At 44.6% G+C, this 70675-nt stretch overlaps 3 protein-coding genes across 4 annotated transcripts in view; 2 read left to right on the top strand and 1 right to left on the bottom strand.

The window, feature by feature from the left end:
- The first annotated feature begins 2492 nt into the window (after positions 1-2492).
- OSGIN2 (oxidative stress induced growth inhibitor family member 2) lies at positions 2493-18187 on the top strand. Of its 2 annotated transcripts, none has more exons than XM_068158505.1 (6): positions 2493-2748; positions 5802-5956; positions 10052-10188; positions 13480-13671; positions 14510-14601; positions 16354-18187. In XM_068158505.1, exons 1-6 carry the CDS (start codon positions 2705-2707, stop codon positions 17399-17401), a joined length of 1668 nt encoding a protein of 555 aa, XP_068014606.1. In that variant the 5' UTR covers positions 2493-2704; the 3' UTR covers positions 17402-18187. The 2 variants fall into 2 exon arrangements, with proteins under 2 accessions (XP_068014606.1, XP_068014608.1); XM_068158507.1 differs by having other exon boundaries at positions 2665-2748; positions 5854-5956.
- A 12574-nt stretch (positions 18188-30761) lies between these two features.
- On the bottom strand, positions 30762-63196 carry NBN (nibrin). The gene is made up of 16 exons (XM_068158504.1): positions 62973-63196; positions 60584-60717; positions 59277-59422; positions 57871-58030; positions 56057-56160; positions 49371-49488; positions 48479-48669; positions 47844-47944; positions 46207-46345; positions 44900-45163; positions 44138-44612; positions 41519-41590; positions 39229-39384; positions 38598-38711; positions 36797-36846; positions 30762-30963 (listed from the first exon to the last, which is right to left on the bottom strand). Exons 1-16 carry the CDS (start codon positions 63001-63003, stop codon positions 30933-30935), a joined length of 2286 nt encoding a protein of 761 aa, XP_068014605.1. The 5' UTR covers positions 63004-63196; the 3' UTR covers positions 30762-30932.
- Positions 63197-65151: 1955 nt separating this feature from the next.
- Positions 65152-70675, top strand: part of DECR1 (2,4-dienoyl-CoA reductase 1) — a 14157-nt gene continuing 8633 nt past the window's right edge. The window contains exons 1-5 of the mRNA XM_068158503.1: positions 65152-65235; positions 67972-68174; positions 69150-69207; positions 69335-69421; positions 70009-70156. Of these exons, the coding sequence (XP_068014604.1) occupies positions 65158-65235; positions 67972-68174; positions 69150-69207; positions 69335-69421; positions 70009-70156 (574 nt within the window). The 5' untranslated portion in view covers positions 65152-65157. The remainder of the gene's footprint in view (positions 65236-67971; positions 68175-69149; positions 69208-69334; positions 69422-70008; positions 70157-70675) is intronic.

Below are 70675 nucleotides of genomic sequence, written 5' to 3'. Positions count from 1 at the left end.
AAACTGACAGCTTCTTTTCATGCATCAGCTTAAAACAATTTTCATGTGTTTTCCAAGTGTACTTTTCATAAATGCTTGTTTGTTTGTTTATAGAGGCAGAGAGTGCTAACGGCTCCTTCAAAGGTCACACTAGAGAACTGCAGAAGACTAAAAGGAAACACAACTTCCAGACTAACTACACTTTCAAACATACTACTTGCATATTTTATCTACAGCAATTTAGCTCATGGGGAAAATCCTCTAAATAAAGCTTCATGTCATTAATGGCTATAGCTGATTAAACGTCTCCGCTGTCAAAGACACAGTGTAACAGTCTTCACATCCCTGGACAATTACCTTTGGTCATATTACTTTACCATGGATAATTTGGCACACTAACACCAGGCCAGGTCACAAATCCAAAGTTAATCCAAAGTGTCCAAAAGTTTTACTTCTTCTACTGCTCAAACAGTTGCCTCAGGGATTAAGTTTACACAACAGGTCTAGTATAAACCACAATGTATGTCCTCACATGGACCTTTCCACACACACTGCAAACACATCTATAGAAATTTTGAGTAGATGCCTTTTGCCTTACTGAGGAGTATGTCATAAAGCTTGTTTCATGCCTTGCAACCTGGTGACTTCCACACATTTGTTGGAACCACCAAATTCTCCAGTTCCTCCAGTCTGTAACTTCTGGCCTTTCACTTCTCACAGGACTTTTAAGACCTGTAATCTGACTGCTCCTTTATATCCTCTTTTCTAGCACCTAGCCCCTTCCCAGACCACGACCATCACACTCCATATAAAGGGGGAAGCTTGCTAAGGGAAGCTTCTTGGAAGGGCTCCTTTTCATCCTGTTCCTTATCCCTCTGCTGCTCTTGAGGATTGCACTCCTGTATGTTGTGATTGCTGCACTTTTGCTGGGCTGAGTATAACTTTATATACTTTATAATTATATTGGGATAAGTTTGTCTATTTCATTCAATCTGTTTTTCATTTCACTCTGTGGGTCGTCTTTTCCTGATGTGCCATCTCTGCTGGGGGTGGAGGAGGTGTCATAAGTGATAGACTTTAGCCCTAGGTATGGGCTAAATGTAGACAAGTTCCCATTAACCTTGAAATGCTCAAAGATGACAAAGAGTATCTAGCTTTCTGTGGCAATTAGGACAGAGTTTGACTGTGGGTAATTTGACAGTCTGAAGTGGACCTTACGCCTCTACACATTTCTTGTATCATCAGCTTTCAGGTTTTCTCCAGTCTGATTTTATTCATCCGTTGAAGCAGTTCAGTGCACTGCTAAGAAATGCCAGCTCCTTCCATGTGCTAATGATATCACTGCAATGCAGTTTTCATCTGGCTGGGAGTTTTGACCTTTCATTGGCAGAATTCTTCTATCATCTGCAGGCCCCTTTTGAGATATTCAGGCAAATAAAAGTTCCTCCTGTCAATCCTACTATAGTATTAAGATAATTCTTGGCTAGACTGGAAAAGACCTTTAAGATCATCAAGTCCAATCATTAACTGGCCTATACTCCCCTTGGTGCAACTTGAAGCCATTTCCTCTTGTTCTAAATTCTTGGTTTAATTCTTTGATGCAGAAATTGTGCATCTTTATTGTTCACAAACACAATGGAATGGAGAGAGCCAGACTTCTCTTAGTGGTTCCCTGGGACAAGATGAGAGATAATGGGCACAAACTCAAATAGAGGGAATTCCACATGAGTGCAAGGAAATGTTTTCATTGGGAAAGGTGGTTAAGCACTGGAGCAGGATGCTCAGGGAGGTGATCAAGTCTCCATCCTTGGAGATACTGAAAACCCAACTAGCCATGTTCCTGGGCAGTCTGTTCTAGGCTTGGACCAGATATCTCCGGAGGTCCTGGCAACCTCAGACACTCTGTGACTTGGGTATAACTAGGTTAAGAAATTCTTTCTCTCAAATAAGCACTTCTAAGACGACTTAAAGCAGCTAACAGAACAGTTACGTGCATTGTCCCCAAATAGGTGGCTCTTAGTCAAACAGCGCCTCGGGACTTTTAAATCTGCTTTGGTTTCTGTCAGTTTCACCCGTGAAAGCTGCCAGGGCAGAACTGGCGGCTCCGGGCCGGGAGGAAGGATGGGCGATAGCTGCACCGCCGCCGGCCCCCCAGCGCGCTGTAATTTTCCCCGGAAACCGGGATACCCCCCGTGCTCCGCTCTGCTGGCCGAGCCAAAGCCGCAGGTGTGCGGGGAGACCCCGGGGCGGCGGGTGGCTGAGGGGACGCTGCCAGGAGCGGCTCCGTCCTCTTCTGGGGTAGTTCTGTGCGGGGGCGCAGGCGGCCCAAGAGGTGTCTCCCGTTCCGTGCACCGCCTTCCCGCTCGTCCATCCTCCACGCTGGCGCCAGGCCGGGGCTCCCCTCCCCGCCTTCCCTGGCAGAGGCGGCGCATCCAGCATCCTCCTTCGCCGCTCTCAGCCTCGGCTCACGGAGACGCGGCGGAGCTGGGAGGAGGAAGCGACGTCCTGCGCTGCTCACCCCGCCCGTTCCCTCCGCCCTCCGTGCCGGTGCTGGCGGCAGCTCCTCCTCCCGCGTGTGACCCGCAGCCGCATGTGAGCGGGGAGGAGGGACGGCGCCGCGCGGGCCCCAGTGTGGCGGCGGCGACGACGACAGGAGAAGGAGGAGCGGTAGCGGGTGCGCGGCGTTCCCCCGCAGCCTCATCGCTGGGCCCTACCGGCGCTCCCCATGCCCGTGTGGTGCTGCCGTTGCTCCTTGGCCGGTCACTTCAGGTGAGGCAATGGGGGGAAAGCGGCTAGTGGGTCAGGGCGACTACCCGCCGCCCCCTCCCCGGCGCTGGAACAGAGCCGCCGGAGCAGCGGGGTGAGGAGATCGGGGGAGGGGGGCGGTGCCGGGGAGAACGGGGCCACCGGCAGGCGGGGAGCTGCGGCCTCGGCGGGGCTGCTGCGTGGTGGAGAGCGGCCGCGACGCTGCCCAGCACCGCAGTCCCCCTGCGCTGCGCCGGCTGGCAGGGGCACGGGAGGTGGTGCCCCGGGAAGCGCGTCGTGACCTTGGGCAGCGCTGAGACGCAGCCCGCGCTGGAGGAAGCTGATGCTCGGTTTCGCTTCAGGGTTCGTAGCGCCGCACCGCCGGGCATCCCGGTCCTCGTTGGGCGTCACTGCTCCGGGTTACTTAAACCGCCGCTCCCCTCCCCGACACACAACCTGACAGTGTGAAATTTGCGTCCCAAAGTGGCAGCCGGAGACCAAATTTAAATTGCTTTTATATAACGAGTTTTCCGCTAACCGCCCACTGCCGTCAGTTTACTTAATCGTTATTTTTTTTTTTGCTTGCTAAAAGTATGCAGGGAATTTTCGGATTTTACAAATCTGCTACCTGCAAAGGGCACCTCTTATTAAAATAATTTCCAGCGCATTATGATAGTGGTTGTGAAAGAATTAATATTTTCATTATCAGAGAAAATCCTTTCTGTAACATGCTGTGGTTTTTCTCTTAATGGGATTTTGGACATCAAATGCAAATAAAATTAACGAGAAAACACTAAAAGGCAAGTGAAAAAAAAATGCCCACAACGAACTGGTGAACCTGGTTAGAATGTAGGTGCTCGACAGAATGTCATTCTGGAGGTTATTTGGTATGACCAGCACAGGATAAACTAGGCACTAGCTTGGGGACTGACTCATCTTTGTGCCCACTTGAATCTCTGTAGGACTACAACCATTGATATTTTCACTCAGTTTCCACCACTGCAAAGCTGCCTACCATGAGTTCTTATCAAGATAAAATCTTCTGGTATTTGGTGGCGTTCAAGCAGTGTTCAGAGGTGAGGAAGATGGTGGCCTCTAACTTAAGATCTTGATGGGTTGTGGTATGATGTTCTTGCAAAGGAGAAACGTGCTCCTGGACCACAGTCCTTTGTATGCTTTGAACAGCTACGTGCTGTATGCCCATGTCTCTGTGCAAAGTTACACTCTGTGCTAAACCAGTTGGGTAGTTTGTGATACACTATCTAAGCTGCACAGAAACAACATTTTTATTGTCACAGATTCTTCTGTCGCCTACAGCGCTGTGTGTGTAAGCCCATAAAAGAGGTTTTCGAATGTTTCTTTTGGTTTTTATCTTCCATCTGGCGCAGCAAGTACAATAAAACCACACTGAAGCTTGCAGATGCTCTTTAAACCTGTTCTGCAAAGCACAGGGTGGTATTGCCTTAGTTAACTTTGAGCAAAGGCTGGGAAATAATATAATCTGTGTGCCTATCTAAAAAAAGCAGTATGATAATTAGTTGCCCTCTCTCTTGCCTTCTGCTCGTCTTCATCTCATGCTGGTTGCACGTTGTGCGTTTCCAAGATCAGGACGAGCTAATGTGCAGCTGTAATCAAACAGCAAGCACCTAATTGGCAAACCTGTTTTGTTGGAGTGCAGGGAATACAGACACCAAGTACTTGCTTTCTGAAATAAATACAGCCCTTAGGGTGGCTCCTCACCAATTTTAACGAGGAAGAGACTATCAGAGAGATGTGTTAGTGTGTGCTAGTGCTGTTACTACCGTACAGCTCAGTCTCCAGGTTACTTCAGACTTCCCCGTTGAGGAAAGGCTTTTGGAACATGTAGCAGAACCTTCAGTCTTGTGGGAGTTGAGGCGGCACGTAGTGTTTGTGGCTTCTTGAAGGCCATGGGAGTTGGATCAGCGCCTTGTGCTTTCGGTCCTCTGTAGAAAATAATTCCTGAAGTACTGGAAGAGCTTTGAGATATGCAGATTCTTAGGAAATGAGTGAGACTTCTTTTAATTATTAAGGTAATTACATCTTGTAAAGAGAAAAATGTTCCTATCAGTTGGTGGGGGTATTTTTAGTTTAAAAGTCAGAAAGTTTTTATTTTGAAGCCTTCACAAAATACCTGCCAATAACAGGCTAATCTGCCCCAGGTTTCTAGCTGAACTGAGGATGTCTGCCTCTTCAATGACCTGGAAGGACTTGAGAAAGGTCTCCTCAATAATTAAACGACAAACAATATAAAACAGGTCTTTGTAGTCCAGAAACACAATTTAGATGATGGATAATTGTGAGAGGAACCTGAGCAGATGCTGCAGAGAAGGAAATCTAGAAACATGACCGGGGTGAAAGCAGTCTGCTGCATGGCACCTGACCCAACTACATGGCAGTTGCTTACTGGTGGTCAAAGTTTACCACCAGTAAAACGGGCCATGCTTAGGGCTTAGAGGGATCACACTCTTCTCCATCTTGACACCACCGCCAGCTTTAACCAGCCTTAATTCTACTCCAGCAGAAATGTGTTGAGGTGAAGTAGCCTTGCTGCTCATCAGGTAAGAAGGGCTGTGGATGGCTGCTGTTGTTCCTTAGCTGCTGCTTCAGTCTCTGCCTGGCCTTCAAGATATTAGCTGGCTTAGGTGAGGGTCTGTCTCTGCTCTTTGATAAGGATAGCCAGGAATGAGTTCTGCTGTGTGGGGGATCAAAATAATGCTTGCTTGTTATAGTTTGGCTGTGTATAAACTGAAATTGGAAATCTGCATCTCTGCAGAGCCATCTGTGCCTTTTTTGTTATCCTTCTGTTGGCTTTCTAAGAGAAAACAGACCTTGAAAAAGAGAATTTGTTCCATTAGAAAAGCTGTGCTGAAGGGTGAAGTTTTGTAGACTGGATGAAGCATACCTGTTTGGGCCTCGGGTTTGCCAGTTTCATAGCTTTTGAAGTAAAGTATGAAAAGCAACTTTATGCTTGAAAACCATTCTGAAAACCGTTGAACTGTTATGCAAACAGTTCCACAGTTCCATGTTAGTTTTCTTCCATCTGTCCTGCTGATTAGAAGCTACAGAAGCCCTGAAACTGAAGGACAGCTTTTGACTTCTTTCGTCCAGTATTTCGGTGACAGCCTTGGGAGGAAGATTAAAAGAATGCCTTTAATTGAAGAAACTGTGATGCCTGGGGACTCCCTTCTTACTCTGCCTGTAGTAATAATAGGTGAGTTTCCCTTTATTCTTTTCAAGTTCTCTGTCACTCCCATTGCCTTTGTAGGCCTGTGTGAAGTCATTTATCATGAAATAATAACTAATGTTTAGCAAGCTGACAGTGAAGATGTTTATTAGGGTAATAGGGGTGTTATGATTAACAACAGTGCTATAAAACCATGTTAAGGGACTTGCTATGGGAGTATATTTGAATTTAAATCATGCTTTGACAAAAGGGGCAATATTATTTGGCAGCAGACACATGAGTCTTACCAGGAGGATTGTTTTGATGCTAGTGTTGATCACATAGGGTTTGATTAATGTAGTATGTGTGCTTCCAGCGGCATGGAGTTGTTGATGGTGCACCAGCAGAAATTAGTGGGGGTCACATGAGACCGTGAAAAGGATAATGTGATATGTGTATGTATGTTAATGAGATGCTTACCTCTGTCATTAATTGCCTTTTCTGTTGATGAATCCATCACCAACCCCTTGAATCTTTTCCAAAATGAACCCAAGTCAGTTCCACCAGCTTAAAAAACAAAACAAAACAAAAAACTATAGTCTTGATTAAATAGGTGAAGGCTTGTTATTGTAGAATCTTGCTGAATGATAGGATAGCCAAAGGAGCAGGCTCCTTAGGTGCACAGCTTAATTGAGAGTGCCAGGATGATTTGTATTGGGCCAAGGTTTTTCAGCAACAGCTGGTCACCAGCTCCTTATCACCATGACTTGACAAGGGGATAAAGAAAAGATCTGGAGTAAAGGAGGTTTTCAATAATCTAGTCCAAAGCTGTTGGAACTACAGCAAATGAACAGCTTTAACTGTACCTGCAAACAAGCAGAGCCGGCAGAGAATGATGTTTCGCCGTAGTGTGCTCAGAGTAAAGCTCCACAACTGCAAAAGACTGATGTTTGTACAGTACCTGTGCTCAAAGCTCTCTCCATGCTAGCTTAAAATAGGGCTCATGTAATAGACTTAAGTGGATGTGACAGACAGGAATCACTCTGAGTTCTGCATCACAGCTGAAAAGCAACAGTTTTCTGGCTCTTTGTCAACCTCAGTAGAGGTTTGCCATATGGTTGGTGACTCAGTCTTCGCTGTTTAGTTTTGCAGATAGGCTTTATGCAAATACCTGTGCTTGATACTTTGTCTAGAGGGCCTTTCTGTGTGCTGACACCAAACACAGCTGCCTCGGCTACCTCTCCTCCTCTCCTTGAAAAACAAATATGTTCTCCAAATGTTTTTCCACAGGTACACTGGAGATATTTTAGAAGCTGATCTCCACTGGCAGTCTGTTACCACTAACTCATTGGCTATCTGAATAGCCTTAGAAGGGATCCAAAATGATTTAATAATGTTGAAGAATACAAAAATAGTTGTCATCCTCCCCACATACAGAACCATGCTCACTGCTTAATCCTCTCTGTTAGATTCCTATATAGCTGGAGTCAAACATACTTTTAGCTTCCTAGTGCCATTATCTTCTCATTGCACTGTTTTATTAGTGAGAAAGAAAAAAGATGATACATGTGTAAGGAGTTCACTGACTGGTGGAACAATAACTTCAATTCCTTTCTTTAATTTCATCCCCATTGTCATGGTATGATGCCCAATTTAAGACTTAATTCTAAGCTTGTGTTGCATATTCTGTTGCTGTTCTGCATGCAGTACTAAGCTACTGTCTTTAGGAAACTGGAAGAAGTTAGATATGTTCCATTTGAATGAGTTGGGATTGAAGAAGTTGATGCTGGAGCTCTAAGTCCAAAGGATGTCCTGTGCTAATAAACATTTTCACCCTGTGCACTGTTTTTCTTCATTACTGTGTGAAGACAAGGTTTTAAATTTTCATCCAAACACAACTGTTAAATTTCAAGTTGATTATCTACTTAAATTTCAACATGTAAGGCAAAGCTGATAGTACTGTAGTTTACTGTAGTTTACTTCTGCTGCTATTCAGACAGTTGGTTGGCCCTTAAATGAACAGGGCCGTAGTGGTTTGGGGTATATTGATCATATATCTAAACTCTGTATAAAGTAATATCTCCCAGTTGTGATCAGAGTCGTTCTTGGAGGCGCTGTGCCTAGGGAGATCCATTCCCCCCCCCATCAAAGTTTATCTGAGAAAGTCATAGCAAGTCTAATTGCAGACCTTCAGTGCATATCCACAAGGGAATTTCTTCCTCTTGGACTCAGTCTGCTCAAAGAACAGGAACAGGCTTTGGATGGTCTCTGGGTGGTCCCAGGGGAGTGACTAGTGGAGCTCAGTGATGGTAATTCACCTCGACTTAATCCCATCCTCAGTAATTTCCTTGTCCCTTTCCAGCCTTTGTTGTAGCAACTTTTGTTATCCATTTGGTTCCTTGTAGTCTTATCCAGTAGGAATAATCTTCAGATCAGCATCCTTGGATATAGCACACAAAATAGGAACCAAAGTGGTTTGGGTAATGGTAGAGTCAGGATCACCAATATTAGAACCTGTTGTGAAGGTCCCAATGATGGAAATCCCTGGCTTTCCTAGACAGTCTTTTTCCAGTCCTTTTTGGCCCATACAGTACCCAGACATTTATTTTTCCTTCTATATTTGGGTGCAAAACCCTGGATTATTTGGTTGGAGCCATTGTGCAGTCTCATATGCTTCCTAGGCCTCCAGAGGAGACATGCTTATTGAAGATCTCTTGTACCTTAGCAGTCTCAGTCTTTGAGGAACTCATCTGTAGTGAGGCTACATAAATTACTTGTAGCCCATGGCTGTGAACTGTCTGTTGCAATAACGTGTGGGATATCTGTGCTGCCACTGGGGACCACAGTGGGGGCTGTAGCCTGGTGGAAGAGGAAAAAGAGATCCCTTTTATGAAGAGACTTGGGACGGGGGATTTAGTGACAAGGGAGAACAAGGGAGAAGAGTCTGGCATTGGAGAAGTGGGATTGTTAACAGGTGATAGAAATAGTGTGTGCAGAGGTGATGGAAAAGAGGAAAGGATGGGTGAACTCTCGAGATGAAGAGTTGAAATGGTAGGAAATAAGAGCTAACATCATTGCAATGAATGCTGTGTGAAAATGTGAACACATGAGTAGCTTTAGCCCAGTATTGCAGTGTGTGGTAAACACCATGTGTGCCACTCTAGATGGAAAACAAAGACAAATGACTAAATGGTGCCTCATTAGGAGAACACTGTGCTTTTCATTCAGTTGATGAGGAAGAGGAGTTACAGAAAGAACAGTTCATAGTCACATGTTTAATTCCTGTATCATAGCACATGCATTTCTGACTTCAGCTTTCCCTAGCTTTTGATACCTGGCTTTGCAATAGGAACATTACTTTTGTGTGTGCATGTTGTAAAGCTGATCACCTTCTTTGTTTAATACTAGCCAAGTAAAAGTAATTACCTTATGGTAGCATTTTGATCCCTCCCATTTCCCCCCTTTAATAACATTTTGAAATTAGGTGAGTCTATTAAAATGGCAATGGTGCACTTATGTGAATTATAAAATGCTGCAGAAAGGCTATAGAAAGATGTTTGAATTGGTAGTGTTGCTGAACAATGAATGTGGGGTTGTATGAGTTTCTTGTATTTTACTGTAGCTGTCTTTGACTTTGCTGTGTCTGTGACTTCTGATCTGAGTTGCAGTCTTCAGCTTTCTGCTTCTGTCTTTTTATGTTATGGGCAGACCTTTCTGTTTGCCTTTCTGTTATGTGTTTTACACAACACAGTGTAATTGGGAATCTAAAGTCATAAGATGGCAATAATAGACAGAGATCACAGTGATTGACAGGCAGAGCAGATATTGCCCATCAGGCCAGTTTCACACAAGAATAGTGAATTTGCCATGCTAAATCATGAAACTCCTTTATGCACATTTTGTCCTGTGATGTAAGCAGTCATGCATCTGTTCCTTGTTATCTGAAAAAGATTTTTGCTCAGTTTATTTGCAGGGAGTTCCTGTGGTAGGCTTTATTTTACCGTGAAGCTTGTAAGCTGCTTTGAATCGGAACACCATCGCGTTATCCTGCTTTAGTGTGATTTTTGTTGCTGTTTATGTAGTGACTGGCAAACTTTAGATTATTGACATGTTTACTAAAGTAGTAACTTCTTTTTTTAATAGGAAATGGACCTTCAGGAATTTGTCTTTCTTACCTGCTCTCTGGATACAGGCCCTATTTGTCTCCTGAAGCTATACACCCAAACCCCATCCTACACACGAAATTAGAAGCAGCTCGACATCTTTCCATTGTTGATCAAGTAAGCTTTGGTTGCTGTCCTGTCTAGCTCTTTTCCTACACTAAGCTGGATTATAAAACAGTGGGCTTTCTTTGATGATCCTGTTTAAAATGCTTTTGCAACCTACATAAGTAGTGCCATGGACAAGAAAATTACTCATATTCTTGCCCTACAAGGAATAAGACCTCAGCAAAGCTGAGTAACTGTGTGGGCCTCCAGCAACCAGCTTCATGTTTGGGCCTCTCTTTTTCCTACCTTCTGTGACTTGTAACAATTTATATTTAGGGCAATTCAGATGAACAGCAAGGTATTTTAAGAACTGCTTATCCAAAGACATTCTGCAGATTGCATTGTGAAGAGCCAGTGTGCTTTACCTAATCTCATTTCTGATGCAGTAGGAAGTTATTTTGTTATTCTGTTAAAGAAAATCAACTCATGACCATTAGATCCAGTCCTGGGGCATTCTGGTGGGTTTTGTAGTTCTTGAGCTTTTTTGTTTGTGGTGTGTTTTGTTTTTACAGCCTGCCCTTTGTCGTGTTCTTACCGCTTGCCAAAAGTGTCTAGAGCACCACTTCATCAGTGAGGAGCTGATGCAGGAATTCTAGCTTTCAGGTCCTGGGATCTTTGGGCGCTATCATCAAAGAACACAAGCTGCTAACATACTTCAAGTACACATACTTCAAGTTAAAAACTCCTTAAATAGAGCAGTTCTCATTAAGACTTCATTTTTAGTAACATTAGGGACACAGGTCCTCTACAAACAGCCCATTTTTCTTTTCTGAACAGCATGCATCCTTCACTGTTTGTGTTGCTCTCCCAATTGCTCTTGTGCTGTATTTGTTACCTGGGGCTGCTTAGCCTGGAGAGGAGAAGACTCAGAGGTGACCTTATTGCTCTCTACAACTGCCTGAAGGGGGGTTGTAAACAGGCAGAGGTTGGTCTCTTCTCCCAGGCAGCCAGCACCAGAACAAGAGGACACAGTCTCAGGCTGCGCCAGGGGAAGTTCAGGCTGGAGGTCAGGAGGAGGTTTTACACAGAGAGAGTGATTGCCCATTGGAATGGACTGCCCGGGGAGGTGGTGGAGTCGCCGTCACTGGAGGTGTTCAGGAGGAGACTTGACAGGGTGCTTGGTTACATGGGTTAGTTGATTAGGTGGTGTTGGGTGATAGGTTGGACGCGATGATCTTGAAGGTCTCTTCCAACCTGGTTTATTCTATTCTATTCTATATACAGACAATTTTTCTGTCTGATTTGCTTAGTTAAATCTTCCCCCATTATTTCTCTCCCCCCTCGTGTGTTTGCTTACCATGTCATCATTTGTTTTCTGTTCACCTCACAATACCCCTGCTGGATCACTCGCAGTGATATCACTGACTGTGTTGACTGTGTGAATAATTTATTTGAAATACAAACATCCATATGTGTTTGTAGTGGGGAAAGAGGGTTGTTTGGATTTGGGGTTTGCTTGGTTTGTTTTAGTGCTGTGCTGGTGGTATGTGATGTCGACCTTAAGTCCTGTGTTTATTTTTTTCTCATCAGGAGAGTAAGTTGCCTAAGCTTTTGGCCACAGATGCTTCACACACTTCATCCTCCTCTGACCCCATGGTATTTTCCCAGTCTAGGAAGCTAAACTGGCCTGTCTTATCAGCACAAATTTGCCTTATGGCCAGTTCTTCCTTCAAATCCCTATTCTACTTTCAAGTACTTGCTTCTGTGTTGTGACATTTTTAGAACACAGCTGGTTAATAGGTGCTGAAATGGGAACAGTTTACAGGTTCTAGGAATTGTTCTCAGCATTAACTACTCTGTAAAATAAGCCTAGCTTTGATTGTATGTTCAAAGGAATACTTATAGTACCTCCGTTGTTTCAAAATATGATATAGTTAGTGTTGAACTCCCTAAGAACTGTTAAAGGAGTTTTTCCTACTTGATTTTTAACACTTGATGTTTTTAGAATCCAATTATTCTTTTATCAAAAGGAGGCTTCCATAAATACTAACAGACCTCTATTAAAAGCAGTCCACTGCCTATGGATGGGAATGTTACTAAGTTGCTCTGGTCTCTAAATATTCACACATTGCATTGGGTTGGAAGGGACCCTCAGAGGTCATCTTGTCCAACCCCCCCCTTGCTGTCAGCAGGGACACCTCCAACTACATCAGGCTGCCCAGAGCCACATTCAGTCTGATCTTGAACGTCTCCAGAGACAGAGCCTCAACCACATCCCTGGGCAGGCTGTTCCAGTGTTTCACCATTCTCATTGTAAAGAACTTCTTCTTCCTCATGTCCAACATAAACCTACCCTACTCCAGTTTCAAATCACTGCCCCTCTTCCTATCACCACAAGCCCTTCTAAACAGCCCTTCCCCAGCCATCCTGTAGGTCCCCTTCAGGTAGTGGAATATGGCTATAAGGTCTCCCCAGAGCCTTCTACTCTCGAGCTTGAACAGCCCCAATTTTTCTCAGGAGAGCTGTTCCAGCCTTCTGATCATCTTGGTGCCCCTCCTCTGGACCCACTTCAGCAGGTCCATGTCTCTCTTGTGCTGGGGGCTCCAGAGCTGGACACAGTACTCCTGGTACCATGGCAAAGTGACAGAATCACCTCTCTTAACCTGCTGGCCACACTTCTTTTGATGCAGCCCAGGATGTGATGCTGCAAGTGCTCAATGCTGCCTCATGTCCAGCTTCTCATCCACCAGTGCCTTCAAGACATTTTCTGCAGGGCTGCTCTCAGTTTCGTCAACCCCCAGCCTAAACTGATACCAAGGGTTCCCCAGCTTAGTTGCAGGACCTTGCACTTTGCCTTCTTGAACCTCATGAGATTCTCTTCAGTCCACCTTTCCAGCCTGTTCCATTTCCTCTGGATGGCACCCCCTGCATCCTTCAGTCTTATTAGCTGCACCACTCAGCTTGATATCATGTGCAAACTAGGTGAGGGTGCCTCAGTCTTGCTATTGATATCATTGATGAAGATATTGAGCAGCACTGGTACAAACCCTTGAGGAATGCCACTTTACACTACCACATGTTTGTCCCTGTATTTCTTTTTCTCCTATGGATTTCAAATACCAGCCTGCTCCAGTGTACTCTGACTAACACATGCCTTTTAAATGAGAGAAATGTCTGTTTCAAAGTTACAGAAGAACTGAACTGTGGCAATTATTCCTGAAAAGTGTTCTACATTTAATACTTCTCTCAAAATACAGCTTGAACTAATTGTGTTCTCTGCCAAAAATTCAATTTCTGTGCACCAGAATAGCAATAAACAGTAACAGCTGCATGAACATAGCACTTTTTGTTTTCATCCTTTAGGATCTGGAGTACCTGTCTGAAGGCCTTGAAGGACGTTCATCAAACCCAGTTGCAGTGCTTTTTGATACCTTGCTTCATCCTGATGCTGACTTTGGGTATGACTACCCACCAGTTCTGCACTGGAAGCTAGAGCAGCATAATTATATACCCCATATAGTGCTTGGTAAAGGGCCACCTGGTGGGGCCTGGCATGTGAGTACAAGTTTTATCTCACTTCTAAGGTAACTTAGTACTTACTGTCTAAGGCTGGTTTATATAATAATGGTAACTGCACTTTCAACTGCTTTATTAGTAAAGCCAAAATACATTGGAAAGATTGGAGGATTTGTGACAGTGATTGGTGCTCTGTGTGGGTTTTTATATGTTTAATTCATTATCATGAAAAGCATTTTCTATGCCTTTTTTTTTTGTCTTGTCCCCCTTGTTTCCAGCTGCCAAAAAAATACTTATACCCCCCAAAAAAGTTACAAAAATCTTCTACAAAATCCTAAATCTTAATGTGTTCACCTGCTGTTTTCACATTTCCTCTTGTTTTATACTTTAAATAACTTGCTTAGATGGTGTTGGATGATGGGTTGGACACGATGATCTCAAAGGTCTCTTCCAACCTGGTCCATTCCATTCCATTCCATTCTATTCCATTCTATTCCATTCCATTCCATTCCATTCTTTCACTTTGCATTCCATTCTTTCACTTTGCATTCCATTCCATTCCATTCTTTCACTTTGCATTCCATTCTTTCACTTTGCATTCCATTCCATTCCATTCCATTCCATTCCATTCCATTCCATTCCATTCCACTCTTTCACTTTGCATTTCACTCAATCTCTCTTCACCCTCTACTTTCTTTTAAAACAACATCATTTATCTGCAATATAAACCCCAGTTCATCAGCATTTCATGTAATGTGCTGGTATTATGTCTGCTTGCTGCTCTAAATGACCACAATGAGAACTCCACTGTGTTTTACATAAATGTATCCATTTGAAATTTATCTGGTCACACATCTGGGTTTTTTTTTCTCTATAGTCCATGGAGGGCTCTATGCTAACAATCAGTTTTGGAGACTGGATGGAATTGCCTGGCCTTACCTTCAAGGAGTGGGCAGCCAGTAAACGCAGGTAAAGCTAGTGCATAATGGATCTGGGAAACCCAGGTGCTGTAAGAATCCTGTTAACCAATAAGAACTGGAAACATTCAAACTTCATTGTTCACATGAAGGCTTCTTGTTTTGTTTGTTCAATTGCCTGATGGCACTGGAAATTCTGCTTTCTGTGCTCTGCTGAGAAAAACAGGACAGTGGTTAGCCTTTGAATGCATCAGAAGCTCACAGAGTAGCAGTGGTGTGTTTTAGCTGCATTTCACAAAGCAGCACTCTTAACTGTGAGCAGTTTTGCTCAGAGTTGAAGGATATTTTAGGGGAGAAAAATTCCTGTCTTGTACCAGCTCACTGTTTTTACTTCAGCTATGCAACTAGATCAGAAAGGTGTGTGTCAGCAGATGAACCTAGGAATGTTCTACATAAGCTTGTTCTGAAATTGTAGCTTTCCTGACTTCAGTCTAGCAAAATTAAAGGAAGTAGTGATTGTACAATGTGTGGTAAAAAAAATGTGGAACTACTTGGGCAGATGCCTTTAAGGGCAGGCTTGCTCATTTCAGGACAACAGTTCCAGTGAAGATACTGTATCTTTGCTCTTTAATTGCTTTCTTAGATAACCACAGTAATCTAGCCTCCTTATTAACTGAAATCCCATAAGCTGCTTATAACCTGAAGCTAATTTGTTTATATTATAGTTTTCAACAGTACTAAACCCAGCAATGCTTTCTGTTATAGTACAATTAAGCACATTTAAGAGTATTGATGGTGATGAAAACTTCTGGCCATGTAAAATAGTGTCTTCAGTTTCATTGTAACAGGCATCACACTGTCATAGTGTCCTCTACAGTAAATCTCTCTTCAGGATTTTCAGAGTAGTGACCTGTGCCCTTGTTAGTCTTGTTAACCTATGAGAATGAGTAGCCTGATTTCTTGTGAGTATGCTTTTAAGTGTAACTCAGTGGCAGTCCTGGTGTTCATTGCTGTTTCTTTTGCCTTCTTCCTAAAGAAGCAGCAAAACTCATGAATCTCTTCAGAATAATTACATTTTTCATTTTGGTTTTGTAAGTGAGGATGCAATAAAGATGAGGAAAATGTGGGTGTAATAGCAGGGCTTTAGTGCAAAAATGTTTGGTTGGGTTTTTTTTGTCTGAACTTGGACGTTGTAGTCCTGTTTACATAGTTGCATGAAGTTTTGTGTCATCCTTACTTTGTTCATTTCTGTGATACCAAACTACTTTGGGACTTACTGAATTTACCTGTACACAAGGGAGAGGTCTTTGGCAGAGTATAGTGAGGAATACTTCACTCAAGGAGTACTAAGAACTGAGAGTTTTGTATTATCACTTAACAGTTACTATTATATTTCTTAGTGTGTTTATATATATAGAGAGAGAGGTAAGTGTATTGTCGCCATGAGCAAGTTCAGGTTCAACCAGTGTTACATTGTTGACAGACAGGATGCTACACTGGCTTCATAAAACACTTCCACACAGATATACCATAATACTGCAGAGTTCTCTTACACTCAATCTGTTGATCACCATATCACTCTACATTGTGAAGATTCACTGCTATTGAAGAAAAAGCTTGTCTTGTGTATCAGGGATCAAGAGAACAAATAAACTGAATGCGTTTATAGATTCCCAACTCAGTGTCAGTTACACTGAGAATCTTCAGTCCTCTTCAGCTTGACTCTCCTGTGGTGTGTCACAAGTGATATTCACATTACCAATAAGGTCTCAATATTAACTGGAGCTATTTGATTTTGTTTCAGAAACATAAAGAGTGATCGAGTAACACCAGAAGAAATAGCTTGTTACTATAAACACTATGTTAAAGTCATGGGCCTCCAGAAGAATTTCAGAGACAATGCTTACATAACATCAGTGTCTAGGCTCTACCGAGGGGAGGACGATGAAGACAGAAGTCAGCTAAATGAAGACATTTCAGCACAGCATTTGGAAATGGAAGATGGACAGAAATCTGTGACTAAGAGAAACTGGGAAATCAGAGGTTACCAGCGAGCAACAGATGGTTCTCATGTGCCCTTCTGCCTCTTTGCTGAGAATGTGGCGCTTGCCACAGGAACCTTTGATTCTCCTGGCCGCCTGCAGGTTGAAGGAGAAGACTTTCCTTTTGTGCTTCATTCCATGTCTGACTTTGGGGCTGCTATCAGCAAAGGAAAGTTACGTGGGAAGGCAGACCCTGTGTTAATTGTGGGTGCTGGACTTACAGCAGCTGATGCAGTCCTGTGTGCCTACAACAACAACATCCCAGTAATCCACGTGTTTCGTAGAAGAGTTACCGACACAAGCCTAATTTTCAAACAGTTACCTAAAAAGCTTTACCCTGAATACCATAAGGTCTATCATATGATGTGTACTCAGTCCCACAGTGTGGACTCTAATCTACATTCTGCTTATACTAGTTTCCCTGAACACAATGTACTTTCCTTCAAGCCTGAAATGAAATGTGTTCTTCAGAGTGCCTCTGGACTGAAGAAAATTCTGAAGTTTTCTGTAGCCTTAGTTCTGATAGGTTCTCACCCAAATCTTTTCTTTCTAAAGGACCAAGGACATAGCATAGGTCATCACTCTAATCAGCCCATCACATGCAAGGGGAATCCTATAGAGATTGATCCATACACGTACGAATGCACTAAAGAAGCAAATCTCTTTGCTTTAGGGCCTCTGGTGGGAGACAACTTCGTACGGTTTTTAAAGGGAGGGGCGCTGGGCATTGCACGCTGCCTGGCAATAAGGCAGAAGAAGAAACATGAATTGATTCAAAGTGGGGATGGAGGAGGTGATGGGGTTCCATAAGTGAGAGGTGTAGAAACTTTCACATCCAGGATTACAGATGTAGTCTTAACAGAACACTCACTGACAGCGAAAGTTGATAGCAGTCCCATTTCTGTTGTGTCCAAGTAACCCACGCTTGTGTCGCTTGGTAAAGGATGCTGATGCCACAGTACTTCGCCTTTTCAAACCACACAAAAAATTGATCTGCTGTTACAACTGATCTCTGCTCAACTGGAATTACTTCCAGAGAAACAGGAAATGAGACTAACTTCTATTGACCTGCCTGTCATCTCTTGCTCAGCTAAAAGAGCAGACTTCCGCTGTGGAAAAGCAATGCCTATCAGAGTGGCTTTACACCTTAGTGTCAAATGTGACCAAACCTTCTCACCATGAAACTGAAACAACTTCTAAAAGCAGAAAGCTTGCTTAGTACAACATGATTCTTGGTCCCAAAGCAAATTTTGAGCCTTCTGCTTGAAACAAGGATTTTGTTCATTTGCCATAGTGCAGTAATACTTGGAATGAGCACTTAGTAAGACATTTTTTACGGCAGGAAGGATTTCTGTAAGCAAGAAGTATTCCTCAACAATTATAAATGATCCTACCTGATAATTGGAATGAAAGAGAAAGCATTCCCATTTGATCTTTAACACCTGACTTGACACAATCCATTGATGTTCTTTCACGCTACGCCTAGAGTTGGGTGAGTGCAGGAAGACTAACATGAGATGGTCCCCTACAGTGATATGTACATTTCTGAGAGTACTCATTAACATGAACAATAAAGTACTGATGTAAGTGCTCTTATTACAGTGTCAATATAATTAATACCTAGTGTACTACTGAAAAATTAAGCACATGAGCAAACTTAAGGGTTTTTTTGCTTCCTAGCTCAGGAAGACTGAATGGGATCACTTGACTGGTGAACGTGGGTGATAGATACTCTCATCTACCATTTGACCAAGTTTTGGTTATTTATCTTCTTTTCTAGAGCAGCACATAGCACTAAAACTTCTTTAGCCTGTAGTTCTTGAAACTTGAAAATGGGGTTATGTCTCACAGCCAGCTAAGAAATAAACAAACCAAACCCAAACCAAACATGCCATAATTCCTACAAATCTTAGAGCTTCTTATAAAAAGCAAAGACTTGTACCTACCTCTGAACTGAAGTTTCACCTTTCTGCTCCATAATGCAAGACCTAGATTTCATCTGCTGGGTTTTAGTGTAGTTACTTTACCTACAAACATGAGTTACTCACTGTAGGAAGGTAAGCAACAGTTAAGTAGACATCTTAATTATCTTCCAGAACTCTTAAATGACAAAAAAAGAAAGTCTTGGTTGTAACTGATGTACTACCAAACATTTTCATTCAGGTCCAGTGTGAGTGAATAGCCATTATTTAACATTTTTGTTTGGGGCTTGCTTTCTTGTCTTGCAGAGGATTGTGTTAGTTTAAGGTATTGTATTTGAATGATTAAATTCTCCATCTTAGAACCTGAACAGATTCTAAAAAGGAAATTTGGCTTAGACTTTGTGAAACTGGTAGTGCTTGCTGGTTTCCCAGCTGTCTGTTTCCTCAGCTGTCAATAACCTATATGCAATAAAAGCCTGGTTTACGTGCCTACCGAACTGGGGGATTCTGTGGCTGCTGCAAGCCTTTATGCATCTGAGTAAGTTACTCAAACTGGGCACAGAAGTTAAAAAGGATTGAAATGGTTGTATTTGCAGGGGAGGTCCAGGTTAATTCACTAAGTCATGCTACTACTAATGATACATTTTAATTTAGAGCCAACTTAATAGCATAAACACAAACACAACAACATTCACGTTACTTTCTGCATTGCTGGCGTGGTTTGGTGTAGCCATGCATTGTCAATATGAGTTAAGATGCTGTTTTATACTGATACTTGAGCTGGTTTTCATTATGCTCAATTCTAGGCTTATTTTCTTCATAACTAAATCGAGAATCTATAATTTGCCTTCTTTTGGCAGAAGCTGTGTATATATAAATCTGTCCTAAACCTGTGATACCTGGTCATTTTAACTGAGAATCAGTGTTATCAGTGATAAATACTTGATGGTAGAACTTTATCACAGTTAATATATGGGGGATATGTCAATTCCTGCACTTTTTTTGGTCAGTATAAATGAATACAGCACGTCATTACTGCTTTTCATTTGTCACATGAAGCCTTTGCAATGCCAACAAAGCAAAGAGAGCCATTTACTGAAACAGCTCTTTTGCAAAAAGGAGTAAAAAAAGCTTCAGCCAGCCAAACCTCCTGCCTCAGCTGCTGCAGTTGCTTCCAAGCTGTGTGTGGTGGTGTGAGCAATTTTATCACCCAGGTAGCTTTCATTGCAGAGTTGCAGCACCTTCAACTTTATCTGCTGCTCTTTCTCTTATCAGTCTTGCCAGTATTCTTGAGATATGCATGTGAGACCCCTTTGTTGGGCAGAGAAATTTTCTCAGTGCTCATGTTTATTAAGCCAAAAGAATTTTCAACCAAAGCTTTAGTGAAAGTGATGCTGTTTCTTCTAGGAGTTGCTGGATTTTTTTTTGTCTTAAGGGTTTCTGATTTTTGAGAGAAATTTGTCTCTCTCCTCTTTGGTGTTCTGAGATGTAAGAATTGAAGCTTTGCCTTAGGATAGTTTTACTTAAAGCATTATATCATGCTTACTGCATTTGTGATGAATTAGATGTTGGCATGTCCAGTTCTGGAGCCCCTATTACAAGAGGGATGTGGAGGTGCTGGAACGTGTCCAGAGAAGGGCCACAAGGATGATCAGAGGGCTGGAGCACCTCTCCTGTGAGGACAGACTGAAGGAGTTGGGGCTGTTCGGTCTGCAGAAGAGAAGGCTTTGAGGTGACCTAATTGTGGCCTTCCAGTATCTGAAGGGGGCCTACAGGAAGGCTGGGGAAGGACTTCTCAAGATCTCAGGTAGTGATAGGACTAGGGGGAATGGAATGAAGCTGGAGGTGGGGAGATTCAGGCTGGATGTGAGGAGGAGGCTCTTCACCATGAGAGTGGTGAGACCCTGGAATGGGTTGTCCAGGGAGGTGGTCGAGGCCCCGTCCCTGGGGGTGTTTAAGCCCAGGCTGGATGAGGCTCTGTCCAGCCTGACCTAGTGTGGGGTGTCCCTGCCCATGGCAGGGGAGTTGGAACTAGATGATCCTTGTGGTCCCTTCCAACCCTGAATGAAACTATGAAACTATGAAACTATTGAACAGCTGCTTTGGGGGCAAGTTGTTTCTCAAATTTTACCAAAAATAACCCCAAAAGAACAAACCAAACAACAACAACCACAAAACCAAGGCAAAAAAACAAACAACACACACACACAAAAAGACCCAAACCCCAACAAACCACATTTGAATTTCCTGTTTGTTGTAGTAGTTCCCAGGGAGGAGGCTGTTTCCTTCTTTCAGTGACAAGCTTCTAACCATCACAGATTTTAATAAGTTGTCTGTTTCTGAAGCTTTGTTACTAAAATACAGACAGGGTGAATATAATTTTCAGCTAAAGGAGTTTAGTTTGGATTTGTAGGACTTGTGAAAGCATGTCAACCCGTGCTGTGTGTTTTCTAATAGGCCAGTGGGGAAATGTCTCTTATGCCTGGGTTTGGTTCTTAATGTTGAGTGTGTCTCCTAGGCAAATTGTTGCTTAGATTGCTTTAAGTAGAATCCAGCTGTTGAACTGAGACTGATTTGTCAGAGGAGATTTCCCTAACGATCAGCCTCCTATGTGATTATTGTAACAATAGGTGTTTGGTACCTGACTATGGGCAGGAAACTGCACAGCCTTTGTTTTGGTTTCCAGTGAATGATTGACTTCTCCTTAAAACATTTTCCACAGGAGAGTTAAGGCTAAGTTTTACCCTGGCAGGAATCCTTTCTGCAAGAGAAAGCAGTGACAATAACATCAGATTCACCTCTCCCTCATGAAAGTGTGTTCCTTTGGGCTAGAAGCAGCAAAGGGAAGAGCTCCTAGGAGCTGCACCTACGCATTGAGCATCCCACAGCTGTAGGTCCCTAGCACTTTAGGAATTGTTGGGAGTATCCTGTATTTTTCTTCTGGCCTGGTGTGTATAGGGGTTTTGGGGTTTTTTAATGATGAATTTCAGAGGGCAATGGTTGCTTAATGAAAAACATTGATTTTGTAGAATAGAATAGAATAGAATAGAATAGAATAGACCAGACCAGACCAGGTTGGAAGAGACCTTCAAGATCATCGCATCCAACCTATCAACTAATCCAATCCACTTAATCAACTAACCCATGGCACCAAGCACCCTATCAAGGGGAAGGAGGTAGCTGTAGCTTCTTCCCCATACAGCTCAAGAACTGTGAAAAGAAGACCAGAGCCAGATATCCAGACTACTTACTCAAAGCTGGAGGAAATTTAATTAGGACCCAAACTTTCAGGCAGGCCTTGCCTGCACACCCAGTTGAAATGAAGAAAAGTTTAGAGGCCAACTGGTCTTGAGAGAAAAAGAAAGGGTGTACAATTTGCAAACATCTAGTGAGTGCTCACTGATAACAAGCAATGACCAGTGAGGAATGAAAAGGAGAAAGCATCAAAGAATCTGTGCAATGTGAACTGCAAACCTGTGGGTGCTGAAGTGGTGGTGTTGGATGATAGGTTGGACATGATGATCTTGAAGGTCCCTTCCAACCTGGTCTGGTCTATTCTATTCTATTCTATTCTATTCTATTCTATTCTATTCTATTCTATTCTATTCTATTCTAAGTGGATCCTGCTGTGGCAAGATGTGCATACTGTAACTTCAGAGCTCTGTTCCAGAGCTGTTAGTCTTAACACATCGCCATGGACTTTTACCTGGATATTAACTGACTTTACACTGAGGTGCAATGAACTAGAAGCAATTGTATTCGCTCCAGAAGTTGTAGGACTGGATCAGTGAGGTGGTGTTCCAAGAGCTGAGACCTGGTTGCTCTGGTACCTACCACATTTTCTGATCCTAAGCAAGCAAGCAAGTATCTTCATGGAATAGTGGAACCTGTGCTGGCTCCCACACATTCCTAAACAGCAAGAGGTAGCACACCTATGCCTTAAAGGCAGCTGATTGTTCAATTTTATTACCATCCATATAGTAATGACTTAATTTCAAAGGAGTTATGGAACAAACAAAGAAATGCTAAGAGGTTTATTATACTGTTACATTTGTATTTAAATAATATTTTAGAACCTTGCAGTAACAGTGCTCTGTCAATTTTGGATATACTTTTTGAGGTGAGAGCAAGATCACAGCACAGAACCTCAACTGATGTGAGAGTGAGTTTGCCGTTTGCTTCCCCCTTTTTCCCTTGCTCAACCTGAAAGAAAAGTCATGCTTTGTTTGAAATGACCTTAATAGCTGATATGATTTAGCAGAAACAATGGAAATGGAGTCTTTGACAGGGGAAGGAAGGCTTTGGTAGCAATAGGGAAACAAATCTGAAGTGAGAATATTGAATTACAAATCACTCTTTTTATGAAGACTGTTTTGGGGGATATGGTACCTCTTAGGGTGTTTCTTTTTGGCTACCTTTTGAATCTTAAATTACACAAGGGGTTGTGAGGTTAAGGATGAATTTGGTGTAAGGAACAAGGTTTATTGGGGGGCAGGGAAAGCATTTTTAGTATAATGTAGTAATCACAGTGAAGCTAAGCATCTTTTTAAATGTGGTGGTTTTTTTCTTTGCAGCCACTAGAACATTGCAGCTCAAACAAACCCCAGTCTTGAGTTCACATTACACCTAGCTGCATGCTGGCTGATTTTCTAGCAGTGATAGTATCATAGTATCATTCAGGGTTGGAAGGGACCACAAGGATCATCTAGTTCCAACCCCCCTGCCATGGGCAGGGACACCCCACACTAGATCAGGCTGGCCAGAGCCTCATCCAGCCTGGGCTTAAACACCTCCAGGGATGGGGCCTCAACCACCTCCCTGGACAACCCATTCCAGGGCTTCACCACTCTCATGATGAAGAAACTCCTCCTACTTAAAGGTCTATTAAGCCTTAAAACTCAGTGGTCATCAGTAGTCATAAAAACTGGGGGGGGGGGGGGTGGGGATAAAAATATTTATATATATACTTCATGTTCTTAGCTCTCCTCTCTTTTTGAAACAACTTGTTCTGGAGCCCCAGTTAGTCTAATTTGCATTTCCTCCTCCATCACTTTATTCTGAGATCACTGGCAACGTGTGAGCATCAGCCTACACTACCTACAGTGGATCCTTCAATAAACTGAGATTCAGCTTCGTGCTCCTGAACACCCTTTGTTAGACTTACATGCCAGCATAAAGAAAACAACTAAATTTGTGAGGCATTCACAAAATATTATGGGAGCCTGGCAATTTTTTTCCTTTTCTTTTTTAACTAGGTGTATAAAGACAAAAAAAATACTTGTCCCCAAATAGGAAGCTAGAGACAAGGTGCTCAAAGAGATGAATACAGTTGCAGGGGATACTCTGAGGAGAGGGAAATGGTTCATTTTTCAGTTTGGATTCTAGGACCAGCTTCTGTGTGAACACTGAGTTAGTGCTGCTCAAGAACTGATCCTGCTGCCTTGCATCTACCTGGCACAATCTGGAAAGCCAGTGCTTGTGGTGTTGCCTGTTTCTCTGTTAGGTCTGATATGCTGGCTGTGGAATTCCAGTTCTACAGGAGATAAAGGCTTGTATTCATCTACCTAGGTGTTAGGTCACGCATACATGCTACACCTGGACTTGGAGATGCTGTGTGTGGAGATGTATGTGTCATGCCTCAGTTTTCTGCTTTTGCTGGAGGATGTTCAGGTCATACCCTTTTATTTTAGATGAACAAAGTAAATGTGTGCAGAACATCTGCTGTCAGCTGAGATACATCCTCCAGAGCTGCAAGCAACTTGTGAGGAAAACCTCAGCTTTGATGAGATGATAAACCCACCTGAGGCTTGCATGCTAAGCTTGTTTTTTGTCTTCGTATGTGAAAATTGATGCTGGACTGAGGGCTAAAGGACTAACTAAAATAGTTTCATCTTGAAGACAATTATTTTGGTTTGGAGAAATAGGAAAAAAACCAAACTGGAGTAAGAAGCATTTAGGGAGCTGCTCAGTCTGAGGGGAAAGGTGCTGGTTTGCCTGGATCTGGTGAGGCAACCAATGCTTGAGAGAGATTCTTGCTAGTTGAAGCTGGGGCAGAATGGTATGGGTGGAGTGGTAAAGCAATAGGCAGGGAAAATGAGCTTGTTGGGGAGATCTGACTTTGTCTAGCACTTGAATGTGGTGGTAGTGGTGATCAAAACATTTTAAGAGGAAGAGCAAGGAATAATGGTAAGGAAGGCAGTTCAGGTTTTGCCACATTTGGCTTAAGTTTGTGAACCAAACACTAAACATGGCCAAATGTGACTGAGGACAGATTCATGAACAGAGGCAGAGCAAGAGAAGGGGCAGTTTTATGAGAGGGTGGGAAAAGACAAGGCAACAGTAAGGAGTGAGAAATCACCTGTACAAGTGGACTGGGAATAGGACAGCTGTGAGGGTTTGGAGGTAAATCTTTAGCAGAGATGTCAGCTTCTGTCTCAGTTATGAAATGATGTTTGATGGTAAACACATGGAATAGAGCCTCAGACACATCAGGAATGGAGGCAATGAAAGGGGCTTAGCACTGTGGGGGAAGTGAAAGGGGACATCAGTTGACAGAGGAAATTGAAGCTGCCTGCAAACACACATTGAGCATACAGGAACTGGTGCAGTGCCAACCCTGCTGCACCACGCCGTGCCAGTCTTGAAGAAGATGGGAAGTAAGAGTAGAAGAAACAGGAGCAGACTCACAGGTGTGAATGGACAGAAATAGAAAACAAACTTCAACAGCAAGAGTATCTTGGTAGTGTTGCCAAAAAAAGGCAGTGACTTCTCCAGCTGAGGCAGGCAAGACAGGCAGGCAGCTGAAAGTGCTGTGAGTTACACTGGAAACAAAGCATGTTGTTCCTGCAGGGATACAACACCCATCCTCTCTTCCAGCAGTGCATGGAGTAATTCAATCTGCTTTAAACTGTTCAGCTAAGCTGCTGAGTGCAAGACTGTATTTTAAAAGCCTTGCTAATAAAAACTATATTTAGTTTATGTATTGTGTGCATCTCATTCCTTTGAGCAGTGTGAGCAAAGATCATAGATGCTGTAAAATAGCAATCCCCCCCCCCAAATAGCCAAACTCTTACAGAGAAAAATGCAAGAAACAAGATCTAAAGTTTCTGCTTTGATGTATTTTTAAGTGAAGAGCATCAGTTTGTCATAAAGGTGGGTACACTTGCAGATGTGGTTTGAGGCAGGTGACAGAAGCCTTAGATGTTTGTCTGAGTTACTGAACTTTGTTAAACCTTCTAAAGAGCGTGAACATCACACGAGTGCTCTCAGAAAAGTGGTGAGCTGAATGTTGAAACCACAGAGCACAAGCCCTACAAAATGAAAATGGGGCATGCAGCAAAAGTTCTGAACTGCAGAACACAAAGTTAATTGTCCTTGCTTGACTTCACAGCTTTTGCTTCACTTACAAAACTCTTCTTGCCTCAACCCAGCAGTTTTCCCACTTCTACCCTACCCAATCTTCCCCAGTCCTGCTGGGGCAGAGGTAGCAGGGGGCAAGTGAGCAGCTGCATGGGGCTTAGCTGCCTGCTGGGGTTAGCCCACAAAAGTGTGTTTCAGAAAATGAAGGAACCCACAGGTCAAGCTACAGCTATATATTAGCATGTCTGATAATATCTCTACAGGGGTTAGGCAAACGCTGATGCAATTTCCTGGATGTTCAGGCTCCCAAGACCTGGATCATGTAATCCTGTCCTTTATCATCTACCTTAGAAACTTCACTAACTGAAGTCCCAAACCAGTAACACAACAGGTGTGTTTCCTTTAATGTCTGGAGCTGAAAATCATGACAAGATTATGCTAAAATGGAAGGAAAGCCTCAGGACTGTGAATTTGGAATTACCATTCGAGTGATGGGCACGGGGTAGAGGTTGAGATGTCTAAGTTTCATTTTTAATTGGAAGCATAATTTCATGTTGAATTGCAATAAAAAAGCTCAGGTTCATGAACCCAGGCTTAGCAAGCAGACAGCAACTGAGTTAGAAACCAAACCACCACCTATTGGGCAGCCTTGAGTTGGATCCAAACCAGGAACATACACTGGGTCCAGCTTTAGCCAAGTGCTGATTTTCTCAGCACTGCTGTGTAACTCCCCACAATGCCCTCCCCTCTCAAGAGCACACAGCTGCCTGTGAAAGGCTGCAAAGAAATCTGAGGATGGCCTTGGAAAGTGTTGATACAAAGAAGACATCTCAAAACATCTACAGTCACATGGTCAGTGAGTCCATCAGTCCTAGGACAGTAAATAACATAAAATAGCAAAGCTGCTGAATTCCAGTGCCTGGGGAACTGGATTTCAAGAACTCTTAAGTCCTGTGAGGTGGATAGAAGAGTGGCCTCAGATGTGCCACCAGGGTTGCTTGAACCCTAGCAGACTGCAGTTAGAGCAGCACAGGACTTAACCTCTCCTTTCTCAGAAGGCCACTGTACATTGTGACTTTTGGGATCTTCTGAAGTGGAAGGACAGCTTCTGTTATTTGCAGCTGTAAACAATCCTCCTGAAGGATCTTGTGCACTGATATGCTGCAATCCAGGCTTGAATTCAATAACAAGCAAAAAGGTCACCCACAGCAGCCTCCCTGGGTCTTCAACAGGGAAATCTGGGGATTCTTTGTGACAGCAGAAAAACTCAACCTGAGTGTGCAATAAACAGCAGTCAGGAGCTCTTACCCAGCAAATATTTCAACTGCTGAAAGGTACTTGATGGACAGGACTTGATGTGCCCTAATGCAAGTTACACTACAAAAACACTCTCACAGCTATTGCTCAACTCAAAGGTATCACTCTTGCACTTTGTCTCTGACTCTGGGCACTACTGACCAAGTGATCAAGCAAATGCTAAGCCAGACCTAAGGAAACAGTGGTTTGTGAAGACCAAGTATTTTCTGAGACCAAGCAAGCACATTGCCTTTGGCATTTCTGCTACCTTGATATGCACAGATCTGACCATGCTGTACTTAAAACCTGACAAACAGCCCAGTGGCTTGAAACAGTTCAGCTCATCCTGCTTGTTCTTGCAGAACATCTTGCATGTTCTGAGCACTCCCCAGAGGAAGCAGTTTTGTTAATGAGCACTTAAATTCAATTACAACAACCAGACTACCTCCTCACATGAAGAATGAGATCCTACCAGCCTGCCTCTTTAATCAGGATGCACTTGAGCTGCTGTTCATCTGTACCTGATGGCTTCATACGGCTGAGCAGAAAGCCTGGAAGGATTTTCTCACTCTGATTCCAGGGGAATCCCTCAACTTCCAAATTCTTGGATCACGAAGGAGAGCTCTCCTAAGCCAAGAAGGGGTAAGTACTTTGTAGCTTTCACTGTTGATACAGATGATGGAGATATTTTGAAGGGCAGATCTGAAGAGACTTGGGTGTATTGGTGAGCTCACCATGACCCAGCAGCACACTCGTGCAGCCCAGAAGGCAAATTGTATGCTGGGCTGCATCAAGAGGAGTGTGGGCAGCAGATCGAGAGGTGACTCTACCCCTTTACTCTGCCCTCCTGAAACCCCACCTTAAATACTGCATCCAGTCCTGGTGTCCCCATCACAAGAAGAACACAGGGTTGTTGGAGCAAGTCCAGAGGAGGGCCACAAAGATGATCCAAGAGCTGGAACTCCCCTGCTATGATGATAGGCTAAGGGAGCTGGGGTTGTTCAACATGGAGAAAACTCTGGGGGGATCTTCATAGCTACTTTCCAATACGTGGAGGGATCCTACAGGAAGGCTGCTGAGGGAGGGTGTCTAGTAACAGAACAATGGGGAATGATTTGAAGCTGAGGGAGAGTAGGAGACTTGATGGGGTACTTGGTGCCATGGGTTAGCTGTTTGGGTGGGTTGGATTGGTTGATGGGTTGGACACGATGATCTTGAAGGTCTCTTCCAACCTGGTTTGGTTTATTCTAAATAAAGGTTATTCTAAATAAAGATTAGACTGGATCTTAGGAATTCTTCTGCATGAGGGTGGTGGGAGTCTGGAATAGATTGTACAGCGTGGTTGTGGAATCCTCTTCCCTGGGAGTGTTCAAGGCCAGGCTAGATGAGGCCTTGAGCAGCAGAGTCCAGCTGTGGATTTCCCTGCCCAAGGAGGAGAGCTTGGAGGAGATGATGTCTGAGGTCCTTTCCAGCCTAGGCCATTCTATGATTTTTACACAGTGATTGCAAAGTAAAGGAGTGAAAGGAAGGTCAAATCATTTAAAATACCCATGGAAGTGTGCTGAAGAACCTCACTTAACTCCCTTTTCTCCTTTCCAAGACCAAGGAGAATCCTTTGGCTTCTCTACCACCAGATCTAGACCTCTCAAGTGAGCTTTTTTTGTTGTGGTTGGTTGGTTTGGGGTTTGTGTTTGGTTGTTTTTTTTTTAATTGGATGGTTTGTTTGTTTGTTTTTAATTTTATTCTATTTTTCCAGGGAAACTACCCCCCATCTTCCAACCAGTTTTGTAGAAGTCTTTTTAAGTCCTATTTTGGGAGTGGTCTGTCAGTGTCATCCCTGTCCCTCCCCCAGCCTAACTCCTAGAAACTATGAATTCAGTCTCCTATTCCTCTAATTTATTACAAATAAAACCAATTACAGAACAGGAGACATCACTGTGCCAGAATTTAAACAGTCAAACAGCAATTGTAGGAGAAGAGAGGGAGAGGAGGAGGGGGAAAGGGAGAGGGAGAACGAGAACGCCTGATCTCGGATGCTAAGCAGGGTCAGGCCCAGTTAGTACTTGGATAGGAGACTGCCTGGGAATACTGGGTGCTGTAGGCTTTATTCATGGCACTTGCTGCCATGGTCTAGTCATGAGGTCTGTGGTGGCAGGGGGAGAGGGGGAGAGGGAGAGGAATAGAATAGAATAAACCAGGATGGAAGAGACCTTTCAAGATCATTGTGTCCAACCTATCACCCAACACCACCTAATCAACTAAACCATGCAACCAATCACCCCATCAAGTCTCCTCCTGAACACCTCCAGTGATGGTGACTCCACCACCTCCCCAGGCAGCACATTGCAATGGGCAATCACTCTCTCTGTGCAGAATTTCTTCCTAACCTCCAGCCTGAACCTCCCCTGGTGCAGCCTGAGACTGTGTCCTCTTGTTCTGGTACTGGTTACCTGGGAGAAGAGACCAACCTCTGCCTGTCTATAACTTCTCTTCAGGCAGTTGTAGAGAGCAATAAGGTCACCCCTGAGTCTCCTCCTCTCCAGGCTAAGCAACCCCAGCTCCCTCAGTCTCTCCTCATAGGGCTTGTGTTCCAAGCCCCTCACCAACTTTGTTGCCCTTCTCTGGACATGCTCCAGCAAGTCAACCTCCTTCCTAAACTGAGGGGCCCAGAACTGGACACAGGACTCAAGGTGTGGCCTAACCAGTGCAGTGTACAGGGGCAGAATGACCTCCCTGCTCCTGCTGGCCACACTGTTCCTGATGCAGGCCAGGATGCCATTGGCCCTCCTGGCTGCCTGGGCACACTGCAGGCTCATGTTCATCCTACCATCAACCAGCACCCCCAGGTCCCTCTCTGCCTGGCTGCTCTCAGCCACTCTGACCCCAGCCTGTAGCACTGCCTGGGGTTGTTGTGGCCAATGTGCAGAACCCGGCACTTGGATGTGTTCAATCTCATGCCTTTGGATTCTGCCCATCTGTCCAGCCTGTCGAGGAGAACCTGCACTGGCCTCTTTTCTGCTGCCCAAGAAACCAAAATAACAATGCTTGCTGCTGCTGCAGGGATGAGTTTTTTTAAGTGTTTCTAGTCTAACTGTAAGCTGTTCAAACACATATTGAAGAATTTAAGACATACCAGGGCAAAACCCCCACTGAATTATAGAATGTAAACATCTGTCTCAAACCTGTCATCAGACAAAGTTGGGGGCTGGCTAAAAATAATCTTATGTCACCAGCTTCAAAAACAGGAAGAAGGCTGACTACAGCAATATTAAATACTTGAACTTGTTCACTCAGCTACAAATTGAAACTTTCAACTCACTTATCCATGGAGTCTTCAACGCTTTCCACTTCAGGACAAAATGGTCCACATAGAAAAATCTAATTAAGGAAACAAAACAAAACTGAAGACCAAAAAAAAAAGCCTGAAGCTAACTTCCTGTCTTTCTTTAATCCCCAAAGAGCACTGCTAAGCAAATGTAAGAAATGAACAGCCTAAAAAGAAATCCCAAGGACCTCTGGTATTTTACTGAGCGCTGCTCTGAAGCAAATAATGTTAAGGTTTTGAAAGCACACACTCCGTAAGCACCAAGCAGTGAAAGAGACTTTTCTTTTTCTTTAATAAAAGCAAGACTTGAGAAAGAAGTTTTCCAGGAAGAAGTAACTCAAATGATCATAGCCAGGTATACATTGGCCTCTGCAACCAGCCAGCCTAAAGAACAGAAAGCAGATTTTGCTAGAGAACCACTGCAAATTCAGGTCGTGCTTTATCTTCTCCTTTTCACATTAGGATCGTATCTGCAACAGAGAAAGAACATTTGTCACAAACAAGTAATACTTCTTGACACTCAAAGTTAGCAGTGTGATGTAAATAAGCTATTATCCATGGACAGCAGTGTGCCCTGGTGGCCAAGAAGGCCAACAGTATGCTTGGATGCATTAAGAAGAGTGTGTCCAGCAGATCAAGGGAGGTCCTCTTCTCCCTTTACTCAGCTCTAGGTAGACCACATCTGGAATACTGTGTACAGTTCTGGGCTCCCCAGTTCAAGAGGGACAGGGAACTACTGGAGAGAGTTCAACAGAGAGCTATCAGGATGGTTAAGGGACTAGAACATCCCTGTTACAAGGAAAGACTGAGAGACCTGGGGCTGTTTAGCCTGGAGAAGGCTGAGAGGGGACCTTATTAATGTCTACAAATATCTGAAGGGTGGCCGACAGAAGGATGAAGCCAGTCTCTTTTCAGTGATACCCAGTGACAGGACAAGGGGCAATGGATGTTAACTCAATCACAGGAAATTCCATCTCAGCATGAGAAAAAAGAAGTATTACTGTGAAGGTGACAGAGCCCTGGAACAGCCTGCCCAGAGGCTGTGGAGTCTCCTCTAGGTATCTTCAAAACCCTTCTGGATGCATTCCCATGTGACTTGCTTTAAGTGGTTCAGGGGGGTTGGACTTGATCTCTGGAGGTCTCTTCCAACCCCCAGCATTCTGTGATGATATGTTCACAACAAGGGACTGAGCAGTGCTCAGGCTTTTCCCAGGCTGCACTTCTACAATTAACTGTGGCAGTTAACAATGTGACTGTAGGATGCAGAAGCTAGAACCTGGGCATGGACTAGAGATAACCTTGAGTAAAATTTTCACTGATTTCCTAACCACTCAAAATCTTTAAAACTGATGCATGGCCAAGTTTCTCCAAGCCTTTACTGTCCCAATGTGAAGTCCCTTACCAAAAACAAAGAAAGAAAGAATAACAGTAAAAAGGAAAAAGAGGGAGGGCAAAGGGGCACTGCACATTCACAGCCATGTACACTTGGCCACAGCTCAGTCAGGCAAAACCCTTCTACTGCTTCCTACTCCCACATAAAGCAGTTCCTTGCCTTGCTTTCCCCTTTATACAGCTTCTGATGGATTTTCAGCAATTTACATCTACTTTCTGAATGTACTAAAGTTACCCAGTTTACTGCACTAGGCTTAGACTGCCTCTGCTTGACACTGCCATCCCTTGGCTTTCTCTTCCTCTCCATCTGTGCTTCATCTCCCCAAATCCTGTGTCACTTCTTTGCGGTTCTGCTGTGTTTTGTGTTCACACATGAATGCCTTAGGGACACAGCTGACTGAGCAGCCAGTTTTACTTCCACTAATTCTGCTCGTATTCATCAAGACCTTTTTTTGCTTAGACAGGAAAATGTGACAACTTGCAAGCCAAATTACATCACCACATAAATGGAAAGGTATTAGAAGTCACTGCTGTTGCTGTACAGCTCAGGCTTCTGGCTCGGGCTTCTGCATCCTTTGAAAGAAATCACAGAGTCACAGAATGTTAGGGGTGGGAAGGGACCTCGAAAGATCACTGAGGCCAACCCCCCTGCCAGAGCAGGGTCACCTAGAGTAGGCCACACAGGAACACATTTAGGTGGTTTTGAATGTCTTCAGAGAAGGAGACTCCACAACCTCTCTGGGCAGCCTGTTCCAGTGCTCTGTCACCTCACAGTGAAGAAGCTTTTCCTTATGTTCACGTAGCACCTTCTCTGCTCCAGCTTGCACCCACTGCCCCTTGCCCTAGCATTGGACAGAGTCTGGCTCTGTCCTGCTGACACTCACCCTTCACATATTTATAAACATGAAGGAAGTCATTCATTCTCCTCCAGGCTAAACAGACTCAGCTCCCTCAGGCTTTCCTCATAAGGCAGATGTTCCACTCCCTGCAGCATACTTGTGGTTCTGTGATCAACCATTTCAAGCAGTTCCCTGAGGTCCTTCTTGAACTGAGAGGCCCAGAACTGGACACAATATTCTAGATGGGACCTCACCAGGGCAGAGTAGAGGGGAAGGAGAACCTCTCTAGACCTACTAACCATACCCCTTCTAATACACCCCAGGATGCCATTGGCCTTTGAGATCCCCTGGTCCCTTTCCCTTTCACTGCTCTTCTACAGGTCAATCCCCAGCTGATCCATGGGGTTGCTCTGGTATGAACTGCTAAAGACCTTCTGAATGGCTCTCACACACACTGACATGTAGCATTCTGTTTGACAGTGACTGGGACAAAAACATCCTTCTTCACCATGGACATATTTCTACCTAAATCCATCATTTTTAGTGCTAGCCAAACCCATGGCAGGTGGGAAGACAAGCAGGGGTTGCTTGTTTCTTTGCATAAAGACTAAGAAAACAATGAAATCTTTGCTCAACAAAATGAGATCCTTACATATTACATCTCTCATCTTTAGATTTATTCCTACAGTGCTGTAACATGTTAGTTCTAACACTTAAGCATGTCCTGGACATCAAATCCTGCTTTGGAGGTGGGGCAGTGGGGTGAGGAGGGGGCAAAGACAAGCAGAAAGAACAAGGGGATAATTCATGATGGAAACCTGCCTCTAAGACACCAACAGCTTCAACCCTGCCTGTGCCTGTCTGTGGAGATACTGACACTGACAGTCATGAACATCTCTTTATGTAACTTCCCCCACTCCAGCTCCAGCCATTTTCCATGTTAAATGAAGCCTGGATGATGTTTTCCAGACAGAAAGAAACCACCCATTATCAGTGCCTGTGGCCTGAAATGGAAAAAGGACCACTGAGATTCCACTACTGAGTGAATGCACAAAGAAACAAAAGGGCTTGCTGGGAATAGGGGGTGAAGGACACAAAGGGCTGTTCCTGAACATAATCCATTTATTGCTACTCTTAGCAGACTGTGGGTTGTGCCTCCCCTTCCTCCTCTATCTGAGGATGTACTCAGCAGGAGCTGAGGGCACAGCTTTTCTTTCTAGCTTATCTCTACCTTGGAAGAGTGCACAATTCTTTCTAATGGCATCTTCAAATGCCATTTCCACGGGAAATTGCAGCTGCTAACACTAGCATTATGCCAAGTAGTTTTACTTGGGATTAAAGACAAAAGAGAAGTAGGTTGAACATGAAATGGTGTGTTTTAATATTTTTGACTGTGGAAACTTCTGTAAGTAGACCTATCCTAAGTAAATGGGAGTTGAGATCAAAACTTTCCTGAGCAAGAAGGCATGTGAACTATCTAAGCCTCCACTGATGTTGTTCTGAAAGGCTACAAATCAAGGTATTTTCAGTAGTTTTATATCAGTAATCCAGCCCAGTAATCAAGCTGCCCCCCAGTTTTATAAATGTCTTCATAATGACATACACTTAAAGGCTCTGTTGCAGATGTAAAAAATGGGTATGTGATTCTGTGATAAAGTGGCAAACTTGGCCTGCAGAACCACAGAATGGTTTGGGTTGGAAGGATCCAAAGGTCATCTAGTCCAATCCCCTCTGCAGTCAGCAGGGACATCCTCCACTAGATCAGGCTCCTCACAGCCTTGTCGAGCCTGACCTTCAATATCTCCAGGGATGGGGCCTCAAGTCCTTCCCTGTACAACCTGTTCCAGTGTCCCACCACCCTCATGGTAAAGAACTTGTTCCTAACATCCAAGCTAAATCCCTTCTTCTCTGATTCCAAATCACTGCCCCTAGTCCTATCACTGCAGCCCTTTGTAAACAGTCCCTCTGCAGCCTTCACGTAAGCCTTCTTCAGGTACTGAACTGTTCAGGCTTTGAACTGTTTTTAATTAAAAAGAGGTTATAAATCATTAAATCAGGATTACAGGTGAAAGCAAAAGGAGAGGAAATCAACTTAATCAGAAGAGATTAAGGAAAGCAGCAGACAACTGAAGTGAAGGATACTGAAAGAGAACTGCTGTGCCAGGCTGCGGTTTAGAGGCAAATGTCATGAGCGAAGGCAAAAAGCAAACAGCCAAGGTGAACCTGGACCTACCAATGAAATCTTTCAATCTCCTGTGGTGTAAGCACTGATCAGGACAGAAAAAATGACTCTGCTAAACAGTCAAGTGCACAGAGTAACCCATGTAAAAATGTCTCCTCTGTCTGAAAAGCAGGGATGTGGGATTTGAGGGAGTTTCTGATGAAATTAAAGAGCAGAAGTTCCTGACTTGTAAATGGGTTTGAAAGCAGTTTAATGTCTCAGTTACAAGAGGGATGTGGAGGTGCTGGAACGTGTCCAGAGAAGGGCCACGAGGATGATCAGAGGGCTGGAGCACCTCTCCTATGAGGACAGACTGAAGGAGTTGGGGCTGTTCAGTCTGCAGAAGAGAAGGCTCCGAGGTGACCTAATTGTCGCCTTCCAGTATCTGAAGGGGGCCTACAGGAAGGCTGGGGAAGGACTTCTCAGGATCTCAGGTAGTGATAGGACTAGGGGGAATGGAATGAAGCTGGAGGTGGGGAGATTCAGGCTGGATGTGAGGAGGAGGTTCTTCCCCATGAGAGTGGTGAAACCCTGGAATGGGTTGTCCAGGGAGGTGGTCGAGGCCCCGTCCCTGGGGGTGTTTAAGACCAGGCTGGATGAGGCTCTGTCCAGCCTGATCTAGTGTGGGGTGTCCCTGCCCATGGCAGGGGGGTTGGAACTAGATGATCCTTGTGGTCCCTTCCAACCCTGAATGAAACTATGAAACTATGAAACTATAAGGGAGACAGGAGGGATACTGAAGGAGTTAATTAGGGTCTTAATCTTTTTTTCCCCTTTTAAATTCTGAAAACCACTACTTCAAAAATAGAACTCAAAACAAGAAAAGGAAAAGCATTCCTGCTGCTCACTTTCCCACACAACCAGGACTCTGTTGCTTTAGCTCCCTCAAGTGCCTCAGGAGAGGCAAGACAAGGGGATGAAAACGTGGCAGACCTCATCCCTCTTCTTCACAGCTCAGATGACTGACTTAACTGTAAGGTCAAAACACTTCATCTAGTTGAGGATGCTCCTGCTTACTGCAGAGAGGGTCGGCAACGAGGCTGGTGAGAGGTCTTGAGCACAAGCTCTACGAGGAGAGGCTAAGGGAGCTGGGGTTGTTTAGCCTGGAGAAGAGGAGGCTCAGGGGAGACCTTATTGCTCTCTACAACTACCTGAAGGGAGGTTGTAGGCAGGTGGGGGTTGGCCTCTTCTCCCAGGCAACCAGCATCAGAACAAGAGGACACAGTCTCAAGCTGTGCCAGGGGAAGTTTAGGCTCGAGGTGAGGAGAAAGTTCTTCACAGAGAGAGTTGTTATCATTGGGATGTGCTGCCCAGGGAGGTGGTGGAGTCACTGTCCCTGGAGGTGTTCAAAAAGGGACTGCATGTGGCACTTGGTGCCACGGCTTAGCTAGTCATGAGGTGTTGGGTGACAGGTTGGACTTGATGACCTCTGAGGTCTTTTCCAACCTTGTTGATTCTATGATTCTACAATTCTATTGCTAGATGACTGTCAGAGGGTCCTTCTAACCCAGACCATTCTATGATTCTGTAATGCATTAGGCTCTACCAAGCACTTATGCTTGACCCCAGAATCAATTCCAGCTTTGTGAACAATCAGGCTTGTGCCAGGAAATAGCCACATTTGGGTTCAAGGAGGGTCTTACTGAAAAACTGTGGCAAGTCTGGATGAAATTGAAAGGTTAAAGCATATAAAGTTGTTGAGTCACTCTGGGTATACTCCATAGACAGGAATACATGGCATTTGGAAAAGAACAGTCAAAGCAGTCTTTTATAAAATTGGAATTTGCCCCCCCAGAAAAGGATGTGATGCAAAAAATGTGCATTTTCTAAGTGCAGACACAAAACTCTTACCTAAAGAGATCATCAGCAAGTGATTCTTCTCTGGCATGCCGGTTCTGCGCCTGAGAAAAGAAGTGCATTCAATATTAGATGTTGAGGGTGAAGGTAATGAAAATAATAATAATAATAATAATAATAATAATAATAATAATAATAATAATAATAATAATAATAATAATAATAATAATGATAATAATAAAACCCCAACCCTGTACACTGCACTGGTTAGGCCACACCTCGAGTTCTGTGTCCAGTTCTGGGCTCCTCAGTTTAGGAAGGAGGTTGACTTGCTGGAATGAGTCCAGAGAAGGGCAACGAAGTTGGTGAGGGGTTTGGAACACAGCCCTGTGAGCAGAGACTGAGGGAGCTGGGGTTGCTTAGCCTGGAGAGGAGGAGACTCAGGGGTGACCTTATTGCTCTCTACAACTACCTGAAGGGAGGTTGTAGACAGGCAGAGGTTGGTCTCTTCTCCCAGGCAACCAGTACCAGAACAAGAGGACACAATGTCTCAGGCTGCTGCAGGAGAGCTTTAGGTTGGATGTTAGGAAGAAGTTCTATACAGAGAGAGTGATTGCCCATTGGAATGGGCTGCCCAGGGAGGTGATGGAGTCACCATCACTGGAGGTGTTCAGGAGGAGACTTGATGGGGTGCTTGGTGCCATGGGTTAGTTGTTTGGGTGGGTTGGATTGGTTGATGGGTTGGACACGATGATCTTGAAGGTCTCTTCCAACCTGGTTTATTATTATTATTATTATTAAGAGAAGGACAAGATATTCCTGCACTGAAGGGTGAACACTAAACCATGTCCCTAAGCATCAGATCCACACACTGCTTGAACACCTCCAGGGCTGATGTCTCTATCACTGCCCTGGGCAGGCCATTCCAATGTCTGCTAACTCTTTCAGTGAAGAACTCCTTCCCAAAATAAGTGAAATATCAACTGTACTGTGCAACAATTTGAACCATGTAAGAGTTCTTCCTACCTCACTCTCACATTTTTGGAAATCAGAAGTTTCCATGATGCTTATTTTGCTTATTAAAGAAAAGAAGGGAAAAAAATTCCCCTTAGGTTCCTGGTTTTGCTGTAAATCAGTCTTTCTGACTGAATGGTGCATGAAAAGGAATTCAAATGTTCAGGAAAAAAGATGAACCTTACCACTAAGCTCTAACTGCCATTAAATTTTCTAATGTGAATGCTTTTTATTTCACAAGTAAGATTCTGAAGCATTTCACTAATGACCACAAGTCGGCAAGTCCACTTAGAATCATAGAATCAGTAAGGTTGGAAAAGACCTCAGAGATCATCCAGTCCAACCTGTCACCCAACACCTCATGACTACCAAACCATGGCACCAAGTGCCATGTCCAATCCCCTTCTGAACACCTCCAGGGATGGGGACCCCACCACCTCCCTGGGCAGCACATTCCAACAGCTAACAACTCTCCCTGTGAAGAACTTTCTCCTCACCTCGAGCCTAAACTTCCCCTGGTGCAGCTTGAGACTGTGTCCTCTTGTTCTGGTGCTGGTTGCCTGGGAAAGGAGACCAACCCCCTCCTGCCTACAACCTCCCTTCAGGTAGTTGTAGACAGCAATAAGGTCTCCCCTGAGCCTCCTCTTGTCCAGGCTAAACAATCCCAGCTCCCTCAGCCTCTCCTCCTAGGGCTTGTGCTTGAGGCCTTTCACCAACCTCCTCGCCCTTCTCTGGACATATTTAAGAGTCTAAATGTCCTTCTTAAATTGAGTGGCCCAGAACTGGACAAACTTACTATGTGAGGCTTTTGTTTGACCATCTTTAAGACGTAATTCCTTACCTCCATTTCTTGCTTTAACCACTCTTCTAGCTCTGAATTCTTTTTAGCATGGTGAGCAATCAGATCTGATCCTCCAATAATGCATGGAAGTTGTCCTGCCCCTGGATAAGGTACCTGTGAGGCAAGAAATTCTTACAGTTACTGTAGAAGGCAAGCACACTGCAAGTGAAAGGTCCATTTTAAAGAATTCAGAAAGTCTCTTCAGATATCACAGGAGAAAGTCAGTTTTCCTTGGAATAATATTTATCAGAGATCACATTTAAAAGAGTGGAAGGGGGAATAGCATGTACAGAAAGAATCAAAAGAATCCCCTCCAGGGAGAGGGCTTCAGTGATCTCCCTTGGGTAGCCTGTCCCAATGCCTCACCAACCTCCCCATGAAGAATTTCTTTCTAATATGCAGTCAAGCTTCAATCCATTCCTTCATCCTATCACTACAAGCCCTTGTACAAAGTCCCTTCCCAGCTTTCTTGCAGGTACTGGAAGGCTGCTATAAGGTTTCCTCAGAGCCTTCTTTTCTGCAGGCTGAACAGCTCCAACTCTGGCAGCCTAAGATTTCTACAACCTGAAGGGACTGCTTCTTAGTATTTTCAAACAGTGCCACCTCATGACCATGCCACATCCACACCAACCTTCTTGAACTTCTTGAAGTTCCTCTTCCCTTCATAGCTGGTGTATCCAGTAAGTTGACTATTCTGTCTTGGATGGCTGACAACCAGTGACCTAAACTCTGTCAACAGAAGTCTGCTAGGAAGATTCTTGGAATCATCTTGCAGTTCACTGTGGTTCTTGTGTGGGAAGAAAAAGGAAGGATCACTTCAGATGTGTGTAACCAGACATACAGCATCTCCAACACCATGAACTTGAAAGAGAGAAATCAGCTTCAGAGCAGCTGAGGCAAAAGTTAGGATTGCAAAAGGGTGAGGGGAAACAACAGCAGTGCTACAAGCCAAGAAAATGGATGTACTTCCCAGCCTCCTTATGTACACTACCAATAGAGCTGGGAGATCAGTACATGTACCTCATATTTGCATCTCTCGGAAAGCCATGAGCACTAAGAACTGTAATAATAACAACAGCAGCAGCATACCTCATTTCACTAGGATTTTACTTCAACATGGTTTGCTTTTGCTTGGGTTTTTTTAATATCCAAGAATTACTTCTCTCCATCTTGCCTCTTACTTGGAGGCATTTAATTAAGCATGCTTACTCTAATAGGAACTCCAGCTAACACCATGGAAGACAAAGCTGAACCTCCCCAGCTCCATTCTAACCTACAGATTTACTATTTAGGGCAACTTTAGGGCTGTCAGATGGACTTGATCAATGAAGCAACTTTTTCCTGTGCATGAGAATGTTCATATGCCAGCAAGTTTGCAGACACACTTCACTGCTTGGGGCTAGACCTACAGGGATTAAAAAGCAAGTCTGGGTGCAGGACAAGTTTACAAGTAACATTGAACTGTCTTCATGGACAGCTCCAGCCCAGATTCAGTACGTTTTTTTTATATCAAAGTCCCTTAATCTGAGCTCACCCTGCACATTGGTATTACCTGCACAGCATTCCATCTTCATGGACTGTTTGCTGGATATATGCAAGAAGGCTTCAACCTGCCCCTTTTTGATGGGCTACACCCTGCTCTACCTTTCCAGAATCTTTCCCTACCAGTTTTGTCTAGCCTGGTCTCATTCTGTGCCTCCCTGCCATTCCCAGCAATCCTCCCCTGCTGCCTTTATTCATCTCACCTATGACAAACTTAGCACACACTATTTACTGGCAATCACTGTATGTTACATCTCTTTTTCTGGTCCATCTCTTCCATTCTAGTTACAATCTCCTTAGAGAAGGCAAGGACAAGAGTTCTTGTCTGGCCTTTAAGCAGTGACCTAACAGAAACATCAGGACAAGCATTAAGTGCATTGAAGGATGAATACAACTACATTATGCTTCTGTCCTTTCAGTCATCTTAGGAGTCCACCCAAACTCCACTGTAAAAACATGCAGATGAATCAGAGCTTGCTCTGTCTTTTCAAGCCAGTAAATAAGCTGGCCTTACTATTCCAAGTCACATGTGATTGTTTCAAGGAGAGCAATCTTCATAGTATCATAGTATCAGTCAGGGTTGGAAGGGACCACAAGGATCATCTAGTTCCAACCCCCCTGCCATGGGCAGGGACACCCCACACTAGATCAGGCTGGACAGAGCCTCATCCAGCCTGGGCTTAAACACCTCCAGGGACGGGGCCTCAACCACCTCCCTGGACAACCCATTCCAGGGTTTCACCACTTTCATGGGGAAGAACTTCCTCCTCACATCCAGCCTGAATCTCCCCACCTCCAGCTTCACTCCATTCTCCCTAGCCCTATCACTACCTGAGATCCTGAGAAGTCCTTCCCCAGCCTTCCTGTAGGCCCCCTTCAGATACTGGAAGGCCACAATGAGGTCACCTCAGAGCCTTCTCTTCTGCAGACTGAACAGCCCCAACTCCTTCAGTCTGTCCTCATAGGAGAGGTGCTCCAGCCCTCTGCTCATCCTTGTGGCCCTTCTCTGGACACCTTCCAGCACCTCCACATCCCTCTTGTAATAGGGGCTCCAGAACTGGACACAGTACTCCAGGTGGGGTCTCACCAGAGCTGAGCAGAGGGGGAGAATCACCTCCCTTGCCCTGCTGGCCACACTTCTCCTGATGCAGCCCAGGGTCTGATTGGCTTTTTGGGCTGCAAGTGCACACTGAGAGCTCCTGTTGAGCTTCTCCTCCACCAGCACCCCCAAGTCTCTCTCCTCAGGGCTGCTTTCCAGCCTCAGAACCTCATGTCTTCTGAATGAGGATCCACAAATACTATGTTCTTGAAAGTTAAATGGGATACATTTTCTCAATGCTTCTCAAAGCTTGCAGCTGAACCTTTAACTGGTTCCTTACCAAGACTGGTGACTCTTCCTTGATCTCACGTTTCGTTTCTGAAGCCAGAGCTGTTCCGAGGTCCTCTTCTTTCTGTTTGATTAAAAATTATGTAAAGTGTATCACTGAAATGAAAATGCAAATGTTATTACCTAAAATTGTTGAAAATCTTTTTTTCTTTTCTATTAAAAAAACAAAAACAAACCAACCACTACTACATTATTTTTTTTCCCTTGGGGTTTTCATTGTTTGCTTGGGTATGTTTATTTCGGTTAGTTGGGTTGGGTTTGGGTTTTTTTTGTTTGTTAAGTTCTTATACCAGTAGCAAACCAGATTCTGCACACTGGCCACAGCAACCCCATGCAGAGCTACAGGCTAGGGTCAGAGTGGCTGGAGAGCAGCCAGGCAGAGAGGGACCTGGGGGTGCTGGTTGATGGTAGGCTGAACATGAGCCTGCAGTGTACCCAGGCAGCCAGGAGGGCCAATGGCATCCTGGCCTGCATTAAGAACAGTGTGGCCAGCAGGAGCAGGGAGGTCATTCTGCCCCTGTACACTGCACTGGTTAGGCCACACCTTGAGTACTGTGTCCAGTTCTGGGCTCCTCAGTTTAGGAAGGAGGTTGACTTGCTGGAACGAGTCCAGAGAAGGGCAACAAAGTTGGTGAGGGGTTTGGAACACAAGCCCTGTGAGGAGAGACTGAGGGAGCTGGGGTTGCTTAGCCTGGAGAAGAGGAGACTTATTGCTCTCTACAACTACCTGAAGGGAGGTTGTAGACAGGCAGAGGTTGGTCTCTTCTCCCAGGCAACCAGTACCAGAACAAGAGGACACAGTCTCAGGCTGCACCAGGGGAGGTTTAGGCTGGAGGTTAGGAGGAAGTTCTATACAGAGAGAGTGATTGCCCATTGGAATGGGCTGCCCAGGGAGGTGGTGGAGTCATCATCACTGGAGGTGTTCAGGAGGAGACTTGACAGGGTGCTTGGTTGCATGGTTTAGCTGACTAGGTGGTGTTGGATGACAGGTTGGACATGATCTTGAAGGTCTCTTCCAACCTGGTCTATTCTATTCTATTCTATTCTATTCTATTCTATTCTATTCTATTCTATTCTATTCTATTCTATTCTTTGTCCATGTGCACAAAGTCCTGCCACATTCTGGAAAGTCCTGTAAAAGCTTTTGAATGCAAAAAGTAGCATTTCATTAGTAGGACAGGAAAGTATTCCACAGGTTGTTTTCCTCCTATAGTTTAAAACCAGATTTGCCCTTTAGTTGTCAAAAAAACTAAACACATACACACCAACAGAAAACCACCAACAGGTCAGCTTTGTGCATCCTGTAGACTGAGTCAGTTGCTCAATTTACTGAGAGAAATAAAGAAGCAAGGTAATGAAAAGCTTTGGTTGGTTGGGGTTTGGTTTGGTTGGTTTTGTCTGGCTTTGTTTGTCTGGGTTTTTTAAGAGGAATTGCCTCACACAGGATTTTTATCAAACCTTTCACTTGACACTTATAGAGATTGTGACTTGTGAAATGTTGGACACCACTGTGGTATTCAATAGAAGAAGTCAAGTACAGGTTTCCTCAGAAAATTCATTACCTAAAGATAATATCATTATTACTGTAGTATAAAAACCAACATTATAATTAACCCACAACATATACCATGAGAAATTTTGTTTGGACTAGAGATATCACAGAATGTTAGCAGTTGGAAGGGACCTCCAGATATCATTGAATACAACCTCTCTGCCAGAGCAGGCTGCACAGGAACACATCCAGGCAGGTTTTGAAAGTTTCCAGAGAAGGAGACTCCACAACCTCTCTGGGCAGCCTGCTCCATCACCCTCACCATAAAGAAGTGTCTCCTTGTATTGAGGTGGAGCCTCCTGTGTTCCAGCTTGTACCTGTTGTTCCTTGTCCTATCACTGGGCAGCACCAAAAAGAGCCTGGCAACTTCAGCTTGACACCCACCCCTCAGGTATTTATAGGTGTTGATCAGATCCCCATTTGGCCTTCTCTTCTCCAGACTAAACAACCCCAGCTCTCTCAGCTTCTCCTCATAGCAGAGATGTTCATGGCCTCCAATCATCCTCACAGCTCTCTGTTGGACTCTCTCCAGCAGATCCCTTTCTCTCTTGAATTGGGGAGCCCAAAACTGGACACAGTATTCCAGGTGGGGGTCTCACCATGGCATATATTCTGCTTTCTACCTACTTCAAGAGAAAAACTTTTTGAACACAAGCTGCTTTCAATTCACAAAGAAAAAATGTCCTGAAGAATGAAAAACATTTAGACAGAAGTAACAATAAAATGTTCACATCTAGCAGATACATCAAGAGAGACATCGAATGGACATTCAAGATCAGACTTGATACAGCCTTGGGCAGCCTTATATTGTTGGAGATGTCCCTGCTGACTGCAGGGGGTTGGACAAAATGACACTTGAGAGTCCTTTCCAACCCAATGCAATCTGTGAATCACCTCAATGTTTAGTTCAGAATGATTTGAGAGGTAGAGGTTTAAGCAAATAAACTCTTTAAGGCCACTTTCTGTAAGCAGCCAGCCTCATTCTTGAAGGACCTATCTGTGTCCTTTTAACATGGTTGTAAGTTTCAAGAGTAGGCATGTGAGAAGAATACAACTTACCAGTATTTTATCCTTCTCTCTGTGTTTCATATTTACTTCTTGAATCCTGCTTCCTTTGGCTTCCAAACATCTTTTTTTGTGTGCATTGCCTTGAGATCCCTGCTCATGATCTGTCATTTGATCGTCCCAGTCTAGCTCTGCACTTCCAAAGACAATTTCCAACGTCTCTCTGTCTTCAACTAAGTCATCTAACTCCTTTCTCTTCATTGGTGCATGCTTTTCACTAGAAGCAGTTTTAGTGTCTGTTTTGCCCCTTGCTAGCTTGCTGCTTTCCGCTGTAAGCTTCATACCTTTGTCTTCTAACACAAAATTTGGATCTGGGTCCAGGATGTTGTCTTCCCTTTGACACTGTTCTGCTTCACCGTAACACGCTGATGAAGCTGTGGGTCTAGTGCCCTTGGAAACAGGCTGGGACCTTTCCTCCAGTTTTGCTAGTTTGGCTACAGATGTTTCTTCTCCTTCTTCAGCTCTTTCCCTTAGCAAGAAAGGAATTTAAAAAGGAAGCCAAATTACAATGACATTCCTGAACGTGATCAGCTGCTTCCACGAGCTAACAGCTTCCTGTGGGTTTAGTGACTTCATTGTGAAACTTGAATGGAAGTACCCTTGAAGAAAAGCTGGCCATTCTAGGAAGCTGACCTAAAAATTCCCTTTTGAAGTATGTTTTAAAATCAAATGCATATCCCTTGAGTCAGAATGATTTTACAACATCAATATCAACATAACAGTAAGAGAAGTTATGTCAAGAACATTTCACCCTACCTTTTTCTAGCTACCGTGAAGTACTTTGTAATGGAGTTGGACTGCTGATGTGTGGCACGCCCACCGGGTTTATCAGCCTCTGAAACTTTAGATGGTGAGACAGGATGAGTCTTTTGGCTAAATCCAGATGTTCTGGTCACTCTAGATATGGATGTTCTTGCATTTACACTGCCACTTGTGCTAGGGTTTTCCTCTGGAGCAGCTGTACTCTGCCGAGCCATTCTGCCTCGCCTGTCCATCTGGCAGGTATTTTCTGTCTCCATACTACATTGGAGGTAAAAAAAAACATTAGGTGAGCACACAAGAAGCTACCACAGAGATACACTGCAGAACTACACTTTTAAAGTAAGCTATACCTGTACTTTGAGCATACTCATAAACAATGTATGTGTGCTAAAACCAAAGCATACCATCTGCTATGATAAATCCAGTTTACTAATTGTGCAATGGCTTGAAAATTTGTAGCAGTGAAGACAGCCAAACCAGATGTGCAGTATCCAAGTTGTGTAAGTCACTCATAGATTCATAGAATGGTTTGGGTTGGAAGAGACCTTAAAGACCGTCTAGTTCCAACCCCCCTAACATAGGTAGTGACCTCTTCCACTAGACCAGGTTGCTCAAGACCTCATCCAACCTGGCCTTGAACACCTCCAGGGAGAGGGCATCCATAACCACCCTGGGCAACCTGTTCCAGTGTCTCACTACCCTCACTGGAAAGAATTTCTTCCTAATCTCCAGTCTAAATCTGTTCTCCTCAAGCTTCAATCCATTCCCTCTCATCCTATCACTAGAAGCCCTTGTAAAAAGTCCCTTCCTGGCTTTTTTGTAGGCCCCCTTCAGGTCCTGGAAGGTTGCTCTAAGATCTTCCCAGAGCCTTCTTTTCTCCATGCTGAAGAGCCCCAGTTCTCTCAGCCTATCTCCATAGGGGAGGTTCTCTAGCCCTCTGATCATCTTCATGGGCCTCTTCTGGACCAGCTCCAGCAGCTCCATGTCCCTCTTATGCTGGGGGCACCAGAACCAGATGCAGTACTCCAGGTGAGGTCTCATGAGAGCAGAGCAGAAGGGCAGAATCACCTCCCCTGTCCTGCTGATCACGCTGCTTTTGATGAAACCCAGGATATGATTGGTCCTATGGGATGTTTTGTTATCTGCCACTCAAAAGCAGATATTCTCTCACTGCAGGCAAGCGACAGCAAGATACCAAGAGCAGTTTATAACTCTGTATATCCTCGACACACTTCCTCTGCCACAGAAGACTGCTTTATTTGCAAGCAGCGGCTTAGAAACTATTTCCATCAATACTTTACCATGTCTCTTCCATCTCTGTATCAGGTATGTATAGTGTGCTGTCATCTGCAGCTGTTGGCATGATGGTTTCATCTGCAGCCAAACTCTGAGAAATGGCTCTTCCTACCACAGCAGGCATGGGAGCGCTTTTAGTTACAGCTGCAACATCAACACCAAAGAATTCAAAGGTTAATACCAAACCTGTTTCTTTGCATGTGCTATCACACATCAGTGACTGAGCAGCTAAGGCTCTTGTAAAATGGCCTTAAAGCAGTAGTCATCAAAAGGTTGAGCAGATTTATTTAATTAAAAGAAAACACACCAAAAAAAGAAAGAAAAAGTTCTAAAAGGACTGTGTTCTGGGATCCAGTTTTGGTCAAGTATTCCACTGCATTAAGTCATGGAATAATGAAGATGAAAATGAAGATGAAGCATGATGGGAAATCATACATTAAAATGGACATAATGTAATCAATAAATTATGCAATATATATTTCATGCAAAATGTCAGAGCACAGAGTCCTTGCATTTGCTGCTTTCTGAGGGTCTCTAATGTGGTTATTATATTGGGCATTATTTCTAATAGTACAGAACTTATATTTGCTATGAAGTAACTTGAAGGGAACCTTACAGGAAGGCTGGGGAAGGACTGTTTACAAGGGCTTGTAGCGATAGGACAAGGGGCAATGGTTTGAAACTGGAGCAGGGTAGGTTTGTGTTGGACATAAGGAAGAAGTTCTTTAGAATGACAGTGGTGAAATACTGGAACAGGCTGCCCAGGAATGTGGTTGAGGCCCTGTCCCTGTAGAGGTTCAAGATTAGGACGCAGCCCTGGGCATCCTGATGTGGTTGAAGGTGTCCCTGATGTCTGCAGGGAGGTTGGACAAGATGTCCTTTGAAGGTGCCCTCCAACACAATGCAATCTGTGAATCTTCCACAGCCAGTTTCTCATCATCCCCATAGTCAGGGCGTTGCCTTAAAATACCATTTGCTCTCTCTCTAGCTACTCACATCATTTCTCTGTGAAAGAGAAGAGCATGTATGTCTTTTACATGGACTGCCCTTTTACTTGTCCTTGTCTTCATATACTTATGCCTTTGCCAAATCAAAGCCTACTGACATCTACTGTTTTAACGTATGTCTCATTGTACTTCTAGATACTTCTCTTTTTAATGATGAGCCATCTCTCAGCCCTTTACATTCTTCCTGTACCTCATTCTGATTGAGACTAAGGTGATAGTATCATCCTTTCAGGTCACTCATTCTGTATACAGTCATTATTTTTTCCTACCACTATCATCTTAGAGAGACACAGAGACACTTGCACCTCATCGTTTAACATCTTATATATGTTGCTATTTGTTGTTCTGAGACAAGCTCAAAAGGAAGATGTCTTGTTTACAATCCCTCTGGTTTGCAGAGCATACATAGAAGTGTTTTATAACTCCCAGACAATGCCATTTGTTCCTTCTTAGCAAATTAACTGTCAACATAACTACCTTTAAAAGCCTGATATATATTCCACTTACATAACCCAGTCAGACAGTTTTTATCCAGTTGAATGAGATTGGAAACAAGATGCATTTGCTGCCCCTGTACAAAAAGAAATACTGCCTCTTTAATGCTGCTAATTTACTACTCCCTTTCTTCCATTTACCTCTGTTATCAGGCTGCATCTGAGGGTTGCAGTATTTTTCTGTAGACATGTAGACAACTGCCAGTCCAATTTCAGCCTCGGGAATAGGCCTCAGATTCTTGCTGTCAACATACAAATGAAACAAAGACAATGAAAATATGCACCAAACCCAACAATTGGTTGTCATTAACAGAAGCTGTTCTTCAGAACCATTGTATGTACAGAATTAGACAGCAGTAAGCCACATGACCTCATGGTGCCACCTGATGTTTTCATGAAAGAGATATTTATTGAATAAATCACAGATGAGGTAGTTTCCAGTCTTAGAATATACTAATTTTTTAATTTGTTCCAATAACAGGAAAAAAATAAAGCCACACTTGGTGTCTGGAATTGCAAAGCAGCTTCACTACAATTGCTGTAGAACTGGACCCTCAAAAAAACCAAACTCCACAAAACCAACCACAAAAAGCCACCCCCCCAACCCTATTCAATTCTGTCAGAACTGCCAAGTACTCCCTTTCCTGCTTCCAATTTCAGTTGCTATGCTAAATACTCAAAGCAATGGAAAAAAGTGCCCTCTTTATAAGCATCCTACTGTTAAAATATGAAATCCTGAAGTGACTCTACTGCTGTACAAGAGAACAAAGCTGCACCTTTGCAAGACAGCCAGAACAGAATCAGTCCAGTTTCTCAGGGAGTCAGGTACTGGGATCTGAGAGCTTGTCACTCCCACATCTACAACACAAACTTCGGGAGAAGCTAGCGAAGATGTTTCTTTTCCTCCTTCCGTCATCAACTTTACTTCCCCTCCTCCAAGAGTAACTGCTGGCCCCAGTGTCTTGTGCTAAAAAGAGAATGCAAATTTAAAAAACAATAATTAAAATATAGTCAGCCTAGCAGTAGAATGAGCCATCAGTGCCAAGTGCTATGCTAGTGCAGATGTGGTGTGTTCTGTTCCACAGAATTGTCAGGGTTGGAAGGGACCCCAAGGATCATCTAGTTCCAACCCTCCTGCCATGGGTAGTGACACCCTTCACTAGATCAACTTGCTCAGAACCACATCCAGCCTGGCCTTAAAAACATATAGGGACAGGGCTTCTACCATCTTCCTGGACAACCTGTTTCAGTGTCTCACCACCCTTAGGTGAAGAACTTCTTCCTGACGTCTAATCTAAATCTCCCCTCCTCTAGCTTGGATCCATTCCCCCTAGTCCTATCACTACCTGACACCCAAAAAAGTCCCTCACCAGCTTTCTTGTAGGCCCCCTTCAGATGTTGGAAGACAACAATAAGGTCTCCTCAGAGCCTTCTTTTCTCCAAACTGAACAACCCTAACTCCCTCAGCCTGTCCTCACCCCCTGATCATCCTTGTGGCCCTTCTCTCTTCTCCCTCTGTAGTTCATCTTGCTTAGGCCATCCTATTGTAATAAGATAAATACACAGAAATCCTCTCCTGATGAATTCAGAATGGGTGTTGAATTCATGGAGAACAGAACCTGTGCTTAGCTACCCCTGCAACATTTTTGCAATCCAAAGTCCAATCACCTGCTTGGCAGTTAGAAACACAAAGGTTTTTCCACTGAATATTTTTCTCCTCTCACGTCGCTCAGACAAATCCAGTTTGTCACTGCCGATGGAAGGCTCTTCAACTGGAGGATAAAAGCTGCAAGAACAGAAAGTGAAAGTTACAAAATTCAGGTTTACCTGTCAGCATTGACTCATAGTCCTTTCCAGTTTCAAGCAAAGCCCTGAAGTTAAAAAGGCTGCATTGCTCTGTTACGATTGTTTGCCTAAGCATTTTTTCAAGGGCTTGTTGAGAAGAAGCGGAGCCTCCAATTTCTCAATGCCTAAGATTGAGGCTTTCTACTTCATTGACCAAGAGGACAGCACTCTTAGAAATGTATTCAACCCATCCACACAGATCCATGTTCTCCACTAACAGTACTGACAATCCAGACTGCAATCTCATTCTGCAGTTACTCTAGCTAATAGTAAAACCACACACAAGAGTAATCATCTCGCTTCCTTTGCCCGTCAGGTGGGGACAAGGCACTGCTCCTCTTCTAATGGACCAAGAAATTGTGTACCACCACACTAGATGGCAACCTACCAATAGGACAGAAAAAAAAGGTACACTTTTCTTGTGGGTGGGATAGAGAACTGAACTGATTCACCCTGCAGATTCTCAGTTGTTTTCTCCAACAGAAGCAAAGTCACCAGGAGGTCAGCTGGGGGACAGGTTAGAGAGAAGCCCTGAAACTCTCACTTTTGTCACTGCCTGTGATCTCAGCTCCAGTTAGTGATGTCATGTCCACACCATATAAAGCCTTCAGAGTTGAGACAAGCAAACAAGTGCTAATTTCAGGACAGTATTTACAGGATCTGTGAGCCATATGTGTACTACTACAGCAGTTCTGATAGAAAGAGGGGAAGGAACATGCCATAAAGTAGGGAAACTATAGGTGGATTTTAACTACACTACACCTGTACCCAAACAGAAGTTTATGTACATACTATGGCTGAACAGAGGACTACTTATCTTGATTCTGACATCCTCTCCATACTATGTGAGAACAAAAACAATAACAACAAGAGGAAGCAAAAAAAGGCTGAAACAGAGTGCCAAGATCAGGTGTACCAGCACAATATAATGCATATATCCCATAATACACACAGATGTGGTTTTCATTTATTTATATTTTAATTTATGCAAAAATCAAGATTCACAGATTGCATTGGGTTGGAAGGGACCCTCAAAGAGCATCTCATCCAACCCCCCAAGCAGTCAACAGGGACACCTCCAACTACATCAGGATGCCCAAGGCTACATCCAGTCTGACCTTGAATGCCTCTAGGAACAGGGCCTCAACCACATCCCTGGGCAGGCTGTTCCAGTGTTTCACCACTCTCACTGTAAAGAACTCCTTCCTTATGTCCAACCGAGTGCCGAGTGCTGCACTTTGGCTACGGCAATCCCATGCAGAGCTATAGGCTGGGGTCGGAGTGGCTGGAGAGCTCCCAAACAGAGAGGGACCTGGGTGTGCTGATCGACAGCCACCTGAATATGAGCCAGCAGTGTGCCCAGGTGGCCAGGAGGGCCAATGGCATCCTGGCCTGCATTAGGAATAGTGTGGCCAGCAGGAGCAGGGAGGTCATTGTGCCCCTGTACTCTGCTTTGGTTAGGCCTCACCTTGAGTACTGTGTCCAGTTCTGGGCCCCTCAGTTTAAGGACATCAAAACACTTGAACATGTCCAGAGAAGGGCAACAAGGCTGGGGAGAGGCCTTGAACACAAGCCCTATGAGGAGAGGCTGAGGGAGCTGGGGTTGTTTAGCCTGGAGAAGAGGAGGCTCAGGGCTGACCCCATTGCCCTCTACAACTACCTGAAAGGAGGTTGTAGCCAGGAAGGGGTTGGCCTCTTCTCCCAGGCAACCAGCACCAGAACAAGAGGACACAGTCTCAAGCTGCACCAGGGGAGGTTTAGTCTCGAGGTGAGGAGGAAGTTCTTCACCGAGCGAGTCATTCGTCATTGGAATGTGCTGCCCAGGGATGTGGTTGAGTCATCGACCCTGGAGGCGTTCAAGAGGAGATTGGACGTGGCACTTGGTGCCATGGTCTAGTCATGGGGTCTGTGTTGATAGGTTGGACTCGATGACCCTCGAGATCCTTTCCAACCTAAGTTATACTGTGATACTGTGATACTGTAACCTAAATCTACCCTGCTCCAGTTTCAAACCACTGCCCCTCGTCCTATCACTACAAGCTCTTCCAAACAGCCCTTCCCCAGCGTTCCTGTAGGTCCCCTTCAGATAGTGAAATGTGACTATAAGATCTCCCCAGAGTCTTCTCCAGGTTGAACCAGCCTAATTCTTTCAGCCTGTCTGCACAGGAGAGGTGCTCCAGCCCTCCGATCACCTTGGTGGCCCTCCTCTGGACCTGCTTCAGCAGGTCCATGTCCCTTCTATGTTGGGGGCTCCAGTGCTGGACAAAGTACTCCAGGTGAGGTCTCACCAGAGCAGAGTAAAGCAGCAGAATCACCTCTCTCAACCTGCTGGCCATGCTTTTTTTGATGCAGCCCAGGATGTGATTTGCCTTCTGAGCTGTTGAGTGTCCATTGTTGGCTCATGCCCAACTTTTCATCCAACAGCACCCCCCAAGTCCTTTTCTGCAGGGCTGCTCTCAATTTCATAATCCCCCAGCCTGTATTAATATCAAGGATTGTCCCCACCCAGGTGCAGAACCTTGCACTTGTTTAGAACCTCTTCCTAAGCAAGAAACATACTCCATGCAATACTGAAATCTTCTGAAAAACATGCACCATCTGTAAGCATAAGCATTCCTCAGGCACTCTGAATATCCACATACTTATGGGTGAATACAAGAATAAGCATGTAAATCTTCTACAGCACCCCAATACATCATCCCATCATGACAGGCTAAAATTAGATAATAATCACAGTTCATTTTGAGTAATCTTTGGGGTTTTGTGCTCTTCACAAGCAGTTCCTGAAGCTTTATGTAGACAATGGAAATGAACCAGCCTGAAAGGATCAGGTTTCCAAACACAAGTGCTCAGTCAGTTTCAGTAACCTGTTCAAATTGAGAAGTTACAAAAATAGTGACCAAGTTTACTAATTTTAAGAAACAGGACAACTCAGATTGCAGTTAGCAGGCCAGAAGACTTCTGTTACCGAGTTCTGCAGAGACAGTTATTAACCTAGGTTAAATACAGGGGACAAAGTAATCTTTAAAGACCAAAGGATGGGTAAAGAGGGGGAAACAGTAGTTTGCCTGACTTTGAAACTGCTCTATAGTTTCTCTATAAATACATTTCAAACGCCTGTGTTTTTAGTTTCAGCAGGAAACTCTGCTTGATTATCTCCTCCTCAAAGAAACCTTTGATTTTCCTTTGAAACTCTAATGCAGTGCTGATCTAAGTTCACAAGGCAACACAGATTTTCTTCCACTTTAGGATTCTGAAGTGCTCCCTCCCCATTATCCAGAAAAAAACCCTCTACAGTCTTGAATTGCTCAATAAACAGGTTTTAATTCTTGATGAGTTTCTGCTAAAGGCTCTGTTACTTCCCTCCTTTCTGAAAGCTGTAATAAAAGATATTATTCCATACAGGGCTGAACTTATGCAGCTGTTGGTGAAACCTTCAGTTATTGTTGTTCCTGCCTAGGTTATCAGAGAGCACCAGAAGCCTGGGGCAATATACTTCATGAAAAGCCTCAAGTAGACTAGACTAGAATAGACTAGACTAGACTAGACTAGACCAGGTTGGAAGGGACCTTCAAGATCATCGTGTCCACCCCATCAACCAATCCAACCCACCTAAACAACTAACCCATGGCACCAAGCACCCTATCAAGTCTCCTCCTGAACACCTCCAGGGATGGTGACTCCACCACTTCCCCAGGCAGCCCATTCCAATGGGCAATCACTCTCTCTGTATAGAACTTCTTCCTAACCTCCAGCTAAACCTCCCCTGGAGCAGCCTGAGACTGTGTCCTCTTGCTCTGGTACTGGCTGCCTGCGAGAAGAGACCAACCTCTGCCTGGCTACAACCTCCCTTCAGGTAGTTGTAGAGAGTGATAAGGTCACCCCTGAGTCTCCTCCTTTCCAGGCTAAGCAACCCCAGCTCCCTCAGCCTCTCCTCACAGGGCTGTGTTCCAAACCCCTCACCAACTTTGTTGCTCTTCTCTGGACTCGTTCCAGCAAGTCAACATCCTTCCTAAACTGAGGAGCCCAGAACTGGACACAGGACTCAAGGTGTGGCCTAACCAGTGCAGTGTACAGGGGCAGAATGACCTCCCTGCTCCTGCTGGCCACACTGTTCCTGATGCAGGCCAGGAAGCCATTGGCCCTCCTGGCTGCCTGGGCACACTGCAGGCTCATGTTCAGCCTACCATCAACCAGCACCCCCAGGTCCTTCTCTGCCTGGCTGCTCTCAGCCACTCTGACCCCAGTCTGTAGCACTGCATGGGGTTGTTGTGGCCAATGTGCAGAACCTGGCACTTGGATGTGTTCAATCTCATGCTGTTGGATTTTGCCCATCTGTCCAGCCTGTTGAGGTCCCTCTGCAAAGCCTCTCTACCCTCCTGCAGAGTAAGTAAGAAGCACCACTTTCACATTCACAAGCAAACTGCAGGTTTGTACTTCTGTAGAGTCTTAGCACAAATAAAAAGAAGTTGTTGGGTTTTTTTAAAGATTATATTTCCATATGATACTTTGGGGATCAGATCTACAGTAGTGATCAATATTTAATGAACAGTGTCACCCTGTTATTATTACATCATTATACCTTTCTTATTTCATATCCAAACTACTATTGCCCCATGGTGGTTTGTGTCTTGTGGATGCACCAGCTCTAGCTACAATTAACAATGTAGAGATTCCCTGGGAAAGTTAAAAGCACCTTTGGAATTAAATGCAAACAGTTGCTAAGTAAACTCTCAAATCTCTTCCCACAAGCTACACCTTAAAAATATCACCTATTAAAAATACTGTAATTATTTTAATTATAGATCTGCTTATTACCCCAGCTGTCTCTTTTAGCTTGATACAGAACTCTCTCTGTGAAAGCTACATAATGGATATATTGCCAGTGTCACTAACATTTAGTCAGCTCAATTCCTTGGAGGGCCTTAAATAGGTAGCAAAAATATTTCAAAGAAAGAAACACATCCCTCTGGTTCTATACCAGGGAGCACTCTGCAGCTCAGTTACACTGCTACTTTTGTATTACAGAAGCAGAGAACATGCACCAAGGTTTCCAGAGCCCAAGGCACTGTTTGCTTGTTGCTGTAACAGAGAGAAACAGCAGCTTTACCACTAGGTAACATCACATCAAGCAGATTGCACAACCTCTTGCTTGGTTTTGATGGCTTCTACTACCCGTGTTTAACAATCCCCAAACTGCCAGAAAACCTCATGTCTGATGCTTCAGGGAGGAATCTAAATAGTTTGCTTAGTTTTCTCAAGTCCTTATAAAACAATGTAGAAATGTAAAATATTTAGGGGTTGGAAGGGACCTCCAGAGATCATCTAGGCCAATGCCCCTGCCAGAGCAGGATCACCCAGGGTGGTCCGCACAGGAACACATTCAGGTGGTTCTGAATGTCTCCAGAGAAGGAGACTCCACAGCCTCTCTGGGCAGCCTGTTCCAGAGCTGTCACCCTCACAAAGTTTTTCCTTGTGCTCACACGGAGCCTCCTGTGCTCTAGCTTGCACCCACTGCCTCTTGCCCTATCACTGGACACCACTGAGCAGAGCCTGGCTCTGTCCTGCTGACACTTGCCCTTCACATCCTTATAAACATGAATGAGGTCTCCTCTCTTCCAGGCAAAAGAGACCCAGCTCTTTCAGCCTTTTCCCATAAGGGAGATGTTCCACTCCCTTCAGCATTTTTGTGGTTCTGTCCTGGACTCTTTCAAGCAGTTCCCTGAGGTCCTTCTTGAACTGAGGGGCCCAGAACCAGATACAATTCTCCAGATGTAGTCTAAGTAGAGCTGAGTAGAGGGGGAGAAGAATCTCCTTTGACCTGCTGGACACTTCTCTTAATGCACCTGAATATACTATTGGCCTTATTGGTCACCAGGGCACATTGCTGTCTCATGGATAATTTATTATCACCCAGGACTCCAAGGCCCTTCTCTGTGTCCTAACATACACATATGCATGTGTGGCCACAAATACCTAAACCCAGCAGTGACTCCTATTCTTCTTCACAGCTTATTTCCCAATGCACATCAGTTTCACTTCATCTCTTAACAGGTAATTAAAACAAAATCTCTATTTCAGGGAATTCAGCAGTCAGACTAGCTTGGTTTTAACCAAAGTTTACAGTAAACTCAGTAACTAACTGTGTACTGGGACAATGTGTCTGCATAATGAAATAAGCTTGACATAATTCCTTCTATGAAAAGATCATTTATTTTAATGCATCAGCTCCCAGAAGAGCTTAAAATGCATCAAAAAAACAAGTTCCTGTCTAGAGCTACTAATATCTCTAACCATATAACCTATTCCAAGAGCTCATTTTATACCTCTAGGGACGAGAGCAAGAGAATTGCCTGAATATTACATTGTGTGTCCTAACAAGCATTCTTCCACAAATAAAGTCACTGTAAATCACATGTTCTGGCAAATATGATCAGATAGATGGATAGTTATTTGATCATCTAAATCCCAGGAACTTTGTTCTGTGACACTGCAAATACAACACTTACCTTTCATGATTAGGCAGCTGTTGCCTGGACTGAATGGCTTTGATTAATTCAACAAAAAACTCTGGTTTTATAATGGGTCGGCCACAAATCAAAGCACAGATAGTCTGCAAAGACAGAAAACAGGTTCACTGTATGGGAAAAGGTCAGGCAGGATATGGTTCAATTGACATTAGCTTTTCCAGATCTTACTTGCAAAAAACATCACAGGCACTAACAGAATGATACAGGAATTTGCTACTGAAAGCCAGGATAAGTTTTGTTTCCAACAGCCTGGCTTTCAGTTGCTGTCTCAACAAAAGTTAGGAAGATGTGCAAGGCAACGGATGAAAATCTGTAACAGTCTTCAAAACTGGCAGTTTTGGTTTGCTTTCACAGATTCACAGATTACAGTGGGCTGGAAGGGACCCTCAAAGGGCATCTCATCCAACTCCTTGCAGTCAGCAGGGACACCTCCAACCACATCGGTATGCCCAGGGCTATATTATAGTATCACAGTATCACAGTATCAGTCAGGGTTGGAAGGGACCACAAGGATCATCTAGTTCCAACCCCCCTGCCATGGGCAGGGACACCCCACACTAGATCAGGCTGGACAGAGCCTCATCCAGCCTGGGCTTAAACACCTCCAGGGATGGGGCCTCAACCACCTCCCTGGACAACCCATTCCAGGGTTTCACCACTCTCATGGTGAAGAACCTCCTCCTCACATCCAGCCTGAATCTCCCCACCTCCAGCTTCATTCCATTCTCCCTAGTCCTATCACCACCTGATATCCTGAGAAGTCCCTCCAGTCTGATCTTCAATGTCTCCAGGGACAGAGCCTGGAGACACATCCCTGATCTTCAATGTCTCCAGGGACAGAGCCTGGAGACACATCCCTGGGCAAGCCTATTCCAGTATTTCACCACTCTCATTGTAAAGAACTTCCTCATGTCCAACATACATCTACCCTGCTCCAGTTTCAAAACACTGTCCCTCATCCTATCACTACAAGCCCTTTCCCAGCCTTCCTGTAAGTCCCCTTCAGATAGTGAAATGTAGCTCCCCAGAGCCTTCGCTTCCCCAGGCAGAACAGCTTCCATTCTTTCAGCCTGTCTTCATAGAAGGTATTCCAGGCTTCTGATCATGATTGTGGCCCCCCTCTGGGCCCACTCCAGCAAGTCCATGTCTCTCTTGTGTTGGAGGCTCCAGACCTGGACACAGCACTCCAGGTGAGGTCTCACCAAAGCAAAGTCACAGAATCATCTCTTTGACCTGCTGGCCACGCTTCTTTTGACAAACCCCAGGACATGATTTGGCTCATGTCCTGCTTCTCATCCATCCCCAAATCCTTTTCTGCAGGGGCTGCCCTCAGTTTCATTGTCCCCCAACCTATACTGATATTAAGGATTGCCTCAACCTAAGTGCAGGACCTTGCACTCTGCCTTATTGAACTTCAAGAGACTCTCCTCAGTCCTCCTCTCCAACCTGTCCAGGTTTCTCTGTATGGCACCCACTGTGTCCTTCAGTCTTCTCAACCACACCACTCAGCTTGATAACACGTGCAAACTTGCTGAGGGTGCTGTTGATATCATCAATGAAGATTCCAAACAGCATTGGTGCCAATACAGACCCCTGAGGGACACCACTTGTCACACATCCCCACCCAGGCATGGAGCTGTTGACCACTACCCTTTCCATATGCCTCCTCCTAAATCTGGAAAAGGATGAGTTGGCTTCATAGGAGAGGAAAATCTGGAGCAAACCTAGAACTTGATTAACATTTTTAGGAAACCTGCAAAGCAGCACCATCAATATGCAAAAGCTCAGCATACCTTAACAGTAACTTTTACTGATACCATTACAAGATGAGTACAGTTTTTTGTCCATTCATTCACTACATGACCTCCGAGCTGCTGGATGGCTTGATTTAAAGTAGTTTTCTGAGCAACATCTAAACATGAGGAGCAGACAATCAAAGGTTCATACTCCACTCTGAAAATAACAAGCAAAACAGAATTGCTTTAGTTATTTCAGCCAACCATTATGATGATAGAGTTAACCTGAATGCCATGTTTGTGTCTCAGGGAAATCTGGGGCAGGGAGAAGGAAATGAAACAACAAACTACTCCACCCCACCCCTCCACAACTTACCTGGATCAAAGACTGTGCTTTAAAATTTCCCAAGTAAGCACTAATTTTTGTTCATCAAAATGAACCATTTTGATTTGAGGTCTGAAATAATTCTGGAGGACTTCTGGGTCTTTCACAAACATCACACAGAATCACTGCTTCAAGAATGGGGAACCCTGGAAGTGCTCATGGCCAGGCTGGATGAGGCCAGGTTGCAAGGTGTCCCTGCCATGGCAGGGGAGTTGGAACTAGATGATCCCCCTTCCAACCCAAAACATTCCATGAATCTATGAATAGTGCAAGGTCAGGGAATAGCTGAAGAAACTGAGCATGTGCTCTCAAAGGCAAAAGCATGCTCAACAGAACAGTCCATGAACAGACTAGCATTTAAAAAGATGCTGTGGAGTACAAGTTCAAGTAAGATTTTTTCTCCTAACACTGCCACCACCCTTGATAAAAGCCTATTTGTATTCACAGATCTACAACAGGGAATTAACAAATTCCATGATTTGATTTGCTTCAGTCTACAAAGCAGAAAGAAATTTAAATCATCTTTCTGGTACAAAAGTCACAATGCATCTGATTGCCAGGCTCAATGTGAAGCATTAGCAGTTTGGGTTCACTGAAGAAAACAGCCATATGCTGCAGCAAGCAGCACTCAGTGGCTAATGCTGCACAAGGCATCCACCAGCTGTCTCAGTTCTTTTCTTGTTACACTACCAACAGCCAACAAGGCTTCAGACAAGCTCCTTCCCTCCCTTCTTTAGAGCCATTTCTGGTTTTAAGATTGTATTCTTTGCCTAAGAAAGCCCCAAAACACTCACTGTACATGACACAACATCTTCTAAAATGCCACTGCTTTGCTAGGAATAATTTTCATCTCTTGGTGTCAAAACAAATTGCATTACAAAAATATGTAATGAAAAACTATCACAGAAGCAGGTGTGGAACACAAGCAAAACATTACTCATCTCCTCTGCTTTCTGAAAGCTCCTCATTGCTGTATTGCTTGCCAAGCTGTATGATGTGCAAAAATACTCTTCTCAGAAACTGCAGTCTTGGTTGGCATTGGTATTGGTAGTTGGTATTTTATAATCAAAGCACTTACCTAAACTTGCTCTCAAAGACTCCAAAGTTGATTCTGTCACCAGACTGCAAAGACACTGAAGCACCATTAAGTTTTGATCCATTAACAAAGGTACCATACTTAGATGTATCCTTTACTGTTAAAACAGGGACTGAGAGAGACTGGCTCTGAAAATAAGCAAATGTAAGTTTATCAGAGTAAGATTTATCAGAAACAGGTTACTGCCATTATGGATCAAAGCAACAGAGAAGCCTGTGCTAAGACAACTGAAGCACCTTCCAGAACCAAGACCTAAAATTTGTATGTGTAATGAGATTTAATTATATTAATTTCCTGCTATGATCAAATCAATACAAATTCCTAGTGATTCTTCACTCTGGGATAAAAGGGAACTTGGACCAGTAGAATTATGCAACTGCATTTTTCAACAGAGGCAAGTTAACCCTAAGAAAGAAAAACTGGCAAGCCAAGATTAAGACAAGACAGGAAGACAAGTGATCAGTGCTACAGGCTGGGGTCAGAGTGGCTGGAGAGCAGCCAGGCAGAGAGGGACCTGGGGGTGCTGGTCGATGGTAGGCTGAGCATGAGCCTGCAGTGTGCCCAGGCAGCCAGGAGGGCCAATGGCATCCTGGCCTGCATCAAGAACAGCGTGGCCAGCAGGAACAGGGAGGTCATTCTGCCCCTGTACACTGCACTGGTTAGGCCACACCTTGAGTCCTGTGTCCAGTTCTGGGCCCCTCAGTTTAGGAAGGAGGTTGAGTTGCTGGAGCATGTCCAGAGAAGGGCAACAAAGTTGGTGAGGGGCTTGGAACACAAGCCCTATGAGGAGAGACTGAGGGAGCTGGGGTTGCTTAGCCTGGAGAAGAGGAGACTCAGGGGTGACCTTATTGCTCTCTACAACTACCTGAAGGGGGCTTGTAGACAGGCAGAGGTTGGTCTCTTCTCCCAGGCAGCCAGCACCAGAACAAGAGGACACAGTCTCAGGCTGCACCAGGGGAGGTTTAGGTTGGAGGTCAGGAGGAAGTTTTACACAGAGAGAGTGATTGCCCATTGGAATGGGCTGCCTGGGGAGGTGGTGGAGTCACCATCACTGGAGGTGTTCAGGAGGAGACTTGATAGGGTGCTTGGTTGCATGGGTTAGTTGGTTGGGTGGTGTTGGATGATAGGTTGGACACGATGATCTTGAAGGTCTCTTCCAACCTGGTTTATTCTATTCTATTCAGTGGTTCTACTCCAGGCATCAAACACCAGTGAGAGCATGTATGGTCATGGCAGACTGAATGATCCACATGGGTGATTGGTAACACTTAAAAATGCTGGTTACTTACAGAGGCTGCTTCAGGCTGACTTACTGTCAGAACTGCATGACTTCGACTGATGGACTGATCATCCTGAATCAAAATGGCACAGTTCTTGCGTCCAACGACATATTCTGTGCCACTCAAAAGCCGGTAAGGCTCTCCTGAAAACAAGCAAGAGACAAACAAGTCCAAAACACCCAAAGAACTTAGGGCTAACACTCAGTTCATAGTATAGCTGAAACTCAGTTTTGTGATGCATCATATATTAGGCTGATGAGAATGATGCATTTAGTTTATGGACAAAATCTCTTTCTTCCCTTCTCCTTTGCTTGGTCCATTACACAATGATACATTTTAAGACAAACAAAGCAGCTGCAGAAGTGACACTACACTTGTTTCAAGCACTTTTTAGTAATACTTTGCTGCTTAACTTTTCTCTTATATTATTTCTTGAAGATTAGGTGTTACACATAGAAGGAAAAGCAAAGCACAAGCACTATGTAGGATAGGGTTTGAGGGTACAGAATATTTATGAGTGCATAATTTATCTACACAACCTATTAAAAGGTTAGGAGGAAAATATCCTCCTAATGAATGCAAGGAGATCTGCAATGTAAGTAAAACTGATACTTAGCAGTATCCAACCTATGCTTTAGCTCCTTCTTGGTATCTGTCATGTAGATCACATGATGGCTTTTCAGTGAATTGTCTTGACTACATCCAAAAGGTGTATGATACCTATTGGTCAACAGAACCAGAAATTGTTCTTGATGACATGAATGGTTACAGATTAAACTCTAGCTGAGCAAATAAGATCTCCAAATATGAACTATACAGAAAATATCACCCTGAATACAGCTACAATACCAGTGCTTTGGCTCTTGCTCAAGAGTTTTCCAGGCAGTAATCACAGAATGGTTTGGGTTGGAAAGGACCTCCAAAGGTCATTCAGCCCAACCCCCCTGCAGTCAGCAGGGACATCGGGGGGATGTTGACTTGCTGGAGCGTGTCCAGAGAAGGGCAACAAAGTTAGTGAGGGGCTTGGAACACAGCCCTGTGAGGAGAGGCTGAGGGAGCTGGGGTTGCTTAGCCTGGAGGAGACTCAGGGGGTGACCTTATTGCTCTCTACAACTACCTGAAGGGGGGTTATAGACAGGCAGAGGTTGGTCTCTTCTCCCAGGCAGCCAGAACAAGAGGACACAGTCTCAGGCTGCACCAGGGGAGGTTCAGGCTGGAGGTCAGGAGGAAGTTTTACACAGAGAGAGTGATTGCCCATTGGAATGGGCTGCCCAGGGAGGTGGTGGAATCGCCATCACTGGAGGTGTTCAGGAGACTTGACAGGGTGCTTGGTGCCATGGGTTAGTTGATTAGGTGGTGTTGGATGATAGGTTGGACGCGATGTTCTTGAAGGTCTCTTCCAACCTGGTCTATTCTATTCTATTCTATTCTATTCTATTCTATTCTATTCTATTCTATTCTATTCTATTCTATTCTATTCTATTCGGTTGTCCAGAGTCCTGTTGAACCTCACCTTGAATATCTCCAGGGATGGGGCCTCAGTTACCTCCCTGGGCAACCTCTTCCAGTGTTACACTACCCTCATGGTAGAGAAATTAAGAGATAACTTAGTTAATTTCAACAGGATTAAGTTCTGTTGCCACTAGATTCACTAAACATCCAAAATTCACTCTCAGTGAATTAGAAAATAAAGAGCAGGTGCACTTGTGATAGGATTGTTTGTTACACAAAAAACGTCTAAGTCATGAAGGAATTTGTCTATTTTATGACATCTATGATCAAAGCTATTAATGTATCAAAGCTCCTTTGGATAAAGATACTGGTGATGAAAAGATGCAGCAGCCATTCAGGTTCAAAACTCTGAATCCAAGAAACAGCCCGAAGTCTCAACACCTGGTCCTTGAAACATCAACATAATATTTAGAGATCTTTTCTTCAAGGAGAGAGTCCCGAGGTTGACTTCTGCCTCGGAGATCCTCACGGATTTTAAAAGCAGCTCTGTGACCTGCTCGACTGTCTGCAGCAGCGCCTGAAGGCACCCCACACGGTTTCGCAGAGCTATGGCCTGCAAGTGCTCAAGGGACAAACGGAAGATCGGCCGCGCAAGAGCGTCCAGAGCGGCTGATCTGCACCGGACCAATGCAGCTTTGCCCGGGAACACGGACAATCCAGCCCGCCCGGTGGAAGCCGAAGCGCCAGCTCCTGGAGCCGGCACACCTTGGCATCCCAAGGCACGGCCTGGCCGGCAGCTTCCCAACCCCACTCGCCGCATGCGAGGGGCTCGATCTCGCGGCCAGGCACCGCCCCCCGCCCGGGAATCCGCGCAGACATAGGCGGGCGGCCCGCGGTGCCCGGGCCCAGGCCGTCCCAGGGGCGGCGGGGTCTGGCGCTCCCTCACCTTTTCCTGCGGCGGGCACCAACTTCCACATCCTGGAGCGCGGCGAAGAGCCGGAGACAAGGCGGGAACGGCTGTACCCAGCATCCCCCGGCAAGCCGGGATGAGGCCGGGACAGGAAGAGAAAACCCTTCGCTCACCACCGCTGTTTTGGAACCCGCCTGCGAGAGGGAGCGGAAAGCGAAACGAAAAAGGAGGGCGCCGGGTACCGCGGGCGGGCAGCAAGCGCAGCCGGGGCCGGACGCATGCGCGGCGGGGAGGCGCGGGCACCCCTATCGCGGGGAGGTCCCCGGTGTCACCAGCGGCAGCTGGCGACTGCTCCAGGGCACTTGTGCACGGCCCCGGGCGTCGGTTCATCCCCCGGAAGCTGCCGGTACCTTATGCCCCATGCCGGCTCTGGCCGAGACTGATGGGTGAGGCACGGCAGAGCCCGCAAGGCCTGAGGAGCCCCCTATGACGTGCGTCGCGCTGTCCTACACTCTTAGCGCAGTAGTATCAACAGAATGCATTCCGTGTGGAACAGGAAATGTTACAGAGGTTCATCTCAACTTTTGGATACAAGAAAATACTTGGGATCATTTTAAGTAAAATTTAAAATGTCAGAAAGTTTAAAGGCCATTTGGCAAAGGTTTGCTCAGGGTGCCTCAGTCTGTTGATATTGATGACACTGAACAGCACTGCTCCCAGTGCAAACCCCTGAGGGACACCACTTGCTACCCATCTCCATCACCTCTCCAATACCTCTTATGCATTTCTGTAGGTGATTGAGACATAGTTATCTTGGTTTAATTGATTAGATGGTGTTGGATGATGGGTTGGACACGATCTGGAAGGTCTCTTCCAACCTGGTCTATTCTATTCTACTCTATTCTATTCTACTCTTTTCTATTCTACTCTATTCTATTCTATCCTATTCTATTCTGTCTGCAGAAGACTCATGTTAGACACTTTCAGATTGTGCTTTTCCAGCTGTCATGGGGTTTAATTACTTTCCCCCCTGCAGATATTAAGATATACAGTCTTATGTTAACCTAAAAGATTTTTAACAAACAGACATTATCTGCCCTTTAACATACATTTGGCATGCTTTAAACCAGACATTGCATGCTTCCATGTTTAAGTTATTCTAAACCTCTTCCTAAACTTGAAAATAAGCATGCACCAGAACAAGAGGACACAGTCTCAAGCTGCACCAGGGGAGGTTTAGGCTGGATGTTAGGAAGAAATTCTTCATAGAGTGATTGCCTGTTGGAATGGGCTGCCTTTAGGTGGTGGAGTCACCATCACTGGAGGTGTTTAGGAAGAGACTGGATGGGGTGCTTGGTGCCATGGTTTAGTTGATTAGATGGTGTTGGGTGATAGGTTGGACTCAATGATCTCGAAGGTCTCTTCCAACCTGGTCTGGTCTATTCTATTCTATTCTATTCTATTCTATTCTATTCTATTCTATTCTATTCTATTCTGTTCTGTTCTATTCTATTCTATATTCAATTCTATTCTAATGCCCCTAACCAAAGCAGGATTTTACGCAGCGGAGGAAGTTTATTAAGCCAATTTATTTTCTTTGTAAAATACAGGTATGTTTCTACATCCTAAGCATGAAATTGTTCATGCAGTTTTAAAAATTTGTCTGCTTTCTGGTCTTGGAGACCACTCATTTCCAAGTCACTGGTACAGGAATTGCACCTCATCAATCAAAGCTGCTGAAAAACGATTTTCTGAAATTCAGTTTGGTCAGCACAAGACACTGGCAAGGTGATTTGGAAGGAGCCACGCTAAGGATACAGAGCACACATCCATACTCGGGTTTGGATCCCATGAAGCAAAACCAAAATAGTTAGCGTGCTCCAAACAACACTGAATAAACAAATTGAAGTAAGAAAAGCCAACCCAGGGAAACGTATAACCTAAACCGAGCACAATCTGTCCCTCGCTGCCCCAGGGCGGTGGCAGTGCAAGGCAAAGCACCGGGACGGCTGTCGGAGGTTCCAGATGCTGACACTACCGGAACTCCGATTTCGTGCTGCAGGAGCAGCCGCCTCCCTGCTGACCGGGTAGCGGTGACAGCGGTGACCGCGGCGCAACACGGCGCCCCACCGCCTCCCGCCACGGGGCGGACGCTGACCCCGGCCACGGAGCAGGCGCGCAGCCCGGCCCCCGCTACCTCTGACCTCTTGGCGAGGGAAAGATGGCGGCCGTGGTGGTGCGGCTGGGGCGCTGTACTGTCCGTGGCGGTGCCGCGGCCTGCTTCTCTGGCACTGGGCGGGTAAGGCGCTCCTTGCTCAGGTGGGACCGAGGGCAGCCTGCCGGTGCTTCGGCGGTGCTCCGCGACCTTCTCCCCCGCTGCCCCGCGGCTGTTGAGCGCCCTTGACCCGTCACAGGGTACGGCGGCTGTCTGCCGACGATGCTGCCCGTCGAGCTCTTCCCCCCGCCCCGTACCCTCGTAGCCGTAGCCAGAGACCTCTCGCTGTCACCGCAGTGGTGTCGAGAAACGCCCAAGGCTTGAGTTGGGGCCCTGGAATCTGCGGTTTAGTGAGACAAATAGTCGAGGCGTCTCCGAGGGTGGACGTACCCTCCGGTTCTCCTCAGTGCCCAGTGCCGGCCCTGTCCGCCCCGGAGCCCTCGCAGCGGTGCGGCCTGTGCACCCCGGCACGTCCCAGGGGTCCCCAGCCCTAGGGCAGTGCAGCCCCGGTTTCTCTCGCGTGTCAGTACAGGCTGTACTGGCATTGCTGTGGCGCCTTGTTCCCCAGAGCAAAGTCATGCACTACAGTGTGGACTCCTCAAAAGAGGAGTGGGCTATGCTTGTCACTAACAGCATCTGCTGAGGGACAGTCCTTGTATAGGGATTGGGCTATGCTTGTCACTAACAGCATCTGCTGAGGGACAGTCCTTATATAGGGATTGTCTCTGGTTATCTCCTTATACTGGAAAAAAAGGGAGTCCAAATGCTGTCTCGATTTGCAGTCTCTGCCATGAGCTGAAGCCAATGGCATCCTGGCCTGCATTAAGAACAGTGTGGCCAGCAGGAGCAGGGAGGTCACTCTGCCCCTGTACACTGCACTGGTTAGGCCACACCTTGAGTCCTCTGTCCAGTTCTGGGCCCCTCAGTTTAGGAAGGAGGTTGACTTGCTGGAACGAGTCCAGAGAAGGGCAACGAAGTTAGTGAGGGGTTTGGAACACAGCCCTGTGAGGAGAGACTGAGGGAGCTGGGGCTGCTTAACCTGGAGAGGAGGAGACTCAGGGGTGACCTTATTGCTCTCTACAACTACCTGAAGGGGGGTTGTAAACAGGCAGATGTTGGTCTCTTCTCCCAGGCAGCCAGTACCAGAACAAGAGGACACAGTCTCAGGCTGCGCCAGGGGAAGTTCAGGCTGGTGGTCAGGAGGAAGTTTTACACAGAGAGAGTGATTGCCCATTGGAATGGGCTGCCTGAGGAGGTGGTGGAGTCGCCGTCACTGGAGGTGTTCAGGAGGAGACTTGACAGGGTGCTTGGTGACATGGGTTAGTTGATTAGGCGGTGTTGGGTGATAGGTTGGACGCGATGATCTTGAAGGTCTCTTCCAACCTGGTTTATTCTATTCTATTTACTTGAGACTTTCTCCCTGCATAGCTGAAGAGAGACTTTCTCCCTGCATAGCTGAAGAGAGATGAATAGGGCCCTACTATGAAAGACCTGGAAGAGGATCTTCACACATCTTTCCTAGAGGCTTGATACTCCGTTAAAATAAGCACATTTTATTTGTTGGGAGAATGAAAAGCAAAACAAGAACCAATAACCAACAGTAATTTACAGACACCTAGTGCAGATCTCACCTGTAGAATTTTATTTCAGAAAAATGTGGTAATATTTGGCTTTTCCATTTGGACTGTTTGTGTTCCTTAGAAGCACCTTTGATTTATTTGGGTTTTTTTTTAATCTGTGAGAAGCTGGTCTAGTTGAATAGTCTGAAGTTCAAGAAAGAGTCTCTAAAGTACACATTTGCTATAAATGCTGTAGGACTGGCTGTGCTGCTTGGCTTTTGTGATGATTCTAGCTTTAGTCTGAGCTTCACTTTCTTCATCTTGTTCTACATAGTGCACACAACTCTTCTTCACCCCTGGTATTTGTTTCATAATTTCTTTGGAAAATGAGCTCTATTCAGTTGTCAGTGCAATTCCATGTTTATTCTGTTTTCACCTCTGCCACCCATTCACAAATGTATTACCACACGAAGATTCACATGTACACTCTCAGGCCAGCTTGAAGCTCTGTAAGTCTCCCATCTGTGGGCATTGCAGCTGTGGTGTGTACAGATTATTCAGCTACCACTAAGAATCATAGAATCAAAGAGTGGTTTGAGTTGCAAGGTACCTTAAAGATGACATCTGGTTCCAACCTCCCTGCCATGGGCAGGGACACCTTCCACTAGGACAGCTTGCTCAAAGCCCTGTCCAGCCTGGCCTTGCACAGTTCCAGGGACAGGGCATCCACAACCTCTCTGAGAAGCCTATTTCAGTGTCTCACCACCCTCACAGTCAAAAATTTCCTCCTTACATGCCTGAGTCTGAACTCCAAATCCTGCTGGGAGTCTGTAGTTGGTGATGGTTTTCCCCACATGAGTAAAAGTAACAGGTACCAGAGTAGCTAACCTTCATCAAAAATCATTATTAAAGTATTTTTTCAATGCTTCTTCAAAGCCTGCCTGGACACCTTCCTGTGTGACCTGCCCTAAGTGGTCCTGATTTGCAGGAGGGTTGGACTTGATGTTCTCTGGAGGGCCCTTCCAACCCCTAGCGTTCTGTGGTTCTCTGATTCCAGTTCCAGTGGAATGTCTGAAAATAGCTCAGGTACTTTTCTAGTCTGGTATTGGCATTGCTGTGAAGGTCCCTGCATTTTGGTGTCATACAATCTAACTGTTCTTACATTCAGTTGATGGCAGCAGCTGTGGTCGTGGCCTCCACAAGGAAAAATCTCATCCTGCAGACTTGAGAAAAAGCTGACGTGCCACTTCTTTTCTTGCAGCTTTTCAGCCACGGGACAAATGTGCTGTATCAAGACAGCAGTGCACCGCAAGCCACGTTCTTTGCACCTCTTCAAAAAGTGATGTTGCCACCGAATAGTTTTCAAGGGAAAGTGGCCTTGGTAACTGGTGGAGGTACTGGGATTGGCAAAGCAATGACGACAGCTTTGTCCAGCTTAGGTGCCACGTGTGTTATAGCAAGCCGGTAAATATTATCTGAGTAGCTTCAAGACTTTCATTCAGTACTGAATGCTGACCAGAGCTGTTTTCTTCTTCAGAATGGAGCCTGCTTTCTTCTCCATAAAATGGATGCATTTATTATATTTACTCCATTGCAGTGCCCTTTTAAATTGTAATGCCATATTGTAAATACCAGAAACTTTCAGATCCATCTGCAAGTGTCTAATGGTTTAACCAGCAGTAGGAAGAGATAAACTAGAGTCATTAGCATGACATGCAGCATCAAAATAAACAACCCAGAGTATTAGACAGCAATTCAGCTGAAGCCTAAAAGAGAACACAGAATTGAAATGGCCATTGCTGAACTTTTTGAATGCATTATGTGTTGCTGATACAGGTTTGAATTGCAGTAAAGAATGAATGCTGTTCCTCTTAATCCTAACAACTTTAAAGCCTTGGTTTTTCCCTTGATGAGAGTGGTCTTTATACAGCTCTCGTCAGTAGCAGTACAGTGAAGACTAGAAAAACAATCTCCTTTTCAATCAAAATAAACAAAAGTGTTGTGGCATTTTTCCAAGTAGTGGTTCAGTTATTTAGTTTCACATCTGAATTTGTGTCTCCCTTCTAAAATACTCATAGAGTAGACTCTAAAACTAAGTTTGTTATGATTACGTGCTCAAAAAGTATTTTTTGTAGCTTACTGTCTTTGGTTAACTTAAGATAGTCTTGTAGTAACTTCTGAGTTGCTTTGAAGTGGCACTGACCAGAAATTACCTTGGTTTAAACATCTTCTTTTATAAAGTCAGTGGCTAACTACAGGTTTTGACTTAAAGCTCAATTTTTGTGAAAATCAGAACCAGACATCCACACACACATACATGAAATGGTGTTTTAAGGTTTAGCTGATGATTGCTCAGAAAAAAAATATCCCCTGGTTTTATTAATCTGAAATGTAATTGCATTTAATTGCAATGTAGTGACACAGTGTACTTCTTCCTAGAAAGCTTGATGTATTGAAAGGAACTGCTGAAGAAATTTCTTCTAAAACAGGGAATAAGGTAAATTTATACAGAATTGTGAATGTGCTGCTGTACTTTAAATGGTTATAGGTGCTTCTGTGGGCTTGTTCAATTTATGAGTGATACAGTTTTAAACTCTCACAGCTGCTTTTCCATCATTTTATAGGTTCATGCCATCCAGTGTGATGTGAGAGATCCAGATTCAGTAAAGAATGCTGTTACTGAAGCAATCCAAGTGGCAGGACATCCTAATGTAAGTGTTAGAGTGAAAAGGGTTTCAACCTTCAGTACTGAGAAAGGGATGGAGAAAGTTAATGAAATCTAACTTCTAGATGTGAGGAGGAGGTTCTTCACCATGAGAGTGGTGAAACCCTGGAACGGGTTGTCCAGGGAGGTGGTTGAGGCCCCGTCCCTGGAGGTGTTTAAGACCAGGCTGGATGAGGCTGTGGCCAGCCTGATCTAGTGTGGGGTGTCTGTGCCCATGGCAGGGGGGTTGGAACTAGATGATCCTTGTGCTCCCTTCCAACCCTGAATGATACTATGATACTATGAACTTAAACTAACTTAAATCTCCCCCTGCATTTGCAGTCTAGACTTTTAACCACAGCAGTTTGGAAATACAGTTCATTTTCTGTTACTGATATGTATCTGTGCTACAGATGTTAAAATTTCTGAGGGATTATTTCCTTCTTGTCTTTCCCTGCCCCACCCCCATGCCTCATTTGATGAGTGTTTTTACGTTTCTACGTGGAAACACTTCACAAGTTCCATGTGAATTCTTTGCTTTTCTCTCAGGAATAGTTTTTAGTTAACTCTTAGATTTTCCTCCCTGTGCTTCAGATTGTGATAAACAACGCAGCCGGAAACTTTGTTTCCCCTTCTGAACGACTTTCTCCAAATGCATGGAAGACAATAACTGATATTGTGCTTAACGGTACTGCTTTTGTAACTCTGGAAGTTGGAAAGGAGCTCATTAAAGCACAAAAAGGTATCTCAAGAGAAATGGCAACTAAACGTTGTGGCATAATATTATTACTTACTTTCGTTGCCTTACTATTTTTATAGCTAGTTCTGAGAGTTTGAAAAGGAACACAGTTTTTTTACACTCTCTTCTAGGAAGAAACTTTGTTTCCATAAAGCCGTGCTTAAATATCACACGGGAGAGCTGGCTAGCAATTATTTCATTGTAGAATCTGCTGTTAAATTGGACTCAAAGGCCGTGAGGTTGAGAATAAAAATGTGATTGCAGAGCTTGTACTACTTATAAAGCATTGCTAAAATGTGAAAAATAAGAGTTCTTTAGAGCACAGACTTTGAGTCTTCTATATCTGTGTTGGTTTCGCTGAGAAAGTAACTATGTGGCATTCATTTAAATGAACAGCAGGTCAGATACTGCTTTGAATTTTCCTTCTACACTTAAACAAAATTCACAGCTGTGGTATTTGACTAAGAGCAGCAGAGAATATTACCTTTGAGATAATTTGAAAGATAATTTTGGAATGTAAAT

Source organism: Melanerpes formicivorus, unplaced genomic scaffold (genome assembly GCF_026170545.1).
Source record: "Melanerpes formicivorus ecotype bairdi unplaced genomic scaffold, bMelFor1.0.p_v2 SCAF_40, whole genome shotgun sequence".
In the NCBI taxonomy this organism is placed as follows: Eukaryota; Metazoa; Chordata; class Aves; order Piciformes; family Picidae; genus Melanerpes; species Melanerpes formicivorus.
This window is presented reverse-complemented; position numbering and strand designations above follow the sequence as displayed.

Bases quoted from the DNA above. Each gene is read 5' to 3' on its own strand.
- NBN (XM_068158504.1), bottom strand. From the start codon at position 63,003: ATGTGGAAGTTGGTGCCCGCCGCAGGAAAAG. The intron at 45,164-46,206 runs GTAAAGTATTGA...CCTCCAATGTAG, and splicing joins ACAGAGATGGAAGAGACATG to TATGGAGACAGAAAATACCT. The intron at 41,591-44,137 runs GTAAGTTGTATT...TTAATCAAACAG, and splicing joins GAGAGAAGGATAAAATACTG to AAAGAAGAGGACCTCGGAAC.
- OSGIN2 (XM_068158505.1), top strand. From the start codon at position 2,705: ATGCCCGTGTGGTGCTGCCGTTGCTCCTTGGCCGGTCACTTCAG. The intron at 5,957-10,051 runs GTGAGTTTCCCT...TTTTTTTAATAG, and splicing joins TCTGCCTGTAGTAATAATAG to GAAATGGACCTTCAGGAATT. The intron at 14,602-16,353 runs GTAAAGCTAGTG...ATTTTGTTTCAG, and splicing joins TGGGCAGCCAGTAAACGCAG to AAACATAAAGAGTGATCGAG.